The following is a 66,290-nucleotide window of genomic DNA, read 5'->3' on the forward strand; positions in this document are numbered from 1 at the left end:
TTTTTGTCAACAAAATCAGACAGTTGTTTAAACACATGCTTCACACAATCACAGTAGCCAGAAATTGCTATTCGTATTTTTGAGTTTTTCTGGAATATTTTTATTGTCATGGTTTTCTTTGGGTTGTTATAGGTCTTCTCAAGACATTTTTTTAACTGTACCCATTCTTGTTTCTTAATCACCCTGCTATCTTCTACTTCAATGCACTGAAAACCTAGAACTTTCCGAATTAGCTTTTCGGCTTCAATAAAAGCCCTAGTTGTGTTTCCTATGATAAAAACAACACTTTCAAGAGTCTCAAACATTGCGTTGATGCCATTTGCAGTAAAGATGCAGTATGATAGGTCCTCGTTATCCACTTCACTAAGAAAGCTGACAATATGAGGGTTGAGCTCAACTTGCTTCCTCTCCATGTGCATTATTGCTTCCAGTACTTTGCTCTTGATACTGAAAACCTCGGCCGCTAAACCAGAAAGGATCAGACTCTTCACTTCTGGTTTGTAAGCTAGCTTGAGCTCTGGATGATCCTTCATGGTATTCTCCTGAAGTCGATCGTGCTTCAGTATGTTATACATGGCCGGTACCACAGCAACCTTCTCTGTCACGCTATTCCGTTCCCTTTCAATTCGTTTAGTGGCTTTGTCCACAATCTCAGTCAGAACCCACTGTAATCTGTCAACATCCTGTACCATTCCCACTAACATGACTTTCTCCAGGAACATGTCTGGTACAAGGATTACAGCATCTGTCATTGAACTGCAAATGTCTGCCTCAGCTACTTTCCAGACTAAAGAATTTACATGACAGTCAATGTACTTGTACTTGGACATGGCATTCCAAAATGCTTTTGAAGCATCATCCTTCCAGGCATCGATATGCTTAGCTGTCAAAAACTTTTGCTCAAATAAGGCAGGAGAGGGGCTGATTTTTGCTACCGGACTTGTGCAGTCTAGTTCACAGAAACACTTTGCCATGGTTTCTGTTAGAAATGCAATGTGTTTATTATTTCTGTGTAGAAACTTCCAAACACAGGAATCAATGATCTCAGTAAATGGGTCTGGCAGCTTCCACATTGGTCTCTCTTTCCCGTACAAAGCTGTGCCCAAAGAATCATAACCGGGATACACCTTTACAGCTGCTTTGTTGATTGTGTGGGCTTTCTTTCTTACGGTCTCAGGCACTAAAAAATTAAATACAAATATTTTTTTAACATTCATTTGTATTATTTTTAAATTATGACTGATTATTATTATGGGTCAGTAAAATCTCTTGTTTCTGGTCCATTCTGCAACATAAACTGGTACATCACAGCATCAGAACAGATGGTTAGGCATATTACAGTACATGGGAACTTATGACCTAAACCAGGGGTAGGCAACTGTTCATAAACCCTCAAATCTGTGCTGTGCTGTTCAAAGACTCCTCTATGCTAAACCAGGCAACTTTGACTGTAAAAACATGAAAGAAATGTATATTATAAAACATTCACATTGATAAAGACCAAAATGTCAGACTCTTGTACAGTAAAACTCATTGGAGTAATGGCAGTACCAAAAGGTAATTTTTAAAAAAGTGTAACAATTATACTGGAAAGACATTGTAATTACAAAAGGTGTTAGCCTTTTCCTACACATTTCATTTAGTAATTAAACATCTAGTTGCATTGTAACCATACATGTATTTACTGTGCAATTGTAAAGTGTTATCCAGCTTTGTTACCCAGTTAAGCCCCTTTCACACTAGCACTCCTACCCGGGTCAACACCTCAGGATGTGGGTTGACATGCTTTGACCTGGGCTAAGCGAGACAAAATGTTTGACGGCCGTTCGTGAGCCGACACAATTAAAAACAGCCATGCCTGCATGAACGTTACACTTCTGCAAGGAACATTTCTGTTTATTCTGTTTAGCTGTATTTTTGTTGCTTGAGACGTGCCATTGCAGCAGGGATGTAGAAACATTTGCTCTAATCAACATTTGGGCTGACAATTCAATCCAGGGAAGTTTGGATGGAAGCGTCCGTAACAAGCTGCTTCCAGGGCATTGATACATGTACTGTTTACTTGCGTCTGTCACCCAGGTCAAGCCTGCTTTATCAAAAGCAGTGTGAAATCACCTACCCGACCCGTAGATCATGCCAGTGTGAAAGGGGCTTTAGATTGCACCAATTATAGGCTTTAATCAACACTTGTGTAAGAAGCAAAACAATCACAAAAATCTGGCCCAAAAAAAGTGAAAATCACAGAACTCTTGTAGGGCTGAAGCTGGGCTGTATAAAGCTGGGTACATTCAGCAACTAGTCCCAGTATTCCCTATTCATAAGTATTGGTAGCCAAATGCCATAGTGCACTTCACTGTTTACTGTAAATGAATAGCCCAGTACCTTGTTCTGGTGGAATACTTGCTTCTTTTTCCTAAAAAAAAATATAATAAATGATTACACAATTAAAGCAAAACATCCTAATTTCAACTATTTACATTGTATGTTAATGTATTGCTTTTATTACACCAACACCATTTCTTTTTTTTCATATTATCACATCTGTTATGAAAACAGACTTCTGTAATCCATAGACTTCTGTTCTGCCAAGATGTTTACTTACAGGCACAGTAGGACCCCTGTCTCCTGCTTTGTCTTGATGTAGCCTGACAGTCAGCCTCACAATTTCTTTTTCTAAATTCAACTCATGATTTCTTTTGTCGAGTATTTGTTTCCTTGCTAAAAATTGGAAAAACAAAGTTTCTGTTTTTGTTAATCATTCTTAGATAGTAGCTTTAAATGTTTTTAGGAATCAGGATCAAACATTTGTAGTGGTTTTCAGGAAGCAAAAACATTAAGCAAATGGCAATGAATACCACAACACCATTTTCTTCCAACATTTGAAATTCTGAACCTGTGTCAACTGAAATTCTGTCTCATCTACATATAGACCTACAGACACTTAAAATGACAACTAGGGTATGTATTCAGCTGTAATTTTTTTTTTCTTTCCTGGAATAGTTAATAAGCATGGCAACTAATGATCGGACCAAAATGCAAAAGAGAACTATAGAAACCATGATTTTATATTAGGATACAGACAATAGGATACCAAAAAGGTACATACATACATACATACATACATACATACATACATACATACATAGTGAAAAAGTCATTGTGCACAGCCCAAGTTCACAAATCTTTCATATAGGTGCTGACCGAAAACAGCATAGAATATAAAAGAAAATAGTCTCTGATTAGTCATCAACCATGTTGAGTAAAAGACAAACCAAAGTCCACTTGTTTGTTGTTTGCAGAGACTGGGTGGGTCACACATTCAGGATGGCTCAATTGTATCCTTAATTCATCAGAGACAATTTTCTTTTATACATACATAAATATATATGATAAATGCCTTTAAGGGAAATTAACCATAACACAAACACATTTAGGTTATTTGTTTTTCCACTATAGGTCTCGTCTAACTTCACAAGTGCAAGTACAAAAATGTAAAGATCATGTTCTGTTCCACCTTTTGGTCATTCAGTACCATTATGCTAAAAGTACTTTTCAGACAGGATTCTTTATACTGTTTAGTTTTAAAGGTATACATTGACACAATTCATTTTTTTTACTTTTGTGATATTTTTTAATATTTTGGCCCGATCCCTTTTTCACTTGTTAACTATAATAATAATAATAATAATAATAATAATAATAATAATAATAATAATAATAATAATAATAATAATAATAATAATAATAATAACGTACTTTCCTCTGTTTTAAACCAGACTGTTGCTTGACTGCTGTCGAGATCCTCATATTCCACATGACATTCACCTCCGTTAGACCTCTTCTTACTCTGGAAGTAAATCTGAAGTTTGTTTTTACATTTTCTTGCAACATTTGGGCCCCAGTTTCCTTCAACTATCACAGGATAAAGATAACACTCCGCCATCTCATCTGCTGGAATTTAAAATACAGGCGTTAGACCCATTTGCGACTCAGCTAGTTTCACTTTCGTTTCACAGAAACGTTCCTGTTCACGAAAGAATCATAAATCTTATAAAAACTGAAAGGAGATATCTTTAATACTTAAATAATATTCATATACACTATACAATTGACTACATAAACTAGAAAAAAAATAACCTCTGCGGTAAGACACCAGTATTACACTCTTAAATATGTGTTTTATGCAAAGGGAGAAACTAGAAGGAGTGAATGCCTTGAACAGGTATCAGGCGTCACGTTACTACTAACGCCTTCTCCAAACCTTTCGGAAACTTACCAGCAACATCAGCTATATTTATACTCTAGTTGCATAATTAATGACGTGTTCTATTTGTTTGATGTATATAATGAAACGTAATTACATTTAGTTATTTAATGTATCACAATGTGGGGGCGCTCCGCATGGAGTGCAGGATGCGCCCTATAGCTGGATGTCGCCGGTTAGAGTCTAGGCTATTCCACTGCAGACCGTGGACGGGAGTTCCCAGGTGGCGGCGCACAATTGGCCGAGCGCCGCCCGGTGGGTGGTAGGGCTTAGGTCGGGAGGGCTTAGCGCCCCCTGTAGAGTGTCCGGGCGCCTGCGGACTTGCCTGTACTGCGCAGAGCTGCGCTGTCCTCTGACGCTGTAGCTCTGGGTTGGCATGGCGGGCCTACAGAGTGCAAAGAAGCGGTGGGCTGACAGCACACATTTCGGAGGACAGCGTGTGTTTGTCTTCGCCGCTCCCGTCAGCGCGGGTCTGATAGCGGTGAGCTGAGCATAAATAAAAATTGGCCATTTCAAATTGGGAATAAAACAAGGTAAAATCAATTGCCGACTATTAAATAAAATAAATTGTATCACACATGGGGATTGCATTCATTTGCAGTCCATTATAACTTAATTAAAAATTTTAAACGTCCTTTTTAAAGAGTTAGTTTGATGTAATTGTTGAACATTAACTTTATTGTAACAGTATACATTACTTATCATGGATTAGTACATGTTTAATTTAATATTATTTACTATATTATTGTAATGTTTTACGCAGTAGGCAGAAGAGTAGGAGACAACACGCTACTTTCAAGTTCAAAGCTTCATTCAGACGCCACCTCTAGGCACCCTATAGAGTTCACAGCTCTAATCGTTTCACCGCTTACCCTGGAACGACCACGATGAGCGTGCAACGCCCCCTTTTATAACTCAGCTCCGCCCCTTTATGCTAATCGAGTGCCAGAGTGAACAGTGTCGTGGAAATTCTAATAAAGGAAGAGAGACTGCGAGTTCCAAACACACAGGCCTTTATTTCTTAAGTTTGCAAACTGAGAACACTCTCAGCACACAGGGTGCTAGATAATCATCGAGCAGTGTTCCAACATACAGAGTTAGATCAGTTTCTTATACACCTTAAAACTGTCAGCAAGGCAGAGGGTTGGCCAATGATGATTCAGGTATTAGCATATAAGACAAAACTTATAACTATGCATACGTGGCATAAAACTAAGCAAGCAGATAAAAAGGATGGGTGGTTTGGGTATACGTGTAAAAAGACACTTCTGGCTCATCCTTCTATCTCACAGCCGCAGCTGCAGTGTAGGCATCTTGCGGTTCCTTATCTTTAGCAAAGCATACAAGGTTATGGGAGTACAAAATGCCAGTACATTATGTCGAGCCAGTTCTATTTTCTGTAACATTTCTATTACAACAGCTATCCCATTGGTCCCCAGCCGCACACCAGGACTAATGGGCACACACAACTAACAGCCAATGACAGGGACCAGGGCTCACCATGCCTGCAGGACAGCTGGCACAGCCACAGGGATAGAGTGAACCCACAACTACAGGTAATACAGACGGGGAAGAGGAACACAATACAGCGGTAATAACAGCACACAGACAATGGAAACAAGAGGGAATACAGTACACAAAACATAAATACACGGATTGCTACATTACCCCCACCTTAGCCTTTTTGCCCCCAAAAAGTTCACAGGGCTGATCATCAATCAATCCTGACAACCCTTTCCTGTATGATAATGTTTATTAGAATAACCCTGTCTAAACATCACTGAATCTGCTGAACGTTAATCAGAGACACTTGTATCAGCAGGTTTATAAATGCATGACAGTTCATAAGGGTGTGCCTTCCCAATAACAGCAGTTGCGAACAGTATATATAGAAGCATTTTTTTATTACATAAAATACCATCAAAAGTTTTTTGTGTGAGAGACTAGTAAATACTATAAAATGGGTCAAATGACAGGAAACCCGTTAATAAAGTAATTAGGAAAGAACATTAATGTTGTCATGCATACTGTATTCATGAACCGGATCACGGCCCTAATCAAAACACTGAACTTGCTTGAATGTTTCTGATTAAAATATTGCTCAAAATGTAGGAGGCTGTGTGGCCCAGTGGTTAAAGAAAAGGGCTTGTAACCAGGAGGTCCCCGGTTCAAATCCCACCTCAGCCACTGACTCATTGTGTGATCCTGAGCAAGTCACTTAACCTCCTTGTGCTCTGTCTTTTGGGTGAGACGTAGTTGTAAGTGACTCTGCAGCTGATGCATAGTTCACACACCCTAGTCTCTGTAATTCGCCTTGGATAAAGGCGTCTGCTAAATAAACAAATAATAATAATGGCCCAGCATATTCAGTTATGATTAGACAGACAGGGTTACGCATACACCTCATACTTTATGGTAATAAATGATCAACACCCATGTGTAACCAAGGATTTGTGAAGACAAATATTAAAACAATCGTGATTATGATGAAAATGACACAGCAGGCAGCAACGGTAAGTAACATGCTGTGTTATAAATAAGGTTAGCATGTTCAGGAATACTTTAAATACCATACAACACTAGGAGCAGTATTGAGAAAATGGTAGCCAAAAAGAAATATTTACAAAGCCAGAAAGTACCAGATAGAAAGAAAGATATACACATTGTATCTTTTTACAGTTACTGTTGTGTTCTCTTGTCTTCCTCCTGCAGTCTCACAGTCAGCCTCACATTTTCTTTTCCAAGTTTATAATTTTATTTCTCAAGAACTCTTTTCTGTCCTAAAATTGGAGATAATGGTTATTAGTATTTTTTTTTCTAATACAGATTATATTGCATCTATCCTGTGAAAAGAAATAAAACATCTTTTAGAGGGGCATACATAATTATAAAATTGATTAGATTAGATTTATTTTTATGTAGCAATACTTTTGACTGAACCCAGAACTGCCCTAGTTAAATATCTCTTAGGTAGCTTCTGTACATTAATTAAGTACAAAAACAATAGGCCTCACTGTCCTTCACAAACTGTACATGTAGACATATCACCACATGAGGGCACTGTTTGCATTCTATTGAAAGAAAGACTCTTCAATCAATCAATCAATCAATCTTTATTTTATATAGCGGACCACCATTACAAAGCGCTTTACAAGATGCAGATTAACAGGGGGCTTTCCATTCCATTGCTATCCTGATACACTGTTTTAAATAAATGATGTCATTGAACCAAATAAACCCACACTCCTCAAGTAGTAATGATCTGATCCTGCTATTAACCCTGTGGTGGTATTGGGCCTTGAGAAATGGAGTGTCCCACATCGGAATTTAATATGTTTGTTTCCCCACTGAAATATGAATTAATATATTTATGATAAAAATATACAAAAGCTAACACTTGAGGTCTAGAGCTACACTGCCCTACTTTTAAGGAATGTTTTGTTGATGAAAGAAAGAAGAAAAAATGAGAATGTTTATGAACCATCATCTAAAAACAGTCCTTAAATAAATTATTATAATAATTAACTGTAACGCTTCTGTATTAAAGAAAAAGCAGAATATCCTCATGCACTGAATTACTTGCAAGTACTATTAACAATAATACTAATACGACTACGACTACTATTAATAATAATAATAATAATAATAATAATAATAATAATAATAATAATAATAATAATAATAATGCTGATGCTGATGATGTGTCTACAACACAGCACAGTTTTAGCTTATCTAATATTGTTTTAACAAACATGCAATAAATAATAATTAACAGCTGGTATATATGAATGCAACTTAAAATACCACTGAAAATATTGATATATTACATAAGTTCTACGCGTGACTGAATTTTTCATGCAACTTGTATATGCCAGCTTTCCCCTATGAATTAATTATAAATTACATTTTACATCTCAATTGTTATTTCTGCGATTTATAAAAAGCTATTCAAAGTTCATAAAGTTATGCAATAATAGAATAATGCACGAATACAACCAACCCAACAGCATGCACGATGACAACATGCTGAACGATAGTGACAACTAGGCTATTGAAATACAGAGATTACCCAGTACTGCTTTTACCAAGGGGAGTAAATATTAAGTGTCACAAGCAATCCCTTTAACCTGTTTTAAATTCAGAATCCTACATTCTCAATTTCTCAATAGGCTCATTTCACGCCAACTCTACCACAAAAGGGGCATTTTGTTGCCTGATCGTCTCAGGTTCTGCTAGAAGAATTCACCTGGGGGTTTTCGGGCATGGAGTGGGTATGGACACGTCTCCGCCATCATTACCAGTGGTAAAGACTACAGTATTTCCTTGCTCGATGATACACAGCAAATTAATTTCGTTTCACTTTCATTTCTCTGGAAGTCCACTACCAAAACAACCTTCCGGATACACAACGCAGATTGTATCCAATCAGCTAATCACAACACCTATTGAGTGCAGCCGGCTACAGGTAAGTCAGTTGTTTAACAAAATGTCTAAACGTTTTGCATAACATTTCTCTTTTAATTAATTAAAACTGTTTAAATAATAATTTGCATAGGCATTCTGGTATCTGCTTTTTTGCTTCACCACACTATAAATCCTCGTGCAGTGTTAGGATCCACGCGAGCCTCCCTTTTTTGAAGACTGTATGTGGGGTCAGGACATGATACACAGGAAGCTAGTGGCAGAAAAATGCCCTTCTCTTGATTCATAGTGAAAACAAAGTCTGTGAAACTAAACTGTAAAACAGTATAATAATAATAGTAATAATAATGGACTTGACTTAGCTGTGCTATTAATAAGCTTTTTTTAAATGTATGCTATTATTACCCCTTTAAAATTATGCAGTTAGTGTAGTAATGAATCAGCTGAATAATGGTAAAATAGACAGTTTAAAAAGCCAAACAATTGTAAAATGGTTTTAATCCTAAAGTGGAGAGGAAATGTTCGGATTTTTAAACCATTATAAGTTATTTAATTGGAGATTTTAAAAATTAAGATGGTCGTTTTCTAAACTAGACGTTGATAATAGTGTTTGAAACACCATGTATTTTGCAAAACCGTAGCGCTCACCCGTACAAAGATCAAGAGCAGTTACAGTCAAAGTTTCACTTTCGGTTTCTTGCAGTTTTTTTTTTCTTTTTCGTGCTTAATCATATAGAAACTGATTCGGGATCCTGAAAAGAAGGTTCATTAATTTCCAGTAAGTACATTACGCGCTTTTAATAATGTCGTGTTTCTAAAACAACAATGTGTTTGGATTTATCAACATTCGTTTTTTTTCTGCATTCTTCGTAAAGTGAAAACTCCTGTTCTACGGTAGGTATGCTCGATAAGCGCCTGCTCTAGTCTTGAATTTATTTCCATTGCGTCTTTGTGAAAGACAACAGGTTTTTCTTGTTTTAGTTTTTGGATTTTTTAATACGTATTTACTTTTAGTCGACGCCTGAGTTGCAACTAGCACGCACTTCAAGTTCTCAACAGAATATGTGCATACAGGTAAATTATATATTGTAACGTTTTAATTATTTATTGTATACTGTTTTTTCTGATGTTGCTTACATAAAAAATTGACAAAATACATAAACACGTTTGTGCAGGTTAAGCAATTGAATCGCTCTTTGATCGACTTCAAACCTTAGGCTGTTGTTGGTAATGCAACATTATAATAATTCCTTAACTTTTGGGGGAAAGATTAAGCAGTGCGGCTTGCTGTCTAAAATAAGGCACACTATGGCAAACAGATAACATCAGATCTGGACCCTTTTATTAAATGGGAGAGGCAGGGTCAAACGGGCAACTTCAAAGTCAGGAGGCAACGTTCTGCACTATTAAGAAAATTACTTCTCAAAGCTGACAAAGGCCAATACAACTTTTCAAAGGGCTGTTCCTTCCTTCCTGCCTGTCTGACAAACAAGGCCTGCAAGACCTGAGAACAATGAACACAATTAAGTTGATAAGGAGCGGTAGGATGAAATAAATAGCACATAAATAAAAAGGGCCATTGCATGAAGCCCTAGATTTACTATAGAGGACTTTTAATCATGTTTATGTCATGTTAGTACTGTATCATATTTGAACTCTTATTTTTTTCACTTGTAGCTTTTTCAAAGAATAGTTTTAAGGAGAGCATGATGAATATGAATGAAACCAGCATACAAGTTCCAATTGATAGTGAAATTGCACAAACTCTGAGTGAATCTGTGGGCTTAAGCGATGTTGTGAGGAGCAAATTTGGATGTGATGCTGTTCTTAAGAATGGCAAAGCTATTGGATCTCACCGTGGAGCAGGATCTTTCAAACCTGAAATTAGGTACTCAAAGACACTGGACAAGGGGCTGAAGATCTCCGTCTGGAAAGACGATTTGACCACGCACAAGGTTGACGCTGTGGTCAATGCTGCCAATGCTGGATTACAGCATTATGGTGGCCTTGCTGATGCATTGTCAGTGGCAGGCGGGCCAACAATACAAAAGATGAGTGATGAAATCATAAGAAGGAATGGGAGTGTGCCTACTGGTGAAGCGGTTGTTACTACAGCAGGGCGCCTTCCCTGTAAGATGATTATTCATGCTGTTGGCCCACAGTGCAGTCCACAGAGCAGTAAACGTGAACTGGATCATGCATCAGCTCTACTCAAAAAAGCTGTATGTAGTGTGATACAGGAAGCAGAGAAACAAGGTATTCATTCAGTTGCCATTCCTGCTTTAAGCTCAGGTTTATTCAGCTTCCCCCTATCTCTCTGCGCAGAAATCATTGTATTTACATTACAACAACATAGCAGGCATAACTATTCAAAGAAGAGTAGTTTAAATGAGATCCGCTTGGTTAATCACGATGATAAAACAGTCAATGAAATGGAAAAGGCCTGCAGAACATTGCTTGGCCCTTCAGATGACAAAACACCATCCTACAGTGGCGCTGTAACAAATCACACAGCTACCGAATCAGCAGATTCAATCCGAGTAGGAAATGTCACTGTGCATATCAAACGGGGGAGTATTGAAGATGAGAAGGTAAGAGCTCAATTCATGTGTGTGCTGGGTTTTTTTCTGTTATTTATTATATATTCACAACATGTATATCTTGCATCTTGTTAACACTAAACATCCACATGATGATAACAGCCATGAAACAATAAACTTAATGTTATTAGAGCAGAATTGAATATATTCATACAAGGCTGCCACCACTTTTCTTTAACATTTCTCAGAAACAGTTTTAGATACAAGCTTGTTCTGACCTATACCCAATTGTAATGAATCAGTCCCTGTGAGGACCTAAGGGTCTGCTTCTATGAATCAGTCAGGTTTTCATGTCGGTTTTATTACTGGTTTTACAGTTGGTTCACAGCTGTTTTCTGACTGCATTAATGACACAGATCTTTTTGCATACATGTATAACATTGTACATCCTGTTTCCATTCTGTTCTACCAGAGATGACTTTCCCCTTACGTTAAGCCTGGGTTTGAATGGTTTTTGAACAATAATGTTTTTTTGTTTTTGCAGGCTAATGTGATTGTCAATACAGTGGCACCAGATCTTGATTTAAGCAAAGGGAAGGTTTCTCAAGCAATTCTGAGAAAAGCTGGGAGGCCACTTCAGCAAGAAATTAAAACAATAAATCCATATGCACACTATGGTGATGTGATAAAAACTAACGGATTCCGAATGGGCTGTGATTTTGTGTATCACACTGTGTGCCCATCCTGGTTAGAACACACGTCATCAGAGGTATGTACTGTATCATTTTTTTTACTTTAGAAATTGAAGCAACACTTTGTGTAATGGATTTCCAGTGTTTTGTATTGAGTTATTTGGTAATATGTTTGTTTGTCTCATTCTCAGTCCAAAGAAGTGTGTTTATTGCCAATGTAACAGACGGGGAGAAGTGCAAACTGGCGACCTTTCTGTAACCTAATGAGCACCTTTACCTCATTTCACCAGCAGGGGTCAACATTACCCCTGACAGCAGGGCGTGTTTGTTGCCGGTTCAGAAATCTGAACCTATTTAAAGATACCTATCTGTTTTTAAGTTTTGGAATGAACCCATATTGTTGTGAATAGATGTTAAACTGATAGTTGTTAAGTCTTGCTTCTTTTCTTGTTATGTCGGCTCGCTTGTATTACATACACAGTTGTATTTGTTTTATTGTATTGGTGTTTGTTTTTTACTGTATGTGTGTACAATATATGTATGGTGTAGTGGAGCATCATATTTCTTTTTTTTATGTAGATACTTTCTCATATTGTGATGAAGTCTTTATGTATGGCTGAAACAGACATCGTGAAATCCATCGCATTCCCTGCCATTGGCACTGGGAATCTGGATTTTCCTAAAGATGAAGTGGCAAAAATCATGATGGGACAGGTTTTAACTTTTGCTGAACAAGTGTATAAGGGCAGTAAACTTGATGTCTACTTTGTTCTGTATCCACCGGATCAGGACACTGTCAAGGTAATGTGTTTATGTGGCTTTTGTCAGAAGTATTTCATCTGTAGTTATTTTAAATACCATACTGTAACAGGAAGCAAATAATGCCACCCATTCTCCATAAAAATAAGTTGTTACAAAGAAAATCTTTAAAATGCAAAAAAAAAAAAAATCAGGACAGAGATACTGTACGTCTTCACAAGGAGAGTGGTGAGGGTAAGGAATTAAGTTACCTAGGAAACAGGACATTTTTAGGAGGCACAGAGAACTGCATCAGTGTAACGAAGCAGATGAACACATTGGGTTTGTGTAAATGGATAAATGCAGTAGCCATCAGTATAGCTGTTTCTAAAACAGCAGAGAGAATTCCGCTTGATGGTGTTGGTTTATATTTATTAGGATGAACGCCTGTCCTGTATACAACTTTACCTTTTTTGTAGGCCTTTGAGAAGGAATTAAAAGCCATTAAAGGAAGAAGAAAAAGTGCTGTTAGCCGAGATTTTGACAGCTTGACCAATGGTAAGCATACAGATTTCATCCTCCCAATTACTAGGGCTATCAAGACACATGCCTGGAGGTATTTCAACATGAATTATTTCATTCTGGTATTTTAATTAGATATCAATACAATTCTACACTGTCCTTATTCACAACCTATTTGTATTAATTGTCATCTATTGTTATAGCAGTTTTTGATATAGCTGTCTACAGAACAGAAGTGTTCTATATCTGTGTTTAGAGTACAATTTCTTATTTTTACTATTGGTTATGCAGAAACATTTTCCTTTGATATTCATTTCTTGTCTTATGACAGCACAAAGCAATATGAAAATGTTCTACATTTACTAGAACTTATAGGGGATACTCAAGTATTACATTATCACAAGGAGGGTGCCAAGACTCTGATGATGTGATCAAACATTCATCACAAAATCAGCATTTTAAAAAAAGAAACATATACAGTGCAGTCCGTTTATAAGAATCACATCCATCCCAAAACGATATGATGACTGTGGTGCAGAATCAAACTTACTATGAGAATAAGAGCTTGTTCCCAGGCTGCAGTGTAATGGGTTCACCACTAGATGTCACAAGTTCCAGCATGTATGCACGATGCCCATGAAAAATCCACAGCTGCTTTCCTTAACGAAGTATGGATAGTAGTTAATTGGTTAGCTGCTTGTTAAAGTTAACGACGCCTCGATAGAAATGGCTTAGCCGATAGCTTGTGATGGGGGTATAGAGGCGTAAGGGAGCAGAAGTAACAAAAAAAAACAGAACTCGAGTAAGAGATCTAGTGTTTGTTCCACACGGAGTAGTGATCATGTTTAGCTGGATCACTGTTTAGTTAGTTATCCAGCTGAGAGCTAGATTTATTTTGTTTGTTTTATTAGAGGTTGTTTCGCCACCGCAGTGTAAGAAAAATAAAACCAACACTGGTTTAAAACTGTAAATCAAGACTCCAGCCTGATCATTTACACTGTCCTCGGCCACTCTGTCACAAAAGCATGCAATCAGCAGTTTAAATACAGCATACAGTATTATGTGTAATGGCCTTTGAATTAAAATGACATTACTGTACAGTATTTAACTGTCAAGATTACCTCACTGCATTGACGGCTCTGTCCACACTACATAACCGATCTCGAGAACCGTACTCGAAACCGCTCTAATTAATCCAGCTCAAAGCGTCCACACTGAAGTACCGTTTCATGTTTAGTCAGGCTTAATGCGTCCACACACCATTAGAATAGTTCAGTTACAATTCCCAGCAGCGCAACGAACCGTGGAAATTAATACGACAGTATCCCACCATTCACTGTATTTTATTTTAAAATAATGTGTTATGCCCCATATTAACAGAGGTCCATATTGCATAAATGAAATATAACAAGTATTGCGGAAAAAGTAAATCCGAACACACACACAAGTAGGGCTTGAAGTTTTCAGGTTTTATTTTTAATCAGGTGAAGTCTCTTTAAACAAATTGAGCTGATTCTGTTTTATAATTAAACTCAGAAAAAGCTGTTAATTACAAAACAATCTTTGTTTTTACCTTCATATCTTGCCTGAGCCTAATTCTGGTCTTCTTAATTTTATTTCAAACAGAGCTGACAAATTATGTAATTTGTTCATCCCCGATCCTACTTTTAACTCGCATTTCATTTTTGCAGTCGCCTAATTTAACACTGTGTTTTTGTTTATTTATTTATTTATTTATTTATTTATTTATTTATTTCTTAGCAGCCACCCTTATCCAGGGCGACTTACAGTCTTAAACAAAAATACATTTCAAGGATCACAGTACAAGTAATAATACGGTTAAGAGCAAGATAAATACAATGACTTTGGTTCTAGCAAGTACAAGTACCATTCAAGAAAAATACGATTTTCCCCACTAGTTTAACAGAGATGTCCTACAAGATTTTTTGAAGCATAAAAATGAATACCTAGTGCGGAGTGTACCGTGATAGCAACTTCTTCGGGCGCCTGCTCTGAGTATTGCGCCAAACATACCACAAAGCATTTTGGGATATTGGAGGATACACAAAACATGTAGTTTGGTATTACAGCATCCACACTTCTGATAAACCGCACTACCTGATGCGATCTAATTAGAACCGGACTCGAGACTACCTCCTGAGGTGGTCTCGAGTCCGGTTCTCGAGTACGGTATTAAATGCTGCGTAGTGTGGAGTGTGCAAACTGTATTTAGCACTTTTAAGCCGGCTTAAATGCAACTAATACGGTTTAAAGGCATAGTGTGGACAGGGCCTAAGCATCTGTGGCTTACTTATTTTCTGTTGCGATGCAAATCTCACAGTTTTTCATTAAACAGAGATGCAAAGCTCTGCATTCCCCCTCCCCTCCTCACCGCACCGCGCTGTCTACATGCATATCACACAATAACACTGCTCTACTCAGTATGTATTCAATGAACGTGTATTCACTTTATTGAAACACATTTTCACTAACAGAGAACATAAAAAACATACCTGCACAATGCAGTGATGCAGTCACGTTTGATTACAAACAATGCAGTGTTTGCGGCATCATTGCACTTTCAACGCGAGATGTTATCAAATTCAAAAACAGCTTTTATTGGCTGTACATATCATTGCACTTGATCAAGTACCGTATTACATGTAGTCAGTTTGCCCCGAAATGATTCTTGTAAGCGGACTGCTTGATTCTTACAAGCAGATTATTTTACATTGGTTAGTATAGGAATGATTATGTCCCAGTGGTTTTGATCACTATATGCAGTTGATTCTTATATCATTGATTCTTATAAACGGACTGCACTGTACTTGAAAGTAGTGGCGTTCTTTTGTATTTTGCATTTTATTTTCTGTTGTCTGTTAAATCTTTCTCCTTTGCCTTACAATATTTTAGAACGCAACAGATGGAAGGATGACATGTCCAGTTCCCTGGTTACTAATAAGCAAGGACCATGTGTTGAAATTTGTGGGGAAAATAAGGAAGCACTAATGGAAGCAGAGAAATGGATTAGACGCACCCTGCTTCGTTCTCCGGAACGTCTCACCATTCAGAACAACCACATATATTACTTTGGCCAGAAGGAGCACGATGAGCTGTCTAGTTTTCAGTATATTTACGATGTGTCCATAAAAGAAATGGTAAAGGATGGAAAAGCGATTTTAGAGATTACAGGCACTCCCCAGAGAGTTATAAAAACAATGCTGGCAGTTGAGAAATTGTGCGGTGAAGTGCAGGAAGAGTATGCTATGGCAGAAGAGAATGACATGTTGCAATCATTGGTCCAGTGGCGATGTGCTGATATCCCTGCACTGACAGAAACAGAGATCACTGGCAGTATAGAGAGAGCATACTTGTCAAGGAAGGCATCACCAGTCATTGTCATTAACGGAAAGCTGCTCACTTTTAATTTCCAACACAAAAGTGAGACAGCTGTGACAGACTGTGGAAAACTTTTTGAAAGGAAATGTAAGTACAGGTGCTGTGTTTGTAAATACCTTGTATACACCTATTCCATGTATTTATATATAACTGTTCTTACGATAAAGTATGTTCTGAACTTCATGATGCTGACACTTGTTCTGTCATATTCCTGGAAACATTACATTCATTTCTGTTTAGGTCTGTTGGATACAGGTTATGCCAAGATGTGCACTGTCCTAAATGGGTCGTTTTATCAAAGGACTGTTGAAGATTCTTCCAAAAATCAGCATAAGGAGAGAGTCCAATTGTATAAAAGAAGTGGTCTTGAAGTTGTTAAGGTACATGAAGCCATGAAATAAGTTTGTAATATATACCGACAGCACAGAAGAGCAACAAGAAGTTAATAAGTGTATGAACAAACTTACTGTTTTCCAATCTGTGTACTGAGCAGACAAAACCAAATTCCTGTATCGTTCAATTAATCTATAGCGGTTTAGTGAGATTTCAGTGCTAACCAGTTAAGTTTTAATTATTTGTTTAATTTATTTTAGATTGAAAGCATAAACAACCCACTTCTGAGGATTCATTTTGAATTGAAAAAGAATGCTCTTGGAGGAAAGGCACAGACTCTGTACCACCGGGTCCCAGCACAGTTCAGCATTCCAGTATGCAGGGCAGGATTTCAGAGGGTATATTCCCAGCCAGAAAGTATGTTTTTTGTAATTATTATTATTATTATTATTATTATTATTATTATTATTATTATTATTATGACCCCATTAAAACCTGCCAGGTGCATCTATACCTGTTGTATCTGTTAAGAGTGTTAACTTGTGCACAAATAGTACCATTCTAAACATATCGTTCCTCCCCAAAGTGGTGACATAACTTTGGGTTTTAAACCATGAGTATCTTGATTCTTGTTCTAACGACTGTCAAGAAAATATATAGTAGTCTGTTTCCGAAACTGATGAAACCAAAAGTTAATTGAACTTGTTATTTTTGTAACATGTACAAGCAAAATATGTATTTTGTTAAAACAATACAAAGGTAATGTAGGTGGATAGCATACAGTATCTGATACAATGGTTTGTGAACATGAAGCTTCTTTAATATTCCTATTTTCTTTTCAGAACAGAGTCTGGGAGCTGGCTTATATTTCAATGAAAAGCTTGACACGTTGATGAGAGACCAGAGTAATGATTTTGAGAGGGATGCAATGATTTACATCTTTGAAGCTCAGGTTGTGACTGGGAAAACCACAAATGGCTCACCGGACTTGATTGTACCCCCTGGTCTGAGTGCAGATAGTCTGACACGGTATGATAGTGTTTCCGGTGGAACATCCACACATGTCATTTTTAACAGTTGGCAAGCTTATCCTGAATATTTAATTACATGCAGACAGTCATATGCCTCTCCATGATGAAGAAATGTTAAATGCCACGCCTGATTTGAGATTATAACATAATTGTCCCTTAACATGTAACTTTTACAGCCTTATTCAAACGTTATCATTCACATGTGTGCTGAAAGAAAGTCTTGGTAGATTTATGATCAGATAATCACTGTTATTGATATAAAAAATACTTTAATAAAATATTGTTTAATCTTTTTGTTTGAGATATGTATTGTATATGATTATTTTCTTGTATATCTTAAAGTTCTTGTTTTCTTTTTCCTTATAATTGTGTTAATTCACAGTTCTCTGAAATATAGAAGTTATTTCCTGTTAAAAGGTGGAAGTGATGTATTTGCTTGACTAACTATGATTCAAGATAATTGATTGAAGCATTTTTATAAGCAGTTGACAATAATAGCTTTGTAAGCCTTTCATACTATTTAGTGGTGGAATGTTATTTTGAATATACTTTTAACAAATGGGGAAAATTATAATTGTAAAATGATACAATCTTCAAACCAAAAAAAAAAATTCTAAATAAAGTTAAATTACAATGCATTCTGTATGGTTTTACTATTGTGATATTAATATTGACTGGTTTATACTAACAAGAAACAGCAGCTCTTTAAATTAGGGAACATAGGTAATGGAATAACTGAGTAAATGGTTCATTCTCTGGTGGAATACATACATCATTACGAGGAAATGGCCTGTGCCATGGTGTTACTATGTAATTACATCAGCTATCAAGATGTTATTCACAGGGCCATTTCTGTGTAATTACACAGCAGTCGCCATGTAAGAGCAGGGACCATGGTTACCAAATTATTACAATAAAATTAGTGTGGAAAGAGCCAAGTCCTGGCTAACAGATTTAATTGATAAAGAACATGTTGAGAAGATTGAGGATGAGTGGATCAAGCGATTCACTGACAAGGAACGTGAAGCAATTGAAAGTCTTCAAAAGAAGCTCCAGATCAGAGTGGAAGTGAAATACCTTACAGCTGGGGCTTTCATCCAAGTGGGAGGACTCACAAGAGATGTGCTGACTGCATGCACTGAAATCCAGGATATGATCCGGAAAGTAAGAGACGAGGAAATCCAGAAGCGTAAGTTAGTCTTTTTACAGAGGGGAAACTTCAACAAGGATTCACCCTGGGTTCCTTCAAGAAGCTGCTTGATGAGATTCTGGGATCAATAAGCTACTAACAACTAAACGAGCAAGATGGGCTGAATGGCCTCCTCTCGTTTGTAAACTTTCTTATGTTCTTAATTTCATTTGTATTTGTAAAACTAAAATTAATTAAAAGACTCCAGTGCGTTTCTGTTGTTCACTTAAAAATAATTTTAAAATGTGCATTTATTGTTGATATAAGTTGATAGAAATACACATGCACCATGCATGGTAATATAGTTAACATTTCCAAAGTCAAGACACAGACAATGCTACAGTACATTCAAAAACTTTTTTCTTTTTTGTTGAAGACTATTAATGCAATAATATTGCATTACCTACAAACATTCAACAAAATAATGGTTCACACCTATTAATCTTTTCTATAAAATGTACAGTATTTAATTTGATGATTAAAAAAAACCCTGAGGTGTGAGCCTAGTGCACCCCTGTGTAAATCCTAAACTGAAAGTACAGTGCTCCCCCTTTATACTGCAGAACAGGTTATAAGGCGTTATTGCCATGGCTCCCATTTGCCCCACAATGCCGTTACTCTAACACTAGTATTCTCATTACAAGGCGCAACACAAACAGCACAGTCTTTTAACTACGGACTGATACTTTAGGGAAACATCAGAGTACAATGTATAATGTCATGGAACCTATAAACAGATTTAGCAAGGAATACACTTACTTGCATTTATCTGCAACATTACCTGTCATTTTCAGATTTTAAACTTTAAAAAAATAAAACAGTTTCAGTGACTCAATTATTGTTCACAAATCAGGCTGCTTTTTTTTTTTTTTTAGGTTTCCTGTCGTTAAAACTCCCAATAGTTAAACCCAAGGAATTCTCTCATAGTTCTGAGAACGTTACATTTCAAATTGTAATTCAGACACAAATAGGGAGAGATCATGATATACATTTTATCATGTGACAATATGTTGGTTCTCAATAAAAAATAAAACCTTTCATGAAAAAGTACAGTGTGTGTGTGTGTATATATATATATTGTAGCGTGCACGGGGGAAGGCAGCAGTAGGGCTGGTAGGTGACATAATCACACACAGAGACATAAGCCCGATATACGCTCCTTGCAAAGGAGCTGGCTCTTTTGTACAGCAGTATCGGCGCTATGCTTCAGTGCGAGAGGACCCGGGTTCGCGTCCGCCCTCCGCCTGTGTGGATTTCTTCGCCCAGTGTGATGCGCCTGCCTGCGGGAACCGAGATCGCTACAATATATATATATATATATATATATATATATATATATATATATATATATATATATATATATATATATATGAAAAGTATATGATTTACATTGTCCTTACAATGTAGAAATACAAAAAATGACAAGTAATTTAATTAGATGTTAGCAGGGTTTACGCTATCTGGCAAGACATGCCGTTACAAAAGAACATTAAGAAATGTTGGGCAACAGCAGAGGCTCTTTGTACAATACATTAAATCTCAGCTATTTTTCGTATAAAGACAATTTGTATTGCAATGACGTATAATAAAAAAAATAAAAAGAAATGTACATGAATTGTTGTCTAACTCAAGGCAGAATTAAAAACTGCTGCCCGATCCATTTCTTTCAAGGTATTTTGTGAAGTACAAGAACACTTTCATTGTCACATTATATTCTTCAGAAATATAACCTGTTACACAACAGTTAAAATGAATGGTTTAGTGCAGCTTCTTTTTCACATTCAATTGTATGCAGCATACTGTGCACATAATGTAACATTATTTCAACTGTGCAATCATTGGGTTCACTTGTAGATAGTGCTGCTGTTTCTGGGACCGGTTTGGGAATTTTTTTTTTTCATGGTAGTCTTAAGAGCTAGGATTAAATCAACAGGCTTGGTCACATTTGCAAAGTGAAATCACAGTTATTTAAGTGAATGTCACTCTGCTGCCTCTGGTATTTCTGTCTCATCCACGATTAGAGAATGGATTATGCCCTCCCTTCGTTTCCCACTGCTCACTGCCTTGATATAACAATCATGGTCTCCGATAGTAAAATGGGTCTCTGTGCCATCGTCAACAAATTCTCCCTGAAACAAAGCATATGCATTTAATTGTTCAACACTGCCAACAGGTAAAGATGTCTTTGGTTTTTAATATGCAAGCTATCAAAGTCTGGATACATAACGGATGTATGAAATAAATATGATACTTCAATAATTGTGGTTAGTTGCTTATTATACTACTAAATCGTGTAGTGTTATCAAGGATAACGCTTGAAATACTCATTTCAAATTGGGTGTGGTTCCCAAATTTAAAGCTGGGACAGCTAGTACCTACCAAGGTAATCAGAGAGTACAAAGAGGACCCAAGAATCAATACCTGTATCCCCTGAGCCCATGATCAAATGAATCCATTAAAAAAGGACAAAAAGCTAATAAATTATTTAAGTAAAGCTGAAATGCAGTGCTGTTTGCTATACCTACAGCGTGTGTTACAGACAAAGGTGATACAACTGTTTGATAAAATGTATTTTCAACCAAAAGAGTTCCTCATCATTGCAAGTTCTTGTGAAATATGATTCATGAAATGTATGAGACTATGATCCATTTCATAAAAGCACTAATATTTTTTAAAAAAAATCTTCTATTGCCACATAGTAATCTAGTACTAAACAATTGTGTAAATAACATTTAAAATCAAACACAAGTGTATTTATATACCTACCGCAGTTTCCATTTTTTTCCCATTGCACCATATGTCCATAGTATCTTTCTCTGGTTTAAAAAAAAAAAAAAACACATTCAGAAACTAAAAGGTCAGAAAACGCTATTTAAGGATCACTTGTTTGCTACATGCCAATTGCAGTCAACTTCCATTTGGGATTTGCATAAGGCTCATTTAACACAATATGTTTCAGAAATATGCAATCCCAGACAATTTCCTCATGCAGTTTCCACGTGATCAGCTTCAATGCCAATGTCCCAATGATTGCTGTATGCATTTAGTGTTCATAAACATATGCATTACACACTATATAAACCAAAATGTACTTACCTAGTACTATCCGACAGTCCACTCCATCTAGGTTTATTACCCATGTATTGGAAGTCTTGGATCTGTTTTCCATGTATTTTTTGAGACTTTTCCCATTGATTTCAAGTGTATATTCATAGGCAAAGCCACTAACTGCATCAATATTGATGGTTGCTTTAGTTTCAGTTCCTCCAACACTAAAAGTTTCTTTTCCAACCAGTTTGAACATCCAGTCCCTCCTTAGTGCCTCCTGATAGAGAAAACAATAATGACGGCAACAGTACTGATGATACGGATGTACTGCCACCACGTGGAAATAAAGTGACGGCTGTCTTTCCTGTTTCAAAATGTGTAACTAAACGCTTGCTTTAGTTTGTTTTTAATATCATTAGCATGTATATTTTCTACATTATTACATTCTATATTAAGTAGGAAATGATTATTCCAAAAACAATCTTAAAATTCAAGACCGACCTGAATCTCTCACAACTCTACATTTGACCTACCTTTCCATCCACATACACTACACGTTTTCCTGAGGTCGTCCCGTGCTCAAATTCAATTTTGTGAACGCCGTCACTTAAGGCCACTTCCCAAACTGCCACCAGATCTGTCATCTTCTCCAGATGGCCGTAACGAGACCTTGATAAGTTTAAAAAAAAAAAAAAAAACACACTTTCAAATAGATCACTAAATAGAGGCGATCCTCTCTCAAAGGCAGTACCACATACTGTACAGCACTGAACAATATCTGCAAGTTCAGCAGCTAGTGTATTACTGTAAGAAGCTTACTGACGCAGAGATACAAACATGTACACGCTCAAACTATACATGCTGTGGAACCCATACGACAAGGTTAAGAACAGATGGAATGACACTCCAAATAATGGGACTTGATGTCAGCTTCATTAACTGAAAACAAACTGAAGAATAAAGAACACTACAGAAAATACTAAAGGTGTAGTATAACATTTACATCAAATATCTGTACTCAAGATTATGATAAACTTTCTATTGTTAACTAAAATACAGAAATACAATATCACTTGACATATGTTTATGGATGGTGTTTTCTGGAAATGGAAACAAACAATTCTGGATTTGGAAATCAAGTACAATACTAGAGCTAATGGAAATGCTTCTTTCAGTGATCCAAAGTAATTTTAGGAGGAGAAAAGCTTTTCTTTTTCTTTTTTTTCTTTTTTTTTTAAATCAATTCATTGACTCGATTATATTGTGTTGCTTACATGATGGCCAAGTGACAAAACAAATGCTTAAATACTAGTAGTTTATGAAAAGCAAATCTGAAATCCACCACAGCACCCTGTTAACAACCCAAAATCTAAAACCAAGTAAGTAAGCCTATTTATTATTTATACCTAGTAATAACTTTAAACCTTGATAAGTTATTTGGCAGTTTACCTCAATTCATCTTCATATAGAATCTCCTCTTGGGAAGCCATAGCAACCAATTGGTCAAGGTCTAATCCGATTAGCATTGAATGAAAGCAAAAAAGTAGAAAGTCAAGAAGAAAAGTCAAGAGATTCATGCAGACTTTTTGAAAATGTAGTCTAACAGTGACTTAACTTGCTGTTACCTGGCCTTTTATCTAATCTCATAACACATGTGCTCCATATTATAACACTGATTATTTTAGGGTTACACTACTTCAGATTTTTTGATGTTTCCCAAAATAAGTGGTAAACAAAGAATGTAAGTTAACAGGAGAAGAAGCTGGTTGATTAATGACAGGAAGAAGGTGTTGAAGGGGATTTCTTTAAAGTACTGTACACATTAACAAACAGTAAACTGTACATAATGTAATACTTACTGTTACTTAGTATATTTCATATTTTTCTGCACAGATGAAACATGTATTTGATTTTCAATGGAATAAAAACAAAAAGCTTGTAGCTAATTAGCGAGTGCATTTTGCACTCCTTTAAATGCTGCACAATGGAGGAACGCAGTCGGCATCAAAGAGAGACAGAGCAAAAGTAAAAGAACATAAAGTTATCTCCCTGTACTGTTTACATTTACATCATTACTGATATTTGTCTTATCCCTGAAAAGAAAAATATTTCAGATATTGACGTCAATTTCTGGGGAAAAGAGGGCTTCATCACACTTTTGTGTAAAAAATATAATTCAAATCATGCCTGCAGTTTTTCCTAAAAAATGCACGAGCCTCAAGAAATGTTAACATTTATTAGCCAACTAGCCTACTCACAATTGTCCTACTGTATCATTGACTCCTGATAGGTTTTCGTTTTGATCGTCACCAGGAGTAGTCTAAAGATGTCAACTGTGGATTTGTAACATCCAAGATATATCTATCACTTTAGTTTTGCAAGAAAGTGCAATCTAGATTTCTAATCAAATCATCAAACATAAGGTTCAATGTAGTACATGATAAGCAAGAAGACCTGGTTATTGAGCAAAGATATGGGATTGCTTTTTTTTCTAAAAGTTTAACTGTGCTGTTACAGTTTAATCTGATCAAATGCTATTAAATCCTGAGAAATAGATGGTTGTGCATTAAACTCTCTAAAGCAAAGCGTGCATCACTTACAGAAGGAATATACAGTTTTGCTTATATTCTTCAAACACATTTCACAACTTATTTCCAGAGCAGATACAAATTGTATTCATTTTATCTTTGTTTTATTGTAAGACCTGCAAAGGCATCCACCTGATTTTACACAAATACACTTTCTGTAACATGATGAAATGCTCTACATTTTTATCATGTGACTGTCACTAATAAATGTTTTGCCCTTCCCAGCCATTAAAAAAATCATTAAAGCTTCAGTAAATAATTCACATTTGATTCATTTGTATCTTCTTCTCCCCACAGACAGGTTCACTAAAAACAATGAACCCTGACAGACCCAGACTGGGCAATAAATATCTAAAACAACAATAATGATCCATAGACTGACTGAACAAATCTCATATCGAATCCACTTATACCCTCTTTGTTTAAATAATGCTGATGGGCCCAAAAGGGCTAATGGATACCTTGGATAGCCCAGGGCTTAGGCAGCCAAACATACAGGTTAGAATTCTAGAATGATCTGGACCATGGGCTTATATACAGATACAAACATAACATGGTCGAAATTCATACTTGTTTCTTGTATGGCCTTTGTTGTTTACATTTCCTACACTTCAACATTGAAAAACCAAAAGTCACTGATTTTCTAAATACTTACTAGCTACAGAAAAACATTTCAACAAATGCAACACAAATATGTGATTGAATCAAGCCAGGCACTGGCAGCAACTTTACACAAATACCCTTCATCACTGCTACCCACAGGGGAGCTGCTACAACTTCAGTATGAAATGTTGTTTAAGAATAGCTACAGCAAATAAAGCACACCTTCAGCTTCAGTTCAGGTTCAAGAAATACATAATAAGAAAATGATTAAAATCTAGCGTCTATATTAACAGAAGAACAGTTTCAGAAAACAAGTTAAATCACATGTCTATACATACTGTAGAAGAAGCAACAACGCAGGGTATTGTAACGGTACAGAATTCAACCAGGCTTCACTTATTTTAATCCAAGATGAACTCCGTATGCTTATTTGTCAAGCGTCTGCATTATTAATTACAGTAACCCTGCTTTTAATTTTGTTTTACTGTACCAGTACTAATGACTGCAGTGATACGGCTTCACTTTAATAATGCACACCACGATACATTTGCAAAACTAAGAACAAAATGGACTGCTGCATCTTACCTGCTGCTTGTTGCAGGTCACACCTGAGCTTCTGCTGAACTGTGTAACGAGTCGTGCTGTCACTATGGCAACTACGGCTTAGCTTCAACAACCTTTGGTTTGTTGTCTTTTTTTTATACTATGCAACCCTAAGCCACTATGCAAATCATTTGCTCTGTGCACAGGAAATAAACAGGATAAAATTAAAACTAAAAAGCGTTATCAGCTTCATATATTTTTCCTCAGATGTAATTGTAGCTGTTTACAATTTCCTAAATCATCTCCCACTCACTGAACAGGATAACAGAGAGCTGCCCCTCATCAGTGCCATCATTTGCTAGCAGAATCCCCCAGCGTTCTCGCGAGAGAGTCCTCAGCCCGACTCCGCCTCAGGGTCGGGTGGTTAGTCACGTGGTTTATGTGTTTAGGGCGAAGCGGAAAGGTGCGTTCCAGATCTCCTTTACGCATGCGCCATCTGCGTAGATCTGTGGCTTTACTTGTAGCGGCATCGTAAACGTTTTTCGGGCTCTAGCGTAGATGATTAACATGGCCACCACACACCAGTTTACCCCTCCCTTCCCCGCTCACTTAATTTGTATATAACTTATTCCTCTCTCGTAATGAAGGCACTTTCTATATTGTTTGTATTTTATGCAAAACAAAACATGTTTGAATATGGATAAAATATTTGCATCAATTGTCACAGTATTAAATCTACTAAAAATAAATAAACGGACAGTAGAAATGTCCTTATACATGACTGTGTTCTTTATTTCCCAATTATTACCTGTTGCTAACACTCACCCGTATATACTGCTTGTAATTATTTTGTAGATCTAATTATATCTTAAATGTTAACATTCCTACATAAAATGGCAATTTTCGAATAATTATTGAATTAAGGAATTTCAAAAATAGCACTCCATCAACAGATTAGGTGACACATCAGGTTAGAAAATACTACTGTTTTATTAAATTCAAAACGTAATATCATTTCATTCAAAATACAGCACTCATGCGATTGTTTCTGTGATTACATTCTACTATGCAGTAGAAGGGTGGATCTCTGATTTTTCAGAACTCCTTTGTTTAAATCCGCGAATGTTCCAACGCAGATACTTTTTGTAGCTGCTCCGTCCCGTGTGCATGTACGGCGGAGTTACCTGCGTGACCTTATCAGAACACCTGGTGCGTTCTCCTATCCCAAAGCAAGCTGTGCTTGCTGAGCGCGCCTGCTCTCCGTTTGACGTCACACGCAGCTACTAAAGAAACGTGCGGAGCGTGGCTGCTCTGTTTGACGTCACGTTGCTACTAGTAACGCCTTCTCCAAACCTTTGGGAAAGTTACCTCTAGTTGCATAATTAATGACTTATTCTATTTGTTTGATGTATATAATGAAACGTAATTACATTTAATTATTTAATTTATCACAATGTATCCCACATTGGGATTGCATTCATTTGCAGTCTATTATAACTTAATTTTAATGTTTAAACGTCCTGTAGTTAGTTTCTGGATTATCAGACTATACAAAGTCAGTTTGATGTAATTGTTGAACATTAACTTTATTTTAACAGTATACATTACGTATCATGGATTAGTACATTATGTTTAATTTACTATTAATTACTATATTATTTTAATTCCTTCGTTTATTTATGTGGGTAAAGTGTGTAATTCATGAAGAATTACGTATGAACTAATTTATCAGCACTGCTGCCCCCTCCACTAACAAGGGGGCTGCAGTAGTTTTTAGTCGCGATTTGAATCACGATTGGCAGGTCACTCGTGATCTCTGCATCGTGTCTTTGGTTCACAGCTGCAGCCAGCCGCAGTGCTTACAAAGGTACCACGAAATGTTAATGTCAGGACAATCGAGGAAGTCAGCACCTCTGGTCACTTTTTTTTAAAAGTAACAAAAATGTCAAACATTAACTACTTTAGACGTGTAATGTAAGGCAAACTGCTTGACCGCAGCTGAAACTGACAACAGCGGTCACGCATCCCCTGCAGATTCTAAAAGGTGCTGCGCTGGAGCAGACCCTTCAAAACACCGGAAAAGCGCCACCAGTGCAAGAGGGGCGTAGAGAACCACATGTAGGATTAGTGATCGTGGTAGCGCCACCTAGAATGGGGGTGTGAAAGAGCTTGTATAAATTACAACTGGTGTATTGTGAATGACATATACCGGTACATATAGTATGCTTTTGCATTTAATTAATGTCCATGTATTTCTTTCTTTCTTTCTTTCTTTCTTTCTTTCTTTCTTTCTTTCTTTCTTTCTTTTATTAACTTATTCATGTATGTATTTATTTATTTATAACTTTGGCATGAAATATCCTCCATATAAAACTGATGTACATAACTTTAATTACTTAAACAGATTCCTAATAAAATATGGTCTTGGGGTTACTGAAATAAGTCTTTGCATAATTTATTTACCAGTCTAGTTATGCTGGAGCTGTATGGGAACACTGAAAAAAAAACTATAGTCTCCTGCAATCAGAAAATCAATCAAGTCGGTCTCCATGTTTGCTCAGTCGACTGTGCTTGTAAACGTCTCAAAGCTGTCCTAGCTCCGTCTGCACAGACCGTGGCACCAGGCGCAGTCTCCCGACTGCAACGCAGACATTTTCGGATTACCCCGAACTCAGCCAGAAACTGCGTGGCTGGAACGCACTCAAAGCTTCTTCCGTCTCATCTGTAAGAACCAATAATTTTGCATTAACGAGCATATAGGCGTGTCATTCAAGAGGCGAAGGGTTGTGATTGGTTTGAATTAGACTGGTTTTTAAACTGGCTTTTGCTTTCCGGCTTGTCTTGTTTTGGTGTAACTGTCAGATTTTCGTAAGAGAAGGTAAGACAAGAGAGAGAGGGAGAAAAAAAGCGTAAATAGAAATATTATTTTAAATGTTTTTAAATATATGGTTCAATCTAGATACATTTGTATTTTGTATGCCTACTTTTTACATTTTTACAAGTATTAAAATCGCTGGACACAATATTAGGTAGTAGGTAACTTCTGGATTTTTTTTGACACAGTAACTGGTACAAAACACCTGCACCATTAGAATCAATTTATATTTACGCAGTACAGTATTTCATATTATTAATTGTACGATACGATGCTCACAACATAGTCATTTTAACTTCAGTGCGTGCACTGCAACATAACAAACCGCATTACTGAATCCAAATAGTCTGCAGTTTATTATTACAGTGTACCTACGTGTATGCTAATGCATAGTAATGTAGCTGCATTACATTTCTTCCTTGTTAAATTCTTTATGCAATGCTCATGTATTACACTATAGTAATCTATTCATTTGTGTTCAGTGCCACATTAAAAAAAAAAAAAAGGTTTTGCAGTCAAAATAAATACCCTCCCCATCTTTATTAAATAAAGGTGAACAATACTGTGGCAGGATAGCACTGTGGCCGCTAATGGACTTAACACACCGTTAAAGTCCCTTCACCGCACAAAGGATTTGGTCTCTGTATACAGATGCCACTCCCCAATTAGAACTCAGTTACTTCATAGTGAAATGGCCCCACCTGTGATTGTTGGAAGGGACAGATTTAACCCCATCCCTGCCACCTACACTTCTGCCCTACCACAAATACAAACTGGTATTCTGTTTGTATCTTGCCTATTTACCCTGTTTGTATTGCATCTAAAAATAATATATTGTGTCTTGTTTTATTTATAGTACTGTATATTGTGGACTTGAGATTTGGTGGAGCAATACTCTGAGCAATGTCACATGGGAGTTCAGGTAAGCCTTTGAAAGGATTCAGTTAAATAAATGTTAGTTCAGTATGTAGTAGTGGAAATGAAAGGCGAAACCATTGATACCAGCCCAGGGAACTGAATAAGTCTTTGTATTCAAATACAACCAATGAAGTGTATCTGCAGTGTTTTTTCAAATTTGTAATGTAGCTCTTGTGAAGATTAAAGTGTTTAAATTGTGTTACAAGCTTTTAGATTTAAGCTGTGGAGGGGGTGTAGGTAAGTAAGACATTGTTTAAACGTGTGTTTTTGTATCATAAAAAGCATGTGTTTTTTTCTATCTGCAGGTAGAGAAGAGCAGGTAAGTTAAGACTGAAGGTATAATTTGGTAGCATAAATAGACTATTAATTTTCTGTTGTTACTTTACAACAAAGTAGTAGAAGTCATCCTGAAATGTTGGATGTAATTACAGTTGAACTGCCTTTATAAATTACTTACTTTCAAGTATAGAAATCGCTCTTATTTTTTTTAAAGCTTGTGTTTAAATGAGTTGCCGTTTCAATACTGTGATTTAAAGGTTCTTGAGGGTATCATGGGGATACTTTTGAGACAAAATCTTTGGAAACTCAGATTTCTAAAGGAATACAAATCTATGCACATTTTATAAGGCATTTAGGCTATTAAAACTGAACATCCTGACTGAACAGTAAATCCTGCTTTCCATCACCCAGTACAATGACCCCATTGTGATTCTCAATGGCGATCAGTAACTTGATGCTTGACAGTGTCAGATCAGGGGAGCACAGAAAGAGCACAGGAGGGGAAAAAAGCGATGCAGTGAAAAGAAAGTATTTGAAAGACCTGAAGTGTGGTATTGGGTAAGAGTATTAGGAGAGAACGCTTTGTTGCAGTTACTGGACAGGCAAGGTCTTCTGTTTATCTCTTAGTCTTCTAAGCAAAGGGCAGAAAGAAAGGCAATGGACAGCAGAGTGCAACACAGGGACAAAACATATGTGTATCTGTGGACTTGCAGGCAGTTCCAGGTATGTTATTACACGGGCTGATGTGTCAGTGTTGTACTACATGTTTGTGTAGCCATGTTATACTGTACTGTTTTAACATTTCTAGGGTATAGCTCAGGATAATGAAGACCTTGCAAGCATGCTATTGGGATCATACTAGGAAATAATGTTTAGCATATTAGAACACAACTCTTTTACACCCTGAGGCTTTCATTAGTACAGTACTAATGTAATGTACGGTGAGTTAACAGTACCGGTATTTTGGAACTTTTTTTTTTTTCTTTTTTTTTATTGTGTAGCAGGAGCAAGCCGAATGGGAAGGAATAAACCGACTACTTCAGCATCATGGCTTCAAACCCATTCAGCTTGCAGACCCTATGGAAAACAAAAACCTATCGGGTAATAAATGTGTTTTAATTCAGAATGAATTTCTTTGCACAAAAGATATTTCCTAATATTTGATCAAAAGCGCAGTAGACAGAATAACACAAACTCTGCACTCTTATTGTAATGATTGCCTGTTGATCCTGGTGGGAGAACATTATAAAGGTCTTTTGCAGATAGGTGTAAGATATTTTAGACTAGAGGCGCAGAATTCTGAAGTTTAAAATAATCGCAGATAAATTGTGGAAATAAATATATTCAGCTAAAGAAAATTGAAATTGGGAAACACACAAACAAAATCAGAAAGAGAATATTTCCACAATTAAATGATATTATTATTATTATTATTATTATTATTATTATTGTTTTTTAAAAGTTGCTTATTAAGAAGAAGCTTGACTATTGTCTGCTCACTTCACTGGCTTGTCTTTTGTTATTTTGCCATTTTGCTATACTATTGCATATCACTATTGTCTTGGCGTTTTGTTCGTGTTTTTCATCTGCCGTGTTACTATGGCACACTCTAAAGCTTTGTGGCTTGTTTTTTTTTCTACTGTGCTCTAGTAACCAACCCTATTCTCCACCTCTCTACCAATTCCCAAAGGAAGCTTGGAACACCTGTCTCATACTGGGCTTCAGTGTCAAATGTAAATCTACCCTGAGCCCCATGTTTCTTAGAGAACACAGTGTATTTATTCCTGTGTAATGTACAGATTGCACTGTCTTGCAGATGTGGTTCTCCTGGATAAAAAGTCTGCTGCAGAAATTAAACTTATACTAAAGTCTTTGGTAAAAGATACTGAGCGAAGACAGGCATTGATCCAGGAGCTAATTCAGTCTAATAACCAGCTAAAGTAAGTCCTATTATCTTTTCTTTTTCACCTCCCCCTAGTGGTAATTTCTAAAACAATTTCACTTCAGAAATACTTTTTTTTTTTCAGTGTACAGTACAGTAAGCCTTGTAAATAATTATCGCAGCAGGTTGAATTATAATCCTGAGTTATAGAACACACAGAATAGGATACTGGCAATACATTAAATATGAATCACTTTTAGATTGTTTAAAGTACAGCATATCTGTGCATTTAACATTGTTTTTGTAATTTAAACAGAGAAACCTGTCTTGTTTTACACAGAGATGAGGTCCAGCAGCAGGAGGCTCGAGCTGCTCGTCAGTCACAGCGTGCTTCTGATCTGGAGAAAATCTTGGATGGCGTCAAGACCAAGATTCAAGACCTGGAGGATGACTATATTGCTAAGGCCGCTCGGCAGCAGAACCAGATGAAGCAGCTACAGACGGATAAAAAGGACTCGCAGGTATTTGAGTACTGAAAGTTTAGTACAGCGCAGGATTGGGCTATAAAGTCCCTCCACAAACATTCCTAACCATTCCACCTGTCAATAATTGCTGTGAACTCTTGGTGATAGAATCTGTGCTTTATTAAGAAAGGAATGCAGTAAGGCAACCCGACCACACTTTGACCCAGTAGGAGTCCTGCTATGTGTTAAACCAATTGGTTGTCCCTTCTTTGTCTCTCAGTGAATGTTAATACAATGGGATTTACAAACACAAGCAATTTCTTTTAAATGTTCTTTCCTCTTTTTTTTTTTTTTTACCTTGAAGAAACGTTACCGTCTTCTGGAACAGAAAGTAGGCGAAGAGAAAGAGGTTATTTCTCAGCTGCAGAAGAGGCTAGAGTGTGTTGTAAATGAAGAAGACAAACGCACAACCAGGCAAAACAAAGTCTTTCAGCAGTTTCGCAAGAGAGGAGCCAAAGAAAGCTCTGTGCTTGATCAACAGTAAGTAACCAAAATGCAAATGAACAACTGAGCATATTTCAATTAATGACGGTGAAAACTATCCAGCGTACGATGGAAAGGTTAGTGGTGGGGACAGTGCACAGCTAAGTATGGTTTTCTTGTTTGTTGCATTTTTTTAAGGCTTCTGGATGTGATTGATGCCTATGAAACTAAGATCCAACATCTGCAGACAGAGCTAAGGTATGGCAGATTTTGTATTAGTTTCATTAGTTTACATTCAAATTATTGTGATTCTTACATCAGAATAATACAGTACTGTGCTGTATATGTTGTAGGTTAACTAACATAATATAGTTTTCATCTATTACAGGAAGTACAAAGGAGATACTGATGAGAGTTCCCAGGAGGAATTACCCGTTAGAAGAAAAAGACAAGACAAAAATGAAATACTAGATGCAACTCCAAATTATAAAGCACTTCTCAAGGTACACAATGACATAATGTTTTATTTTATTTAAAATAAACTGTATTTTATTTTATTTCTCAATGTCTCCAATTGCATGTAGACTCAAGTAGATAGCAGTGTTAGTTGTGTAATGCATTTTTACAATGTATTCATTCAGTATATGGTACACCTCCTGGATAAATGAATACCCATATTTTGAAGATGGAGAAGCACTTCTAAAGGGAAATCCCATTCTCTGTTTCCAGGGTCATCAAGAATGTGCATACGCTAGGTTGGAGTTAGCATTGCCCATCACAACCTCATGCATGCACAATGCAAACTGGTGGAGATGACCCTGTACAAATTCCTTAACCTCTACTCATGACATTGTAACAAACAGCTTTCTCCCTATTTTGCAGTCCTACCAAGACCAGCTTAAGGAATCCAAAGCCCAGAAGGAACAGATGAGGCAAGAACATGTGAAACTAAAACAGGAGCTAGAATCAAGGTAACAGATGGAAATATAGTGGAGTTTTGTATTTAGAGTTGTGTGGGGTTTTTTTTTCTTAGGAAAAGATTTCACAGAATGTGATGAGCTGATTCTTTGTTGTTCCTCACCTGTAGGCCTACAGCGAAGGAGCTGAAGTCATGCAAACAGCAGTTGAAAAGGATGGACAGAATTATCCAGCGGAGTAACATCACGTAAGAAGGAATTTAGATATATTTTAGTTGCGGCTGGTTTATATCTAGAGAACAGCTTAACTGTGGGGCGCGGAGATGTCGGTGTGTATGCCACACTTACATTTTCACATGTTCATTCAGTGTACATGTACTGATACAGCAGCTTTACAGCCATGGTAAGCAAATTGCTTGAGGTCTATCCATGATACAGTGGCAGGTGACAGATATATTGTGTGTTTTTAGAGTTCTAATTCATCAAACAACAAATTATTGTGTCCTTTGTTTCCATTTAAGGTCTGCAGAGCATGGCAATAATGAAAACGATGAAGGTGCAGACCGCACAGAGGTTGAGCATATAGACTGCTTGCATGCTAACATCTGCAGGAGATTTTTAAAGGTAAATGAATGTAGCTGAAAAGGGTGTAGAACATACCAAATCTACAAAGAAATGCAGCAGCTTTATAGAATGCTTTAGTGTTCTTGTGATTTTTAATTTGTCTGTCTTTTTAATACTGCATATGTCATATATTTTAGTATTTGGGCTAGTTTCAGTGCCTAATGTTACCTTTGGTAAAATGGCGCAAGATTATCAGGGTCTGAGAAACCAGTCAACAGAATTATACATTAAAGTATAATTGGAGTATTATATTCATACAAATATGCATAGAACTTAATTCTTTTAGCTCAAAACATGTTTTTCATATCTTTTTAGAGTATTTGCAAGGAACTGAACGTCCAGGATATAAATGACCTTGTCCCAGCTGCAAGAGTGAGAGCTAAAGAAGCAGAAGCCAATCCTAAACTTGTGAAGGTAAAACTTTAATCTCAATGAAGGATCTCTCCTTGAATTGCATGTTCACTTTTAGAGTAAAAGGTTTAATTAGAAATGACCACAGAAGCTAGCAGATAAGGGGAAAAAACCAGGGACCACTTGAGGGATAGATTTTATTATAAAGACTAACACAGGCACTGTATATTTAGACAATATTACAGGATATCAACAGATCAGTTCACAAACCACTTTGTTCATTTCTTTTTAACTATCTGAGCTGCTGCAGATGTCTACCTAAAATAATTTAAAGTGTTATTGTCTTATCTTTTTTTTATGTTGTGTAGGTTTTGAGTGCTATAAAAACAGTTGTGAGTAATCAGAGAGCCCCACTGTTGCAGTCCCTCTCTGACACTGTTGAGGAACAAGGATATGAACAACTTCTTCCTACAATAGAGATGTGGGCTGAGCAGTTGGTATCTTTAAAGGTAATTGTATTTCTGTATTTTGCATGGGTACAACTTTAAGGGTTTGGGGGATTAGTGTTTTTAACAGTGACCAACACATATAAAAGTTAGCTGTGGTTGTCCACACACAGGATGTAAAACGGAGGGTTTATTTGTGATATCATTTAATACTATCTACTGTACAAATTTTTTTAAATGCATTATGAAAGTACTAAGGCTTCCCATTTCTATATTTATTACAATACTTTATGAGGGATTTAGTATGTTCTTTTCAGAATCCCAACAATAACTATACTAAAATACAGCTATATGGTTCATAGTTTAGGTGGTAATTGAATGTATTTCACAAAATCCATTTTGGCACACTTTGGAATATGTTAGTGTTTTGTTTTATCCTCCAAGGATCTGCAATGTGTTCTGAAGAAGTTAATGCTCAGACTGGTTCCCTGGCATTCCTTTGGCACCCACGACCCAAGCAGTGGAGTACGGGTAGAACATTTGCTGTTGATGGTTGACATTCTGTTGAAAGAAACGGAAACAAAAGACAAGGTAATAGATTGTTGATAAATAGCGACTAATAAACAGGTTCACTTTGAAGCCAGTTGTGAGGATGGAATTAATAATAATCATAATAATAATAATAATTAATTGGCTTGTTCTATTGTCTCTTTTTTATAGGAAGTCAAAAAGCCCTCCCAGCAAACCCTGCAAGCAATAGTATCCCACTTTCAGAAGCTGTTTGACGTGAACTCCATTAGTGGTGTTTACCCCCGGATGAGTGAAGTGTACAGCAAACTGGGAGAAATGACAAATGCAATGAGAAATCTCAGAGACCTCTTGGGACTGGGTAAACGATATTAAGTTCAGAAAGTAACACTAAGGCCCGGACCAAATCAAAACTTTGACAACCTGCTAATCACACTTTACAAAACTGTATTTAATAGTGTTTTCTTTTTATGAGTAGAAGAAATAAGATACTTACAAAAAAAAGAAAACACTATTAAATACAGTTTTGTTAAGTGCGATTAGCGGGTTGTCAAAGTTTTGATTTGGTCCCAGCCTAAGGCTGGTTTCAAATCCTGAATTCTAGCTTTGCTTTAGACATGTTTTTGATGTTACTTAATTGCACTATATCACTACTATATCTATAGCTGCTGTATGATTATTTTATGTCATTTAGGCTTATTATAAAATCAAATTAGACATGGTAAAACACAATCGGGTCAGTTTCAATCAAAATCATGCTTTTACCAGTTTATTAACAAGAGTATTTAGATCGCTTGTATAAAGCCGTTGCTTTTTTCCCCCCGTATAACATCCAAGAAAACTATGCACTCAAGTTTGTATAGTTAAGAGATCCTACATAATAGAGTTTATTATTTTTATCTTTGCCTACCCAGATGACTCCACTCCTCCCAGTGCATTGGTAAATATGGTGGGCAAACTTTGCTGTTCAATAAATGATGGCACAAGCCAGCAAGTACAGCAGTTGCTGGGCACCCAGGACATTGAGAGGTAACTATCACTCCTTAATAATACAAAAACAGCATGCAACAGTGTCATACATTTGAAAGATGTTTTTTTAGTGCTATTAACCCAGTCTGATTGTTTTTTTTAGTATCATCAACAGGTTGGAAGAACATGAGGAGTTTTTTCCAGCATTTCAAGCCCTTATCCAGGAGTTGCTTCAGATTCTAGGTAACGATACAAGTATGGTAAACTATACATTCCGTGGTGCTTTACAAGAGTTAGTCTCTAATATTAAGCTCTGGGTAAATAAAATAATTTAGATTGTAACAACTGAAGCTTCAATTCAGTTGTGGTTTTATTCCTCTACCACCCCAATAATCATGCAAGATAAAATGTTCCCGTGCTTGTTTCCATATTTCATCAGTGTCATTGCACATGTTGCTCTGACAGTAGTGTATGTCCTTAAATAAATAGATATATTACTTCAAAGTCGTAATACAGAAAACATGTTTATATTCTACAGATGTCAACCACCTGGATGATGTTCTGTCAACAGTCCGTTCACTAAAGCTGTTAGCTGAATAAGAAGCAACGTTAAATGTGGTTTTGTATTTTACATTTTTGTACATTTTTAACCTGTTATGGTGATAAACTAAAATTATATATATTTGTTTTTTTAGCACTTTGATATAGCAAGTTTATTTTTGTGGAATGTTTTTTATTGTGTTTGTTTGAATTACTTCATTACTCAATTAAATGAATATTGCATTTGCTTCTATGTTTGAATTCTGTTAGACTGCTGTGCATTTTTATTTAAACAGACCCTTAGTGATGTGGCTTAATGGCTTGGCAATGGGATTCAAACTCTCAGAATAGTAAAAATGATACACAAAGTTCAGATGTATTCAAGATATTTAATATAAATTCAATTAAATTAAATTTATTATTTAGTTTTTTACAGGAAAATATTACAACACTTTGCATCCTTTCACCACTTATATACAAGTAGAACATGGCAAAATAATACTTTATACATCATAGATTCAAAAAAAAGACACATGAAAGAAGGAACTGGTGTTCCTAAACTAGCTTGGTTAAAAAAAACAGCTTTTAACATGTTACATATGTGGGTGCCAATGGTCTCTCACCAAAATGAAACAGGCATTTTCTTGCAATAGTTTTAAGCAGCAAGCAGTTGAAGGTAAAACAGCCCATGTAAATACATTTGACACAAGCAGGTTGTGCTGACAAAGCTGTAATTTAAAAGTGACAACCACCCACCCACCCACCCACCCCACTGTTTTATTCTGTGACATACGATATGAATACAAAAACATATTTACAAACAACTGCTGAAACATTACCAGGAAAATCCATGTTAAAGGTTAATATTGGGGCTTCAAAACAACAGATTTTACAATAATGCTTAATGGTAATCTTGACTAGCAATTCAATTTTAGCATGGGCTGTAATATTTATTACACTTTTTGTTTTTGAGGTGGTAATTTAAATGTACAAAAGTAGGCCTTTTGAGGGTATTTTATCAAAATCCCCAATTAAATGATTTACATTCACACAGTACATTTGAAATACAAAAATAACCATATCTTGTTGACACTAAGTGATAACCATCAGCTCTTCTGATCTAGATATGCATTTTTATATATCTTTTCTGATCGGATCTGATTTTTTTTGTACTGTAGGCAAAATGGCAACTGTATGGATTTGCAAAGTGGTACAAGTAAATATTAAAGTTTAGTGGAGTAAAGATAGAAAGGGGGAAAAAAAAAAAAAAAAACGCTGTCCAAATCAATGAAGGCCTTGCAGAGATATGTGGGCACAAGGAGCTCTTCTCTTAGCTTTTTTGCAGTCCATCCATAGACAGCTCATACCTGCAAATAAATAAATGTAAAATGTTTGAGCATTCGCTGCTTGCAGAGCCTACAGTGGCATCTTCTGTATACAGGATATGAGGGGTTTCGTGAGGCAAGCCTGCCTTTTTTTTTTTTCGTTGCTGGGAAATCAGTGATGTGGGCCTTTTCTGACTACGCAGATTCATGCACTGGAGAAAAATATAAGCAAGTTATTTTAACAAAAAGAATATTGCTCACCACTGTGTAAATCCCTGGATCAAATCCTGTTGGGAAAGGTCAACCAAGACCTGAAAGCAAAAAAACAAAAAGGTCCTTGAAAGTCCTTCACTTTGGATGTTGCACCAGTCTTGGCAGTTTAAAGAACAAAACGTCCCACCGAGTCATTCTGCATTGGTGGCACATGGATTATATTTGTAGGATGTCTTGCTTATTAATCTTTTGAAGGGGCAATATTTGTATTCAGGGATACAAAGACAGCTAGTAAACATGGGATCTGTGGGCTTAATGAGTAAATGATGTCCCATCCTTAGTAGCTTGTCATTTCTAGACAATACCAATTTCAGCGGGGTACTGCTCTCGTGAAAATCATGTCCATATTTGAAGACAAGAGAATTATCTATTTCAGGCATATCAAGATTTTTAGTAAACAAGGGGTGCAAGTGGGGTTAAATGGGGAATAAATGTCCCACACACCAGCAAATAATAATAATCATTGTGTCTGAATGTTTCAGGACACTGGGCAGAGGTATTAAAACATGTAGGATTTATACTAACACATGCCAGTTGTTTATTTGAAGTGGGATTTTACAACCATTTGGCATAATAATAATAATAATAATAATAATAATAATAATAATAATAATAATATCATTATCAGCCAATCTTACCTTCCCAAGTTCTTTTCTTTCATGTGAAGCGAATGGCTTCTTGTGCTTTACTGCAATATCTAGCTTTTTCCTCTGGGCTTCTTCAAGAGGTAACAAGTATTCAAACCTTAAGGATGAAAAGAGGTATTTATTAGACTGTATGCATCTGTCCGGTCCAAAAAATAATAGCACGGCTTTCTCTTATGAATGACTCTTGAAAGAACTAAGCCAGCTGAGGTTCGTGGAGTTAGAATTCTCTGTATGGGAAGAAGTTCAGGGTTTTCTTCCAGTCAAGACAAGGCGGTTATGTTGGAAGGATGTAATAAACTGCTCATGTACCCCCGACGTCGGCTTTATTACTGTTCATTAAGCTGAAGGATCCCTCTGCACAGGGAGTTAGCACTGCATGTTTGTTTGTATGTTTCCTTCTCTCTCTCTCCTCCACTTATGCTTTCTTTGTGAGATGGTTTCATGTTACAGCTGTTCCCTGTTATTGGGTGCTATTGATTCTTCTTTTTAAATCAGGAGTGGTTTACTCTAGATTCGTTTTCAGAGATACAGATTATTTTCTCTGATGAAGGCTGATTTATGCAACACAGAAATGTGAGGGCGTCTGCATCACGGGGCAACAAAAACACCAACCTAAAAGATGACATCGTCTACACATATCTTCAAACAAATGATATAAATACATAAATTCATTCACTCAAAATATATATATATATATATATTTTGGCAATATAGTTTCCCAAATGTGTCCATAGCCTGGGGAAATGTAATTATTATTTTTTTTTTTAATGTTTTTCAGCATTTAAAGTAGGATTATATTATTCCTTGATACACAGTGCTTGTAAACATGGTGTATTCCTTAAGTAATGGACAAAAATATGCAAGTTTTTGATCAACAGCTACTTAGTCAGAAAACACAGAAAGACAGGCAGTCTTTTTATTCCTTACTTCTCATCAAATAAAGGGTTGACACTTTTCTTTTTCACAGTTGTTTTTTTCCTTGAGGACCAGCTCCTTTCTGGAAACAAATAGATCCGGACATATGGATCAGATCCACCCTGGGAGGCAGCTATTAAATTCCTGTACAAATGAATATAGAAAACATGTAATAAATAAACAAACACATATATTACATATATAGGAATTATGCATTTCTGGGTTTGTTGTAACATTGTTTTGTGAAATTGGCAAAACAGCTTAGCCGTCTGATTCGCAGTGAAGGATTATTTCAAAGTTTATTTAGCGCTCCAGTACAGAGTTTTTGTTTTGTTTTACTTTGCATGTGGATAACACTGCAAATGAGCGCCTTTAAAAACAAACACACAGGTACCATCCTGTTTACAGTGTCAAAGGTCTTGGGAAAGTACAATCTCTACTTTAAATTTTAAAACAGGACAGAAGAGGAGTTAGCAACTCTTCAAACACTGGTCAGCATGATAAAATGGTAGTACAAAAAAAAAAAAAAAAACTGTCAAACATGCTGGTAGCAGTTTTGTTGCTAGCCTGTACTTGCTGATCTCTCCTCTTCCCCCACCCCACACACTGATATTACAGCCAGAGGTATCCCCCTCAGTATTAACGGATATCCGAGGTGAAGGACTGTCCAAACCTCATAATATGACAGACTCGACTCCAGTAAGAGGCCCAAACAAAATATCTTAGTCCATCCCCGTTTAAAATGGTTCAGTCCACTAAAATCCAACATGTTTTACAGCAGAAGTCAGAAGATGTCTGCTATTCTGACATTTTATTTTACACTTAAGGCAAAAATTGTAGAGCAGGGACAAAATTAAAATTACCTGCAAGAATTAACAAGCACAGTCAGACTCTTCCTTTGGGGTACGTAACGCACAGTCATCTGTATCTCCCCCAGACCACCAGCCTGGTAGATTGTTCCACTGGGAAAACATGCAAATTCACATTTAATTTCTGCCAAGCAATGGAAGGATTACATTATAGGTTCTTACAGTTCACATCTTTACAGTACATTCCAAGAAGGTTTCAGCAATCATGCAATGTTAACAGGCCACACGTGAAGCTAGTCAAGACCTTGCTGTTCACTTACAGTGCATGCACTTCCCAGAAGTGGGTGCATTATTTGTTTGTCAGTCCACCTTAAAAAGAGTGCCAGGTTTAAGCCCCAGGTCTCTTTAATGAAAGGGACATGTCTCATCAAGCCTGCATTCCTTTTAAAAGGATTGGATTTCAACCACTATTCATTCAGCCTTAATCCAAAACATACAATCTGAGGCGGTATTTGAATGCACCAATTTCATTTTCAGCCACTGAACTTGGACTTCAAGGTGAACAGCTCTTGGCAAATTCTATAAACCAAAAGGAAAGAAAACAACAACAACAACAACAACAACAACAACAACTCACTTTGGAAACGGAATCTGGTCTTCTGTGAGGTCAAAACGGGAAGAGCAAATGGACATGTCAATACTCTGGGTATCGAATCTTGTGCGTGGCCGTGACACAGAGGACGTCCTCTCGCTTGGTGTTGCCGGCGCCATAGGCTTCGATTCCCCGTTGGAAGAGGGTCTGAGATTGTAGTGGCTGCTGCTCTCTCTCTCCAGGTTATCCTCGGAAAGGGCACCGTTTAGTCTGTTAGCTGGGTGTGCTGGGTGTGCTGGCGGAGTAGGGAGTACTGGGTAAGCTGGGTGTGCAGTTGGTGAAGACGACTCATTTCTACTGCTTCTCTTATTTCTGAGTGACAATGGGCCTTTCTTTAAGGCGTTAAGGCCAGTGTAGACACTGTCAGGGTCTGGATCCTTCACGACGAGGACCTACAGAGAACAATCCAACACTGTAATTGTTATATTGGGTAGAGAAAGTATGCAATACTAAAATCAGACCAACAGGATAGTGTCTAAAATATACCAGTATACCCCCCCCCCCAAAGATAACACACTGTAAATCAGGCAACCCTGAATGCTTTACTCAGTTTGATTTACATGAACTGTACAGTATATTCAATAATGCAAATTTAAAATGTCCACGCAAATTGAGCAACCCAGACCAAATCGTCCCCAGGAAATAGTCTTCATTAATAACTAGCGACAGAGCAGAAATAATGCACAAGTGGGTCACCTTAAGCTGTGTTTTCAGAACTGGTAAAGAACGCCTATATTATGGACAAACTGATGTAAAAGAAATCTATTCATAGAGTGGCGAATAACTTCTAACAAAACATACTTCTTTGAGTGTAGCAATTAACTGGAAACCAATAACCAGAACCAGGTCTTAATGACAGAACTCTGCTTATTAGAGAAACTTAAAACCTGTGGTTTTCAATGACCAATGAGGCAGCCACCATATGCTCATCCCCCAACAAAGTTGACAGTTGGACAGCAGGGAGTGCCAATTGTTCACTGGTACAGAAGGAGCTGAGAGGTGTGATCAGACTGCCTACCCTCAGCATGGCTTTCATCTTGATCATGCTGCTGGGTCCAGCGTGCTCCAGCTGGAAGCGCTGGTCCATGGTCATTTCTGCAGCAGTCAGCAAGCGCTTGAGGGGGAGTGACAAAACACCCAGGACACATTTCTTGTCGTCGTCTTTAATCTGGTAAACAAATAACACAGAAACTTATGAAAGAAAACGTTACAATGTTATAAAAATGTACTTGTATGTTATAAAAGGGAGACAACAAGGTTGAACTTAATTGTATGCACCTGCACCCTGTTGTCAAATTAATAACTGCAACTGCCTTGACTGTCATTTTGTGCCATAGCTAGTGACTTCATGGCTCAATAGGTGGAGTATTTAACTTATGAACTTTTTGCATATTCCCGAAATTCCAGATGACCCTCTAAAATCAAAGAATATGAAATGAGTAGCCCAATACCTCGATTGTAAGACACTGAGAGTGAACATTTTTGATGAAGAAAGTAAAGGACTCCTCCCACACTGGATCTTTGGTTGAATGGGAGACCTGGAGCAAGACAATTGGTTGGATATTACCATTATTACAGGATAACTGTTTAAGTAACTTAAACGAAAAAGCAAATCCATAAAATGATTAAAATAATTTAAATATACATCAGGGGGTTCGGTAGGAACAAAAAAACTTTAGCACAGAAAATGTGGTGTGCTGTAACTTCAGGAAACATAGAATGTGTTTATTTTACAAGATAATCATGTCTTGTCCTATACTGGTCCAGTTTTTAAATCCTGAAAGAGTTTCAAGTCTATGTTGAACCTGTTCAGTACCTTGCTTTTCTGCAATTCTTTGTCAATGGAAAATTCCACATGTGCTGATGGCTCTCCATTGCTCTTCTTTGACTAGGATGAAGAAACAAACAGAGGTAAGGTGTGGGATTGTGGGATATGCTGGCCCCAAACTAAGACAGTTTGTTGGTTCAGGCCCAGACTGCCAGTGCAAACAACCCTAACTCATCAAGCCCATTTAGTGAGTTTTTGCTCTCCTTTGGTCTACTGCACTTGGTGTGGGAAAAAAAGCATTGCTGGTTCACAGTCACAGGCTCACCACTACATTGAGAATATGCTTGTTGCCTGCTTTCAGAAAACATAATGTAACAAGTTCTTTACCATATAGCTGGGCCAGTAGAGACACGCATTACAACATTCTGTACTATTTAAACCACATCCTCCTTGTGAAGGTGGTGAATATTTTAATAAAAAGAAACAGAGAAACTTTCATTTTACACTATACAGTGCAATATAAAAAAGCCACCCAATTAGACATGACAATGTTGTTTGATGAAACAGTTCAAGGTTTACTTCAGGGCATCCAAGGAAAGTGATCAGTTAAGGACTCGATAAGACAAAACAGATTTTAAACTGAAGATAATTCAAAACCACAACAAACTGGTTTATACAATTTTAGGGTCGCCTTACATCCAGGAGGCCCTAAAAATAGGCAAGCAACAGGGAGGCGCTGAGATTCAACCCAGCGGGTCTCTTCGGAAGCTGAGACTGTACTGGGCAAGCAAAAGAAACTGAAGCCGAAGCTTGAAAGGACTTCATTACCATACAGTCTCTCTCACCGTTTAGGCCAACACCTCTCCTTGCTCTGGGGTGTATTTACAAAGCAGTCAGACAGGTACCACAAGAGAAGCAGGGCTCCAATTACAAGCCAAGTACATACCCAGCAAACGCAGTTCAAGCTCACACCAGTCTGTTCTGGAAGCAATGACTCTACAGGGTGAGCCAAGCGAGCTGGGGAGTCGCTCAGTCAGGACTGTTACTGACAAACTGGGAACCTGGGAACAACCCTCTCCTGGCAGAGGGTAATTAAGCTATGCCAGTTTGGTCTAGTACATACCAGATCTGTTTTATAAAATGAACACTATTTGAATACAATGTCAGCTAAGGAGTTCCTTACCTTAAGGTACTTGGGATTTTTATTCTTCTTCATTCCATATTCATTGTTGCTGTATTCAAAATGATTTCTCTGTGAGCAGATAAACAGACAAGTAAACATTAACAATATACTGTACAAAAACAAGATGATATTTAAAAAACAAAACTGCACACTGAATATTACTTACAGGTAGGTTGTAGGCGCTGTCTAAATACACAACCAGCATCGCACATGAAAGACCGTGGTTATTCTACAAGAGAAAAAAAAAAAAAAAAAACACACCACACACATGGTCTTAATTCACAAATGTTGGTTAAACCACCAATTTCTAAGAGTTTGCAGAGTTTTAGTTTAAGGTAAGAAGGGGTCCTAATTCACTCCAATTAAAGGCTGTTTTACTGGAATGAATAAGGCTTGGTATAATATCTACAGTAAGAATCTTAAACCATTTTTAAATAAAAGATCAAGGAAAAAGTTAGTTATGGAAGTATTACCCTTATTACACGAAGACAAAGTTTGCAACACCAGTGAGGGATAAAAAAATCCAATATAAAGATATTTTAAGTTTATTGGTTCAAGTCAACAATAAAAAAGCATGCAGACGAAGGCAGGTTTACAGCAGTATGTTGTACAGTGCTGTACATGGCTCCTACCTCCACCAATCTGTCCGGGTCCACCAGTAAAGAAAGCCACTCCAGCTTCAAATGCACCTTCCCTCTCTCTATGTCACTCAGTGGGAACCACTGTCCAAATATGTGAATATAGAAGTACATTATAAAAAAGGGACAACTAGGAAGATACAACACTTTTACTAGTCTGTTGATGCTGTAACTTGTCTTGATGTCATTAAACCCCATTTAAAGAATGAGGGATCTGCCAAATTTTCTGGCCAAGGAAGATCCCCACTGAGAAGCTCCATCGAATCACCAAAATGAACGATCTCACCATGGAGATCAGACAACGGAGGAGGAGATTGCATGGCCATGTTCTGAGGAAGCCCCCCGGTAGCATCCCAAGAGTTACCCTGAGGTGGACAGCAGCCGGCAGGAAAAAATGGCTGCTGTCCAGTTGAGGTGGTGATCGTTTGTGGACACCTTATGTTGCGTATGGGACAACAAGGATTAAGTAAAGTATGCAAGTAAAGAAACTAAAACAAATATCTTACCTCATCCACGACTCTGTCGTTCATCACTTCACCAAGTTCTATGACGAGACTGTTAAGAAAAGAAAATACTTAAACCAACGTGAAGAAATCTGAAAACAGGTGATTTGAGTTACGGGTATGCCATGTGGGTGAGTTAAATACATTGACAGATGCAGTAGAACAACTAGAGCAGTAACCGATCAGCTCACCTGCCAAGAAAGTCATCCTTATCGGGGTCTTCATCAAACATCTCCAGCTCTAGATCTTGCCCCGGAGCCTCGTGCACCACAAACTGAAATAGAAGAACCACATCTTAGCAAAAACCAACACAACAGAGAGCAGCCATTTCGATGTCAATTTCCTGTAATCCTTCGTAACACGCAAGAGACCTCAGGGCCACAAGCTAAATTAACAGACCAGTTTGGCATAATGGGATAGTGCTAATATTCAAATCTCAGGTTATTATCACTATTATTGGTTTTATGATCAAATTCCCCCATTCCAAATATGTAGTGTCCATTGCCTATAAAGCTCTGTGTATGTTGGTACCCACCTCATAAACTTCATTCCATTTGGGATTCAGGTTTTCCTTGATGGTTTTGCTACGATTGCTCTGTGTGCCGACCCTCAGATTTGCATATGGATCAGACTTGCCTTTCACCATTCCCATCATGTAGGTGTCTTTTGGTACCAGGTCTTCGGCCTCTATCAGATGAACTCTTACCACACCCTGAAAAACACAAAACATGTGCTCCTTAGGAATGGATCCCCACTCGATGGAAACCCCTGAACAACATTGCTTACAGCGACACCTGTTGGCAGCATTTGCATAGGGTGAGAACTACTAATGAATTACAGTTAATAGGAGGAGACGAGTTTAAAAGGATTAATACTGCATGGAAGTTATAAATGCTAATGCACACACACACACACACACAATATTAAAAATTATACTGGCAACTGAAAAACCGAAAGTCACCAACTTGACAGAAAACCATGAAGAGCAGTCCAAACAGCAGCGTAGCTACATCTCCATATAACTGAATCTAATACCACAGCAAACTTGCCCAAATACAAAAGTGAGGACCACACAAGAGGCGCGCACTCACACTTGGAAGAGGGAACCTCATCTGGGCCAGCTGCACCTGGTCGATGAGTGGGATGCAGTAACGGTTGGGTAAAACCATGTAGGAGGAGATGATATCCAGAATTGCACCGTCTGACATGTCACTAAAGAAAGGGGTACATGTCCACATGGTTATTACTGGGGTACACCTTCTATAGCACGTAATGAAACAATGTGCAACCAGGGTTGGGGTCAATTTCCTTTTTAAAAATCAATTCCCAATTCCAGATTCAATTCCACGACCTTCAAACTTGGAATTGGAATGGACTAGAATGGAATGGGAACTGGAAATTGATTTTAAAAAGGAAATTGATGCCAACCTTGTGTGCAACATGAATCGTTTCAAGTTCTATTGAATAAGCACACATAAAAAAATAAAACAAACTACATAAAGCTGTTTCTAGATACAGTATGGCGATCCCTTGTTATTTCGATAATTCACAAATTTCGACTACGGTTAGGCCCGATGACATGTGCTATACTGTGTAATCAGCAGCAGGATAGTTATAAACACTGGGTAGATAAAACAATGGACAATTCACCATCTTCAATGTTTCACTTTATGTGCAAGACAGTTCGGAAATATTTCAGAAGCAGCAGCAATGGTATAGTATGTAAAAGTAGCTTGAACTGTATTTTTTCAAATGTGTATGGTACCATCTTACTAGGTTGACAAGAATCCCACAGTAACCAACTGCTCCTATAGTAACTGTAATGGAATGTTTAGAAACGTGTCAAGCTGTAATAAATGGAGGGGAGGGGGGGGAGGGGGGCATCAGTAACATTAGTGTTTAATGAACACCAGAGTGTTTATTAAACACACTCTACTGAATTTTAAATTGAAAACAAAACCAAATAAATGTTCATGTTTAAGAAAGAAGAAAAATATAAAAATATATAAAATTACTTTAATCCTGGCACATCCAGCAAGTTTGTTAGTCCAGTCCAGTTGATTTCCAAAAGCTATTGAGAGAAAATAAAAAATTAGGAATATGAAAAATGTTCCCAAAATATACATATAATATGCATACTCATCATCATCATCATAATAATGACAAGCTGGGATAGCATTTCCACTGCCACAGGTATAAATACAATATTAGAGCCATCCGTATCATGGCCTATATCCACTCTACAGTATGTACATGTAACAATGTAGGTGTGACACATGAACAGATAGACAATGTCTGGCTACCCCATAACTCGGATACTCTTAATGTGTTCTCCAGTTTAGGGGATATAATTCATCTGTAATTGTAATATCTGTCAGACACATACGTAAATGTTTACTATCATTTAGTACACTTACAGGCTACATAATTAGCAATTTTAGGGAGAATGAGAAATAAATAAATAAATAAATTAATTAATTAATTAATTAAATTAAAAAAAAAAGTAAAAATCAACTTACTGGTCGTCTAATGAAGAAAAACGTGACTCCTCCCACCAAGGGGGACTGGCCAATAAGCGGCTCCAGAATGACTCGCAATGTGCCGTGAAGCTAAAACAAAACACAGCTCTTTCAAAACATTTCACTCTTCAAAGCTCTCTTAAAATCACCTATCTCCCTGCTCTTGCCTATTTGTTTAAGCATGCAAAGATAGGCTCTACAACCTCAGTCAAGATCAGGGGCCCTGTTCACCAAGCGTTTACAACACAACGAGTTCATTAAAGAATGAATATCAAAACTGCATTTCATTCCTAACCAGTCTTTAAAGAACCCGCGCATTGAAGCTGTTTGAATAAGGTGCAGTGCTCTGTTTTGTTCTCCCGTTTGCACTTTTGCTTTAGTTGTTCATAAGCCAGACTACAGTTTTTTATTTTATTTTAAATCAAATTACAGCAAAAACTTTTTTTTTTTTAAATCTATACTTTTAAAAAACACTTGGGACATACTGAAATAAGAAACAAACAGAAAGGGACAAAGGGGTTTTAACTTGAAGCATGTTCACCGCATTAATGGCAGAAATCAACCCGAGTCATTCCTACCTGCATTCCTTTCACACCAGCTTTGCATATCTTTTTAATCTCCACATTGATTTCACAGTCTGCAACATAACTGAAAGTAGAAACATTGCAGTGGTTTCAGAGCAGTGCAGCAGTGTTACAAACAGTACGTCATTTAAAAGTCAAATGGAGATATTCCAGGTCTTTACAAACTCAAGCCCAGGTGGATCTGAACTTGGCTTATGCTGAAAAGGTAGTTTGTTGTGCACTATGCATCAACGTTCAACAATATCATATGGACAGGGGTAATAAGAGGATTGCAGTAGCAGAACAGAAGGGTAATATTCAAACAATACAATGGCTGAGAGAACGATGAAGTCTGCCGAACGATGAAACCGAGAGTCTGAGCTTATATTGATCAGAGCCGAACACAAGAATGAAGTTACAGCACTAGGCATGTGGCATATGCTGACTGTACCATTTTGAGAAGGGCTTATTATTGAATTATAATGCAGAATCTTTATAGCCACTATAAAACAGCCAGCCAGACACATCCTTGTAAAGACTGCAAAACATTTGATAGTGACCTGTTATGGTCAACCAAAACTATGATATGTTTAGAGAGGAATGGCTTTACACTTTCTGTTTTGTTCCTTTACATTATGTAAAATAATACAGCATGGACCCATGTTCAGTTAGCACAAAAGAGGCCAGAAGTGAATGTAATAAATAAGTGTGTGTTTTGAAATAGTACTGTACCTGATTTGCAGGTCCAGGATAACTTGTCTCTTGTCAACCCCTTTGGTGTATGCCTTCACTCCTTTGATCTTGAGGGGCTGCACGCCAAAACAGATATAATTCAGGTTGGAGTGTTTTTTTTGTTTTTTTTTTTTGGGGGGGGGGGGGGGGTGGGGTGGGGGGCGGATATGTAAACTAAAAATAGGACGAATCACCCCTGGGAGCAACATCAAAAAGGAGAATGTCATCATGGCTGTGGCAGCTTTGCAAAAAGGGTTAATTTCTCATAGGACACCACCAGCAAAGGTATTTATTTGTATTTCTGTATTTTTTAGGGAAACCAAAAAAAGTCACATGGCCCCAATATGGCAGCCATCTTAGGTAAAAAGTCAAAGTGAAGGGCGCCGTTAGATTTTTGCCCGAAGAGTTCCACAACACTGAAAAGTTGTCTGTTTAAAGTGGTTAATTAGATATTAGCATCATTAGTAGGTGTGGCTACGGTTGCAGGTTTGCAAACTCATACAAGCTCCCCTTACTGGAATGAACAGTGGTGCATCCACCACCTCTTTGCTTTGTGTGGAAACTAACAGAAATGTCAAGAAGAATAAAACGGCAAGTACTTTAATATGAAAGTGAGCGATTTATCCAGTAAGGGCGATCAACATTAACATCTTTAATGGGTACACAGCTATATGGTCAACCTCAGTATTTAGTCAGGCATCAATAGGCGATCCCATGGGGAAGAAACACTTACTGAGGACAAGTTATATTATAAGTTAGAAAGGTCAAGTTGGCAACTAAAACATTTAATCAATAATCTGAGAAGCTAGCCGTTTATTAACTGGTAATTGTGAGATCCCACTTCCTGTACCTTTTCTCCAAAGTGGATCTTGGTGAAGGTGAAGGTCTTGAGGTGAATGTTTGATGCTCGTACTGCTGGTTCAATGCTGTTACGGAATACCTTCTCCATAAAGATCCCAAAGTAAGGCCAGGCTTGATCCAGTATCTGTTAAGGAGTAGACAAGTTCAATCCTGTGCAAATTCAGCTGCCAAGTGTTTTTTTTTAGCCAAGTCACAGAAAGTAGAGTTAATTCCTTCATTACCTGGTTCAACCAGTCTGCCTTCTCTACATCAGGGAAATGAACCTGCAAGCATACAACACATATGTTAGGAGTGTACTGTACAGTATATGCATTTAAAATAAAATATAGAAGAACCATCACGCACAGCGAGACATCTTTAAAAGAAGCTGTCTGGTGCTTGTTGATAGACAGACCATGACAATGTATTTGATTTATTAACTTTAAGCACATGTATTATTCTCACAATCAATATATACTTCTTACCTGAAATATGCCATGTGTTGAATCAGAGTATACGCTTTAATCAGTACCACTTTCAATTAGTATACACATGAACCGCCACTCACAACTGACCAATGACATGCTTGCTGTCTGCCAAAGCGCATTTCAAATTTCTGTTTGTGATTGGGCTACTGTCATTCGTGAGAAGTTCAACCTTGAACTCTTCTGATTAGACAATGCACACAGCTTTTAAACCTTACAGTCCAAACAGACGCACAACGTGACGTAACACTGAGTGGGAGACGTGAAGTATGGCCTGGCAGCGGTAGGGGAAAGGAAAACAATTAAAAAAAATTAGCTATTTGTTTTGGTCAACCTAATTTGTCTAAAAACGGCAGAAAACTGTTTATGAACCGCCTGAAGACAACAAGCTAGCAGCTACCACCCGCAGTCCTGCGCCAGTCAAACGGTAATTAAGTTAGTCAGGATTTGTGAGATTAAATAAAATGGTTTGCTTTGAACACAAAATGTTAGTTAACAAAAATGAACAACCATAAGTACGCATCAAATTATATAGTTATTTTTATTTATTATCATAACGTGAAATTGAAATCTGATGCGCATGTTAAAAGTTCAAGTCATTTGCTTTGTATTTCCTTTTTAATTGGAAGTGTTCTAAACTGAAAAGATTGTTCTTTATTTTTCGAAAATAAAACATCAAGTTAATGAACAGAAAAACACTGAGCAGCAGCAACATTAGAAAACACTTACTGCCCCACAGAAAGATGACTAAACCCCCAATAAACCATTTTTATATCCTATTTAGTACACAATATTCATAAGCTGTGAAACCTTTCAATTTACTTTGTGTATCTTTTTTTCTTTTTACTGTAAAAATCATAAGAGCTAAAATTCACACCTTTGATGTTTTTTTGTGACATTTCAGCACTAAAAGGGCATCTCTATTTTAGTTGACAAAGCAGAGCCTGCCATCCTTGAAGTACAAAATCAATAAGCTTTAGAAGGCCATGAATTAAGTCAAGGATAGCTGGTTGGAATGCACCCTTCCTGACAGACTGCTTAGCAAGCCAGAATGTTTTTAGCGCTGAAGAACACAGACCGACAAACAAAAACAAATTACTATTGATAACTACTTAGTTTGTGGACTACCATAATGCATCAGGAAACTAAACGACTTTAAAACCTTGTTTGGTTCCCTTATTATTGAAGCACAATGTAGGGAAAAAAACAATAATGGAAATGCATTATAATAAGTTAAATGCCTATCAGGTACACCACCAAATCAGTTCAACCTTTCGAAATGCCATAATTAAAACCTATTTTAACATGGCAGACACACAAGACTCAGTTTCCTAAATTAATCTAGCACTTTTGCATGGCTAGATGCTTAGGGTTTACAAAATACACCCGTATATATAATGCATACTGAACTGCCATCCTTGATTTCTTATATTATGCGCTCTGTGTTATGTTATTTACAGTACATGGATACAGTGAAATATACTGAAGAATTAATTGCTTATAAAATGGATAATTGTCTACATTTAAAATATGCAAATCATTTTAATGAGATCAGCAAGTCGCTCTGCAATTGCTTTGTTACCCCAAACGTTATTCATTTGCTGCTAATGCAGACTAGCTGGGTGGGACACTTGTTCTTCATTGTACCCGGACAAACTGGTTTCTGTAGTGGTGCCTGCCAGTACTGGCATCACAGTGAAAGTCGTACCAGTCTTGGTGGTCACCATTTCACTTGTTTATTTCCAATCACAGAAACAATACTCCTTTTGTTTCTGTGTATTAAGAGAGTTCTTGTGTCTTTTTTTGTTTCTATTTGTTAATGCGGTTTCTTGTTGATTCCGAGCAAGGGGTGTGATCTTCAGAAATGAAGGCTGCTCTACACAAAAAGGCACAGCGTGTGCTGATTTCAAGGCTGTATACACTGCATGCATGTTGCGCAATGCTCTTGGAACAGCCTTCCCAATAAATAAATGCAAAGAAGCAACAGGTTCGTCCTAATAGTTAATAAAAGCACAGCAAGAGTGTAATTAAGCGTGGTGAAAGCACGGCCATTCATTGTAAAGAATAGTGAGGTAAGGTAAAGCATATTAATAAATATGGCAAACCAGGGTAAACTATGTTGAATGCATAGTATGACCATGGAAAAAGCATAGCACAATTGCAAAAATACCATGTAGAAGTACCATGGTAATCTTTATTAGGCCAGTCACCACATGTCCGGGGTCAATGTAGCCATTGCATCAGTGGTAGTTTCTCAATATTTTCAGCAGCTATCATAGGGTTTGGATATTCGAGTACATGGGCCAAATTGGAGGTGGTGGTGGTGGTGGTGGTGGTTTACAAAGCCCATTAAACCAATGAGGAAATTACCAGATTTAAAAAAAAACAAACAAACAAACACCCGTTAGGTTATAAAACTAGAAACACTTCATGTTTCTTAGGCAGTTTTAGTAAGGCAGGGGGGTTATTTCTCCTTTTGTAACATGAAAGGTGTTTTTTTTTACCATTTAAAAAAAATTATTAAAAAGGGCAATTTACACTTTGAAGTAAAAAGCTTTCAAAAACCAGCCCCATAGTTTACATTAACATACCTCAGTAGTACACACTGCAGGCTTTAGCAGATAAAAGCAAAGCAATTTATTTCCAATGTGTTTTTTGTTGGTTTTGTTTCCTATTACGGGAAGTTCCACCCCATTAGAAACCCTTCATGCAATAGAATACAAAAAGCACTTCCAATAGGAATCCAGGTCTGCTTTACAATGCGCACAGGGATATAAAAAGCTTCTCCTGAGACAGGAATGTTGTTCTTAACTCTTTAGCAGCTCGGAGAACAACAGACACTTTGTGATCCACATTTAGACCCTGTATTTGACCTGGGTTTATCTAAACATTCCAAGTGATTAATTTCAAACTGTGCTGCAATTAATCCAAATGCTACTACCTGTGGGACTATGGTTTAAAATAAAATATATGGAAATATCATTTTAAACTGGAAACTGCTGCAGTATGCAGTGAACAGTATCTTTCTCCCTCCCACTGGTAGATAGTTGCATTGTGCACATGATGTCAATCTGTTCCACACACTTAGTAATGTACTTAAAAACACTGAGCATCAGCAATATTAGAAAACACTTACTGTCCTACAGAAAGCTGACCAAACCCCCAATAAACTATTTTTTATATCCTATTTAATACACATTTCCACTATAAGCTGTACAACCTTTTTTCCCTATTTATTTTTATTAAAGTGGGATAGCGGAGTTGGGTAAAACTTTAAACCTATTTTGCTTGAATACAAGTTCAATGGACATTAATGGCTCTATGAACCATTTAATTCTTCTAACAATGAGCCTTGTAGAATCGGTTATCAGTTTTCACAGAACCAAGTGTAACAGGTGCTCAATTACCAACCTTTCAGAATATAGTGTATTTCTATGAAAATATTGTATACAGTAGGCTATATCATGAAAGAAACCTGCAAGCTGATGCACATAATGACAATGTGCATGCCTTGTTACAAAAGAGAAACACACACACACACACACACACACACACACTGACAGACAGTAGTTTTTATTTTGCTGTGCAAGCATGGATTTAATGGCTTAATAGCTATAAAAGGAAATACTTGGTTTATTTTGTCTAAATCATATGAAGGGAAGAAAAAAAGCAATCTGGGGTAATGGTTACTCTGTCAGTTTGTTAAAACCATTAGAGCAGGGGTGTGGAACCCATGTTCCTGGAGGACCAGTGTCCCTCCTGGTTTTTGTTCCAACTGTGCCTTAAATTACTCAATTAGACCAATAATTGGTCCAATTAAATAATTTAGGGCACAACTGGAACAAAAGCCAGGGGGGACACTGGCCCTCCCAAAAAAAAGACTGCCCCTAAATCACTTCTGATCTTTTACCCAATGCATTTCGACACACCTACCTACATCTTCAGACTGCATGCTAAGCAGGCATCTACAATAACAGAAAGTTGTTAGCCTACATTCCTATTTGAAGAGTCAGTAATGCTAGGAGTTCAACAGTACTGTTCACTGCACAGAACAGGTCCCCATTTGAACCTACAGCATGGAGCACCATCTCCATCCAAGAATGTTAATACTGAAATCCTACATGCATCACTATCAAGCTTGCTTTGTCCACCATTCGAAATACTGTAACTGAAGCCACTTAGCAACTGAGAAAGAACAATGAGGACAGTAACCTTTCAATTTGATTTCTATACAGTAAGTTTATATGCGCCAATAGGCTGCCTCCTATCACATGGAAAGTGTCATCTTGTAGAAATTCTTGTGGACATTTTTATAACAAAGAATGCATAAGAACCACCCACAACAGGACTACAGTAAAGGGTGGACTGGGGAGCACCGTGTACACAACACACCTGCACATAATGTGACACATCCACAGAGATCAGCATGTTATTGCAAAACAAATCTGTAGTTGCACTTGTCTGATAATCTGCATCCCCACATAAAATCAGGGCATTTGAAAGACTGAATCTCATTTGATAGCAATACAAAGCTTTACCATTATACACACACGCACTTCTGGAACCCACGTTTTATACAATGTTCAACTGAAACCACAAGCTGTACCAAAATGTTTTGATTAATTTTGTTCATTTAAAAGTTACTGTGGCAATTATTTGATAAAATCAATTTTCCACTAACATAAGATACTATCCAATGGGCATTTCTACAAGAACAAGAACACTGCACTGGGCAGAGTTTTTCCCAGTTCATACTTTCAATAACGATGACCGATAAGGATGTTCTTAATTGTTGGAAAAACTAATGAGGGTCCACTGGTAACAGATGGCCTGGTTTCTTTCTCTGCAGGCCCTCCCTAGCAACAACACAGCACTCTCACACCCACAGGCCTGCACTGGAATTTAACTTTTGGCTCTATGCTGTGCTTCATATCTTCAATCAAAACCTTGAAAAATTCAAATCCTGTTCCAGCTACCCCACAGCATAGAGCCTTTCCCAAATAATACTCAGTGGCAAATCTAGTCAAGATTTTTGTGCTTACAAGGTCACTAATAAACAATAAAAAATAGTATGTTTTTATAAGGCTTATAACCTCCCTAAAACACAATTCCCAATGATTTTGTTTTATTTTTTATATAATTATATTAACACATTTCTTTCAAACTGGAGGATGGCTGGATGGATGGCTTAATCAGTTCAGTCAGATACTGTGTGGCAGGCATCCACTCTAATCAATAGCTCTACTCAAAATATCCTAAATAAAACTACAATCAGCACGGCCCCATTTATTATTCATCAGTGCTATGGGCTGACTCTGGGCTTTGGAGTACGTTGCTGTTTTCTGCAAGAGCCGATTCAGAATGGGGGAGGGTGGTTAACATGCAGAACTGCATTTCACTGAAAGAGCAAAGCACAGACAAAATCGTGTTAACTCAGCAGTATCTTAACCTTGAGACAATAAATGACTTCTCATCTTTAGGCTCAGATGACACTAAAATAAAAAATAAAACAATCCCTCACACAGTATAGGGTTTCAGGGTATGGATGAAAATGAAAACAGTTTCTTGCTCTACACTTGCCAAGATGCACAAAACCACCACCAAACAGAGGCAACGAGTCAACCCCCAAAGACAGACACGGACCAGAAATGGTCAGACTGTCTCCATCACACACAGTCTATCATCTGAATTAAAAAAGGCCTTTAAATCTTGAAAAAGCTCAACTCCCGGTAGAGAATTATTTCTGTGTTTTTGGGACAGACAAGGTCCTAATACATATGTCCTAATACATTTACAATGTGGTAAAATTAAAAAAGAGGCGGTTTTTCATGTAACTTACCTGAAATTAATATTTTAAAAAGTCAGGTGTGGTGGTAAAACAAATGGCAGTAACTAGAGTTTTACACACTGGATTAACACAAAAGTGGTATCATTGCATTGAACAATACCTGTGTTTTTATTGAATATTATTATTATTATTATTATTATTATTATTATTTGTTTAAGTTAGCAGACGCCTTTATCCAAGGCGACTTACAGAGACTAGGGTGTGTGAACTATGCATCAGCTGCAGAGTCACTTACAATTACGTCTCACCCTAAAGACGGAGCACAAAGAGGTTAAGTGACTTGCTCAGGGTCACACAATGAGTCAATGGCTGAGGTGGGATTTGAACCTGGGACCTCCTGGTTACAAGCCCTTTATATATCACAGTGGGGTAATATGATCATGTGACAGTAGAGGTCAAAAGGCACATTGTCATGTTTTGAGCTTTTTTTGAACTTTCAGTTCAAATGGCTGAAGAATGTGTTCCACCTGAGCTAGAAGTGTTTAAGAAGGTTCATCATATTCCTCAGATTATGTGTCAGTTTTTTACCAAACAGATTTGATATCTACCTTACCGTTTGGTCTTGGCAGGGTTACATATCGCTAAATAATTTATATTTATCTTTTCATGAACAAATTACAAATACCATTTTAAACATTTACACAGGAGATAGCATCTTGTTTGTGCCATGCCCTGACAACTGATAGGGTTTGACCTAGAAAAATCCTAAAATTAGGTTTTAAAATGTAATAGCGAGAGTTAAGCATAGAAATGCTATCAAGTTATCTATTTAGAAACACACACACAAAAAAAAATCAGGCTTCTACTGCTGTCCTATGCAGCCTTTCACACAAAGATCATGAAGTGTAAAACACAGGGCTGTAAATAAGACTCCCTATTGCATTGCAGTTGAGCTGTTCCAGTCTGTGCCTTTATTAGCTCCACTTTCTCTCTGGCTTGCCTAATAATTCTCTCACTAAAATCAGGACTGATTTAAACTGCTTTGCAATGGAAGTCTTATTTCCTTCCCTGAAACAGAGATGATTTTTTTTTTCATTATGGTTTACCGAGTAAACCAAGGCCTTCCGTTTAAAATACGGTTGCTGAAAGCGCGGTAACCACTGGAAACAAGCTTCTGCACCTTAGGCTGGGTTTCCTCCAGTGTAGTGGATTTACATAAAACAAAAACAAACCCTGTTGTGCCTGCTTCAAGCAGTATTTACATCAGCAGGTTTCAACCTAACGCCAGTACAGTCTACAGGACGGTCAGTGCCATTTGGGATGCCACAGATTACATCACCATGAGGCTCCTGTCAGGCAGTGTTTGATGTAACCAAACCCAGACAAGTATTTCTTGTCAAGCAACGTTTATTACAATTAAAAAAGTGAAGGCACCCTAACATCTCCTCTGCACCACTTAAAATATGCATTCAATACGAAAACGTTTCATGTCATTAAAAAAAAAAAAAAAAAAAAAAAAAAAAAAAAAGGTATTTCACCTCAAGAAAATGTTCTCCTTTTACTACTTCTGATTAGTTACACAAAACAAGCTTTTTCATTGGCTGAGGGCTTTCTAGATCGTCTACATTAAAAGACCAGGGGAAAAAAAATGAAATATAAAAGGATCCTTCTCAATAATGTATTAGTATTGTAGCACTTTACACAACTGTAGTGGCTGTGATAAGTTCAAGTAGATGTAATTAAAGTTTATGTTGCCATACTTGTCTCGAAATCATGCACATTTGCACATACCTAACAACTTCTTTGCTTGTAAACAGGGTATTTCTATCTATAGCAAGTCATGGATTGTAACAAAAATCCTGCACGTTTATTACAAATGCTACACAGATTAAATGGTATTCGCTGGGATAAATTGACAAACCTGCGCCACGTTTCAAGAGAATGAGCCAGGGGAAATAAACGAGATAGAAGACCACAGCAAGTAGAACAGAGGATCATAAACAGGAAAAGAACAGGAGAACCTTACTGACTCGAAGGATACGAGTAACCAGTAAAGCAATGCAAACATGCATACAGAACTCTAAACGCTGCTTCTTACGTATACTTACCCAAGCAGGCATATTGAGTTCCTTCAGTCCTTCTGTAATGACATGTCGTTCATTGTCCAAAAAACCCACAGCTGCAGCAAAACGGTTCAATTTGCTTGTTCTGTTTCTTTTCCACCACATCCACAGCATCAAGGCAAACAGGACCCAGCTGATGCTCAAGCCCAGGTACCCTACCAGGTACACGGGGACCAGGTAGAGGAACACCTTCCCGAAATGTATGAGCATTTCCACTACAGCCTGGTTAGCCGCACTCGATCCATCGCCGGAATCCTCAAAACTATTCGCAGGAGTTTCAGAAATTCTTGGCTCACTTTCTGAAAATGTAGTGCTCATGTTTCGACTCTCTTTCCCAACCTCACTCGCAGCTTTCATTTTTTGCCTGACCTCAAAATAAACCGATAAAAAAAAAGTTCAAACAGTTTCGCCCTCTGAAAACTTCACGTTTGTTTCACTCCAGATGCAAGCTGTTTAACCATTGAGATACAGTTCATTATTACTTAAAACAATACAAATCTTGCTTTTATCATTACTGCGATTGCAGTGATTATTCTCTGCTCTTTACTGCATTTTCACGACTTCCCTATTTTTCGCTCCGGTTCGCTTCCCTTGCCTCCCAACTTCAGGTGATTAAGTTTACAGAAGTTGCCCATACTCCCTTCCACACCCTTTTGATCACTGCGCAAAAGCGCTTCAGTAGTCCGGATTGGAGCGCGTCAGACCGAGCCTTCCTTACACAGCTGGAATCAGCCTACAATGATTTTGTCGCTCCCACTCTATTACACCATGTACGCCTATTGACTCATCATTTCTCTTTGCGAAATGCAAAATACTGTTTACGGCAGAACATTTTTTGCTGCGTGTTTAAATTATATGATACAAAGTGTGATTGCTTATGGTTATGTCAGAGTTATAGCCTGTACGCATGCAAACATTTCTGGACATAATTGTGAAGCCTCTAGTAGTGTAATTGCAAAATGTATCCCGTGATGATGGCGATAATAATAATAATAATAATAATAATAATAATAATAATAATAATAATAATAATAATAATAATAATAATAATAATTTGGAATTGTCATTAATACCTTATACAATGTATCAATGCACCCATGTTCTCACCATACTGTCATTTGCATAGACTGTTCTTTATAACCCTATTTTTTTTGAGAAATCAGTATACTTTTTGTTTTTTGTTTGACCAAATCAATGACATGACAAAAACAAAAGAACAAACAAATAACGAAAAGAAAAAAGAAACAGAACCAATAATAATATTGATTAAAAACGCCTGCTTGTTGAGTTCATGAATCTGTTACTGACTCCCCGGGTTATCCTACTGCAGTTAAGCTGTGCTATGCAGACACAAAGTGAATGTCTGAATGCTTCTTATTACAATTACTGAAATACTGTGCTGTATTTTTATTTATTTTTTTAGGTCTGTGTTAAGGTGCTTTGACTATGAGTCCAGGAACTGCTTTTGCATTCTAGTTTCCTGACATATGTAATGTAAGTCTTTATATTAGTAAGTCCAGCATCATCTAGTGCACTACATTGTATTGCCTACAAAACAAAAGGGAACTTGATCCAAAATTGCAGATCACTAGATGACGCTGGCTCTTACTTCAATAAAGACGGGCTGATCCAGCCTACAGTATGTTTCACACACACTGATTTTATTTGAGTACTCAAGTATATATATATGTGTGTGTGTGTGTGTGTGTGTGTGTGTGTGTGTGTGTGTGTGTGTGTATATGTATGTGGTTGCCAACTAGAAATGAAGAGCAGCTTCTTCACAGTATTTGAGAAATTGCAATTAGATTCACTTAGAATGACTGCAATCAAGAGTGAAGCAGGCAGTACAAAACTAAGGAAATTCAACTTGAAGCTATTTTCTCTTTAAGGAACAGATTCAGTAGATTAGCAGTTGTGGAAACTGAACCTTGTCATAGCTGGATAGTCTGCAAGGCAAAATGTTCTGAACACGAGTTTATATGGTTGTAATAAACACTGTAAACTTCAGCCAGTACACAGCTGCATTATGATTTGGCACCACTGTATTTAGTTAGATTTCAGATGATCCAGGTTTGCTGCTGTGCTGAGTTCATAACTCGAAAGACTGATTTGGATTAAGAAATAAACTGTTCTCATGCTGCCCCCTAGTGGTAGTATTTCATGAGAATTTCCAACAGTTTACACTGGGATGTTCCTAAGTTAAAAGGGGAGTTTCCAGGTATAACACAAATAGAAACTGTAGTACTGTATGCAATTTAGACAACAGTACACATTCACTAAGCTTTTGCCATAATAGTGGAGATTATAGGACTTTGAAAAACGCACTGGGTTTTATTCCCACATTACCGGGTCACGTACTTGTGTACTTAAAATCAAATCATTATTTGAATAGTTTATATACTTTATACTAATACCTTATACAAATATTAATTACTTGCAATGGCAGCACATTGTTCATTTTATGTGTATAACCCATATTAAACAGATCTGCAAGCAAATATTGAGAAAAAGGGGACAAATCAGAGCAAGTCAGACTAGCGTAGTCTTGAACTTCATAGGACTAGCTTGGTCCACTTAATGTGGATCTTTGGTACGCAGCAATCAGTACTAAACTTGATCTCATTTAACTGATTCCAGTGATCTAATCCATCTTGGATACACTGCAATTTGGATTAGCAGTGGTACTAACGTTAGTCTAACTTACTTAATCACATCAAGTACTGTGGACTAAATTTGGTGCACTGCAATTGACCCTGATTATCTGTATCATGTTTGTCTGAGTTGATGAAATATTAGTCATCATAAAGTGCCATTGTTTCGTTGATAATTGCACTGGTTGTTCATTGACCAGGTTTAGTTAAGCAATGAAGCTGCTGTTTCCTTAATAATAAAGCTGCAGGTCCTGAGCACCATTCAGAAACATGTTTTACCCACTAAATAAAAGGCCAGATGAAATCTTTAAGAGTGAAAATTAAATTACTACACATTCATACATAAAAGTATGTTTAACTAACTAAAAACCAATGGTGTATGTTCAGTTTGTCAGAATATGACAGAAACTGTAAATGTAATTTTTTATGTTAATCAATAAAGTCTGGGCAGATTCCTCCCCCAAGATGTTGAATATCCATCTAAATGACACCTGCTTGTCTATCTTGTAACTGAGAAGTATTATGAAGCTCTACACTAATTTAGATGCACTTCTATCCAGAACATGAATATGAATTTCTCACAAAGAGGCACTTTAAAATTGGTACACATTATTAGTCACAGATTTACTATAACTATATATATATATATATATATATATAATTTTAATTGAACAACAAGGAGGTTATGTCAATAAAATTTATCGCTTTATGACACCCATCACTTTCCTGTTCTAGGGCAACATTCAGTTACATTTTCCATACATTTTCTGAAGCTTAACAGAACTTGGCACAGGTTTCACATTTGCAATCATAAGGTTGTGTTCAGAATGTGCCTCCGTATGATGGAGGGTTTGACTGAATAGGTATTGAATTGAACCCAGGTATATAAAAAAAGCTGTATTTTCTGATCAAATCAACACTCAGATAGCAGCCTTACAGATACATTTATTTACTTGATTTACCAAGTGTGTTTTATCTTTGAGCTGGCACTTGAAACATGCTCCAGCAGGAGATTCAGCGTACATTCAACCACACGCCCCAGTCTGAAGTACTGGTATTATACATAAACATTGTACTTTTGGAGACAAGGAGATGGACTTGTGATCAAAATCGTGATGATGTCATTGATATTGGGCTTTGAAATAAATCTAGACCTGCGGAGCATGGAGGCACTACAATGAAAAAGATTTGTAGGTTTCAATTATAACTGTTCAGCTCAGAAGAATCTTTGTCTTTCAGTTGTAGTTTAGTATTTTATAATATATGGCGTTATCGACAGTTACAGTAATAATACAAATATACATGTTGCTATAAATCACAGCACACATTCATGAGAGCTACTGTAAGTAGTTCAGCTTTTTTTTAATTCTTATAATCAACAGCTAGATGGAGCTCAAACTATAGAAAACAGACTACAATAATGGACCATTTTTTAAAAATCTTTTTTTTAGAATAATCCCTTTATATTCAGCAATGACATAAGACAATATACAGTAGGAATTACAGATATATAGATATTGTATAAAAACAGTTGGTGCTGAAAAGTTTAATCAAAATCATTTATTAAAACAGAATGTAAACAAATGCCTATTTAAATATGACAGCTAATATAAACACTCAATTAAACACTCAATCAATTATGTTTTCCTCTATACTTTTGAATGTAATATTTTATAATCTGCTACAAAAAAGCATGTACATTAAGAAAAAGTGATACTAGCATTATACAACCTTTAGTCAGTGTTGCAGTAAGACATCAGTCAGTCGTGTATTACATCTTTACCACCAGGCCTGGCCCCCATCTTCAGTTGATTCATCCGAGTTTGAACTTTTGCTCCAAGTTTATTGTTCTGGGATTGTAGATATTGCTCCAGTTGCTGTTCTCTTACATCTCTGTTAAACAAAATGCATAAAATGAAATACAACAAGAAGAAGAACTCAAAATGTGAGTTTAAACTGTAGTTGTCTTATTGATCAGTGTTGCCTGGGAGAACATTGCTTTGCACCCTTTGTCTTAAAATAAGAGACTGTTAAACTTATATCACACAATTCCTTCATTTGAAAACAGCACCCTTTTTTAATGATTCCATTGAGAAAACAGGAATTTAAGGGGTCGGATCACATTAGGACATGCCATTTCGCTGGGTTCCGAATCTAACAAAAACCCGATCCAGCATTTTCACAATGAGAAGAACACTGTGGGAAGCACGTGCCTTGCTCCTCAATACTGGATCAGCTTTGAGCTGCACACCTTGCTGCTTGTTGCAAACACTGCTGATGTTCCAGAGACAAAGGATTCAAATATGTGAACTTTTTAGTCATGTAGATATGTGGGATTGTTTTGGGGAATTATGGACTGCTAACAATCATAGAGTATTGTAATACAAACTTTCCCTTTTCACACTTTTGACAATTAATAGAATTCATAATTGGTCTGTGGCACTGAAACACAATCAAGTCCTAAAGTGTAGGTAAAACCCTTGGATGTTTTTAAGCGCTGTTGTTTTAAAAAGTACTGTAAATATTAATAACTGATATCCTCTAAACTGGTATCATAAACTGCATTTAGAGACTTAACATAGGAACATAAATAATTTTGTAATGATAAACGCAAACTTATTGAACGATCACTCCACATAACCAACCCAGTCCATACTAGACATCTGCATCAATGCTTATGCTGCATGATTTACTATACAATACAAATGTAAATGTTTAGTCAGTTCTACAAATACACTTATACCAGGATATAGGTCCATTGGCATATATTGTTGTCTGTAAGGGAGTTTTGCTTTGTAGACATGTACTGCTGAAAAAAAAAGGTTTCTTAAAAAACAGCAAGAATGTCGCATTTTGTTTTATAAATCATTGTCAGTTGATCTTTGCATATTTCTGGTAAATATATTGTAGAACCTACAGGGAGGAAAGAAGACCCTACTTGTACAGCTGGTTGAGCAATTCCCGGTTTTACTATGAGCTTAATTAGGCTCATCATGGTTAAGCTTGAGGGTTCTGAATGACAAACTCCTAAGGAATACAAGTGTCATTTCCATCCCTGGCCCACCTTCTGTCTCAGCGTTCAGGTTTTAAACAGATATATCAAGGGCTACTCCTTTCTCACTGATAGTTTTCCTCAATCATTTTTTTGTTGTTATAACCAGGCAAAAACTGTAGTTAGGGAAGGAGACTAGAAAACAAAGCCATCTGTCTATGGAAAGTATAATTATGTGTTAAAAACAGAAGTACAACAATAAGCTGTGCTGTACTCTTCCACCAATGTACCTCATTCTTCACTATGTATTTTAACATCCTGGTAACCATAATAATAATATCATTTGTATCTAATGCCCTTGCTAAAGGGACTTCAATTGTTATTAACTAGATCCCAATAAAAATAAGAAAGAACATTTTTTTTTTGTATTTTACACAAGCTTTACAGAGTTAACAAAGCTGGTTTCAACATTTCTGTCTCTTTATATTGTTACTGTTTGAGCATCGATCATCAAGTCTGAATCTGTGGAAAACAAAACTGAAATCCCATCCTGGGGTCCCATTGAAGCTTTCTAAGAAAAATACCTCTAATCTTTAGCTGATCTATCTTTAAGCTGTTCTGTTGTTGGTAGGCTATCAATCATTGGAAACTCAGCAGAAGAAACCCGTTCACTCTCATGCCTGCCACACATGAAGAATGAGAGAACAACCAAGTGAGCCAAGTCCACAGTGGCTAACAACATCACACGATAGCTATAAAATAACAAGCAAACAGTTCACTTGGGGGTAGGTTAGAAAAATAAATCAGCACCTGCTTTATTCCCCTGTCCTATGGTAATATTCAATCAACATTTATAAATACTAAAATAAACTTAATTAATTCAATAATAAACATTTAGACTAGCGTGTCTTCATTTCTAAATTTAGCATCATTGAGTGTTTTGTAGTTATGGATAGCATTCAATCAACCTTTTCTAATTCATTTTAGAAAAACAAACAAACACACAAACAAACAAAAATGATCTAGAATAAAACAACACCAAAAAAAATAATAAAAATAAAAACACACACACATGCTCTGTTAAATATTACACATCCATATTGTTTTTTATTTAGGCAATTTGCTTACACGGCTTCCAATACATCTTCTTTGATTTCCTCTGGTAAGCCATCCAGTGTTGGAGGGACTGCAGTAGGAACTAAATCTGTGCCAAAAGGGTCTGATCTAAAGTATACAAAAAAAAACAAAAAAAAAAACCTTGTCCCAATAAATCATTATCAACGGGAGAGAATCATATGTGTTTATTACATAGTCATAATATAGTGAAATGATGGACATCAACTAAAAGGCAGCAATTAAATAAAAGGACTGCATTGGAATTTGTATGCGTGTATATATTTTAAAAAAATGTATATCTAAGCAGAGAAAAAATAGATCTTGTATTCATAATTTATAAAAGGGTTGCTTTTTTAAATGATTTCAGTATAACTGAATCTTTGTTAAAGGTTGTTTCAAAATGGCCTTTGTTTCGACAGTGACTTCTTAATTGTATAAATCACAAGCCTGAACTTGAAAAGTGTTGGCTTTAAAAAAGAACAAGTATAATAATTAGCCAAGGTTCCATTTTAATTGATTATCTGTCTTACTTACTTACCTCCATTCAGTTTACACAGCAGACAGAAATGCTTACAGTATG

The 66,290-nt window shown here is 36.9% G+C and overlaps 5 protein-coding genes across 10 annotated transcripts in view; 2 read left to right on the forward strand and 3 right to left on the reverse strand.

The window, feature by feature from the left end:
* Positions 1-4,467, reverse strand: part of LOC117407868 (protein mono-ADP-ribosyltransferase PARP14-like) — an 8,633-nt gene extending 4,166 nt beyond the window's left edge. Inside the window, exons 1-5 of one of the 2 annotated variants that reach the window (XM_034924301.2) lie at positions 4,277-4,467; positions 3,757-3,951; positions 2,603-2,718; positions 2,383-2,413; positions 1-1,180 (exon numbers count right to left, since the gene is read on the reverse strand). The exon at positions 1-1,180 is cut by the window's left edge and continues 739 nt beyond it. In XM_034924301.2, coding sequence (XP_034780192.2) covers positions 1-1,180; positions 2,383-2,413; positions 2,603-2,718; positions 3,757-3,943 — 1,514 coding nt within the window. In that variant the 5' untranslated portion in view covers positions 3,944-3,951; positions 4,277-4,467. Of the gene's footprint in view, positions 1,181-2,382; positions 2,414-2,602; positions 2,719-3,756; positions 3,952-4,137; positions 4,249-4,276 lie in introns of those variants that run through there. The other variant, XM_059032391.1, reaches the window with a different exon arrangement.
* A 4,050-nt stretch (positions 4,468-8,517) lies between these two features.
* LOC117400403 (protein mono-ADP-ribosyltransferase PARP9-like) lies at positions 8,518-18,579 on the forward strand. Of its 3 annotated transcripts, XM_059032392.1 has the most exons (11): positions 8,809-9,464; positions 9,562-9,580; positions 9,701-9,760; positions 10,364-11,277; positions 11,771-11,995; positions 12,498-12,719; positions 13,136-13,214; positions 16,092-16,664; positions 16,818-16,957; positions 17,171-17,327; positions 17,753-18,579. In XM_059032392.1, the coding sequence occupies exons 4-11, from the start codon at positions 10,393-10,395 to the stop codon at positions 18,043-18,045; spliced, it is 2,574 nt and encodes an 857-aa protein (XP_058888375.1). In that variant the 5' UTR covers positions 8,809-9,464; positions 9,562-9,580; positions 9,701-9,760; positions 10,364-10,392; the 3' UTR covers positions 18,046-18,579. The 3 variants fall into 3 exon arrangements, with proteins under 3 accessions (XP_033856210.3, XP_033856220.3, XP_058888375.1); XM_034000319.3 differs by lacking the exons at positions 8,809-9,464; positions 9,562-9,580; positions 9,701-9,760 and adding an exon at positions 8,518-8,729; XM_034000329.3 differs by lacking the exons at positions 9,562-9,580; positions 9,701-9,760 and having other exon boundaries at positions 8,808-9,464.
* Positions 18,580-19,342: 763 nt separating this feature from the next.
* On the reverse strand, positions 19,343-26,314 carry LOC117402027 (fas apoptotic inhibitory molecule 1). 2 transcript variants are annotated; one of them, XM_034002833.3, is made up of 6 exons: positions 25,955-26,314; positions 23,628-23,688; positions 22,712-22,847; positions 22,227-22,455; positions 21,897-21,946; positions 19,343-21,259 (listed from the first exon to the last, which is right to left on the reverse strand). In XM_034002833.3, exons 2-6 carry the CDS (start codon positions 23,666-23,668, stop codon positions 21,110-21,112), a joined length of 606 nt encoding a protein of 201 aa, XP_033858724.3. In that variant the 5' UTR covers positions 23,669-23,688; positions 25,955-26,314; the 3' UTR covers positions 19,343-21,109. The 2 variants fall into 2 exon arrangements, with proteins under 2 accessions (XP_033858724.3, XP_033858732.3); XM_034002841.3 differs by lacking the exon at positions 23,628-23,688 and having other exon boundaries at positions 25,955-26,313.
* A 2,367-nt stretch (positions 26,315-28,681) lies between these two features.
* On the forward strand, positions 28,682-37,441 carry cep70 (centrosomal protein 70). 2 transcript variants are annotated; one of them, XM_034002811.3, is made up of 19 exons: positions 28,682-28,790; positions 29,644-29,709; positions 30,011-30,024; positions 30,986-31,085; positions 31,801-31,924; positions 32,207-32,387; positions 32,695-32,870; positions 33,012-33,071; positions 33,202-33,316; positions 33,696-33,784; positions 33,901-33,978; positions 34,252-34,354; positions 34,670-34,768; positions 35,074-35,214; positions 35,596-35,742; positions 35,872-36,040; positions 36,594-36,708; positions 36,812-36,891; positions 37,187-37,441. In XM_034002811.3, exons 2-19 carry the CDS (start codon positions 29,691-29,693, stop codon positions 37,246-37,248), a joined length of 1,872 nt encoding a protein of 623 aa, XP_033858702.3. In that variant the 5' UTR covers positions 28,682-28,790; positions 29,644-29,690; the 3' UTR covers positions 37,249-37,441. The 2 variants fall into 2 exon arrangements, with proteins under 2 accessions (XP_033858702.3, XP_033858694.3); XM_034002803.3 differs by lacking the exons at positions 28,682-28,790; positions 29,644-29,709; positions 30,011-30,024 and adding an exon at positions 30,106-30,707.
* Positions 37,442-37,862: 421 nt separating this feature from the next.
* LOC117413625 (extended synaptotagmin-3-like) lies at positions 37,863-59,640 on the reverse strand. The gene is made up of 23 exons (XM_034022849.3): positions 58,937-59,640; positions 50,798-50,839; positions 50,566-50,700; positions 49,716-49,792; positions 48,999-49,068; positions 48,421-48,510; positions 47,917-47,972; positions 46,993-47,113; positions 46,437-46,613; positions 46,093-46,175; positions 45,905-45,953; positions 45,393-45,482; positions 44,927-44,989; positions 44,761-44,829; positions 43,626-43,697; positions 43,261-43,347; positions 42,828-42,977; positions 41,795-42,201; positions 41,212-41,310; positions 40,361-40,492; positions 39,425-39,530; positions 38,775-38,824; positions 37,863-38,555 (listed from the first exon to the last, which is right to left on the reverse strand). The coding sequence occupies exons 1-23, from the start codon at positions 59,306-59,308 to the stop codon at positions 38,519-38,521; spliced, it is 2,634 nt and encodes an 877-aa protein (XP_033878740.2). The 5' UTR covers positions 59,309-59,640; the 3' UTR covers positions 37,863-38,518.
* Positions 59,641-66,290: the final 6,650 nt, after the last annotated feature.

This window comes from Acipenser ruthenus, chromosome 10, assembly GCF_902713425.1.
Source record: "Acipenser ruthenus chromosome 10, fAciRut3.2 maternal haplotype, whole genome shotgun sequence".
Classification (NCBI taxonomy): Eukaryota; Metazoa; Chordata; class Actinopteri; order Acipenseriformes; family Acipenseridae; genus Acipenser; species Acipenser ruthenus.

Excerpts from the sequence above, each read along its gene's own strand:
- cep70 (XM_034002803.3), top strand. The coding sequence starts at position 30,642 with ATGGACAGCAGAGTGCAACACAGGGACAAAACATATGTGTATCTGTGG. Across the intron at positions 32,871-33,011 it reads AGCTCTGTGCTTGATCAACA|GCTTCTGGATGTGATTGATG; the intron begins GTAAGTAACCAA and ends CATTTTTTTAAG. Across the intron at positions 33,317-33,695 it reads ATTATAAAGCACTTCTCAAG|TCCTACCAAGACCAGCTTAA; the intron begins GTACACAATGAC and ends CCTATTTTGCAG.
- LOC117402027 (XM_034002833.3), bottom strand. The coding sequence starts at position 23,668 with ATGGCTTCCCAAGAGGAGATTCTATATGAAGATGAATTGAG. Across the intron at positions 22,848-23,627 it reads CTATATGAAGATGAATTGAG|GTCTCGTTACGGCCATCTGG; the intron begins GTAAACTGCCAA and ends AAACTTATCAAG. Across the intron at positions 21,260-21,896 it reads GGAAAAAAATGGAAACTGCG|GGAGAATTTGTTGACGATGG; the intron begins GTAGGTATATAA and ends GCTTTGTTTCAG.
- LOC117400403 (XM_034000319.3), top strand. The coding sequence starts at position 10,393 with ATGATGAATATGAATGAAACCAGCATACAAGTTCCAATTGATAGTGAA. Across the intron at positions 13,215-16,091 it reads TTTTGACAGCTTGACCAATG|AACGCAACAGATGGAAGGAT; the intron begins GTAAGCATACAG and ends ACAATATTTTAG. Across the intron at positions 16,665-16,817 it reads AAAACTTTTTGAAAGGAAAT|GTCTGTTGGATACAGGTTAT; the intron begins GTAAGTACAGGT and ends ATTTCTGTTTAG.
- LOC117413625 (XM_034022849.3), bottom strand. The coding sequence starts at position 59,308 with ATGAAAGCTGCGAGTGAGGTTGGGAAAGAGAGTCGAAACATGAGCACT. Across the intron at positions 46,614-46,992 it reads TGAGGTTCCCTCTTCCAAGT|GGTGTGGTAAGAGTTCATCT; the intron begins GTGAGTGCGCGC and ends TGTGTTTTTCAG. Across the intron at positions 44,990-45,392 it reads ACCCGGACAGATTGGTGGAG|AATAACCACGGTCTTTCATG; the intron begins GTAGGAGCCATG and ends TTTCTCTTGTAG.